Source organism: Magnolia sinica, chromosome 10 (assembly GCF_029962835.1).
Source record: "Magnolia sinica isolate HGM2019 chromosome 10, MsV1, whole genome shotgun sequence".
Taxonomy (NCBI): Eukaryota; Viridiplantae; Streptophyta; class Magnoliopsida; order Magnoliales; family Magnoliaceae; genus Magnolia; species Magnolia sinica.
Window position 1 is genome coordinate 57607814 of NC_080582.1, and position 72089 is coordinate 57679902.

The 72089-nt window shown below is 40.3% G+C and overlaps 1 protein-coding gene across 1 annotated transcript; it reads left to right on the plus strand.

The window, feature by feature from the left end:
- Window positions 1-18209: 18209 nt before the first annotated feature.
- On the plus strand, window positions 18210-46473 carry LOC131216858 (protein OS-9 homolog). The gene is made up of 8 exons (XM_058211448.1): window positions 18210-18403; window positions 34834-34910; window positions 40007-40210; window positions 40294-40365; window positions 43250-43365; window positions 43438-43504; window positions 43590-43696; window positions 46125-46473. The coding sequence occupies exons 1-8, from the start codon at window positions 18316-18318 to the stop codon at window positions 46291-46293; spliced, it is 900 nt and encodes a 299-aa protein (XP_058067431.1). The 5' UTR covers window positions 18210-18315; the 3' UTR covers window positions 46294-46473.
- The last annotated feature ends 25616 nt before the right edge of the window (window positions 46474-72089 follow it).

A 72089-nucleotide genomic window follows, 5' to 3' on the forward strand; every position in this document is an offset into this window, starting at 1 on the left:
CGTCCAAGCATTATGGACGGTGTGGATGAAACACATATAACACGGCAGGTTCCCACGGTCCAGACGAACGGCGGGGATAAAATACATAAATCACAGTGGATCCCGCTGTCCCTGATGGACGATGGATGGTGTGGATCAAAACCTACATCATGGTGGGCTCCTACTGCTGCTGGACAGCGTGGACAAAACATACATCACAATGGGCACCACCGTCCAGATGATGGACTGTGCGATGAAACACATACCTTAAGGTGGAGCCACGTGAACGACCCACCAGCTGGGAGACCCAGCCGCTGTTGCAACTGGTATATCAGGTAGGTCCCACCGTCCTGCAATGGACGATGGTCAAATACATAAATTGTGGTGGCCCCACGTGGGTGTGAGCCACACGTGCTGCTGGGTAGGCCCCACATGTCCTAGCCGCTGAACAGTCTGGAAGGACAGATACAGCATGGTGGGGGCCACATTCATGAGATGGATGGTGTGTATACGACACATACATCATAGTGGATTCCCACATCCACCTCATAAATCATGGTGGTTCTCACAGATGGACGGCGTGGATTTTGCACATGTGCATGATGGTGGGCCACATGGATGGGACCCATGGACATGGCTACAGAAATACATACATCAATGTAGGGGCCCCACTGTCCCATCTGGACGGTGGGATGAAACAGATACATTACGGTGATCCAGCACCGTCCTTTGCTGGACGGTGCGGATACAATACATTAGGTAAGGTGGGTCCCACGTGGGTAGCTAGATGAAACACATACGCATACAATAATGGTGGGTCCCTCCAAATAGATGAACAGCATGGTGTGCAAACACATGCACCACGGTGGCCTGGCACCGTCCAGCCGATCTAGCATCGTCCAGAGCTCTGGATGGTGTGGATGAAACAAATACATTATGGTGGGCTTCACCTGCACGTGCAGGGGTGGCCACGTCCTCCAGATGGATGGACTGTTTTGATATAACAAATACCTCATGCTCTGCCCACCGTCCTGAACAGATGGACGGTGAGGGTTAAATACATGAAGGTGAGCATCTGCACATGCACCGTCCAGATGGATGGTGCTGGATAAATGCATACGAAGAGGTGGGCCCCACCCTTACTTGAACCACACATGTGAGTGGCCCACGGTCATGGAAAACGGACGGAAGGTGTGGATGTTCACATACATCATGCTGGTCCACATGGTCCTAGGTGACGTGTCACCCAGCCAGTAGCTACTCTGCGTCCACTGCATGGGAACGCACAGAACTTGATAACGTTGGTCCAACAGTGGGTCCCACCATCTTGAGGGCTTGGGTATGGCATATACATCACATCATTCATGGTGGGCTCCACAGCAATGGGTGAAACACACACGCCATTGTGGGGACCCATAGTCCAAGTTGTTGACAGTGCAGATACACCACATACATCAAGTGGGCTCCACCGTGATGGATGGCGTGGATGCACCACACACATCAGGTGGGCCGCATGACATTAAGAGAGATAAAGAGAGAGAGGGAAAGACGAACATGAGAGGGGAGATCGGAGTAGCGGAGGGACCCCGCCACTATGGGCCCCTCAACACAATACATACATCAAGATGGGTCCTAAATCATGTGGACCTTATAAAAAAAATAAATGAAATGAACACCCACCTTTGGTCTCCTCCTCCTTCTTCCGCCTATGCAATCTAGAGCTCCAAGGGGACAACTTCAACAGTTGAGATGATCATTAGATAGTGGAGATGAGAGATAGGGAGGTGGGTCACACTAGCTCTCTCATGGGAGCCATGGACGTTGGCTTCTCTCCTTGGCTTGCTTGGAATGAGAGAGAAAAGAGAGAGAGAGGGGTGATGTAAGAGAGAGGGATGGGTGTGATGGGTGATAAATGTGTACTTGACATGTATGGGTTGTAAGAGAGAGAGTTAACTTTAGGGGAGGGGTAGTTGTAATTGGGGATGGGTGAGTGATGGGATTGATTGATGGGATATGTTGTAAAGATTCTCTTGGGTTTGTAAAAGCGCGGCGTTTTCTGGAACTGAACGCGGGCCCACATCTCCCCGCTAGGGTATCGGATCAGTATGCAAGATGCGGCGTCGGAACCACGGCGACGGTGCGGTCGCAAGGGTACAAGTCTCGGATTGAGCCGACTCTGGAATATGGGACACGACTCAAGGTTGCGCGCAACTGCCAATAACAGATTGCGGGTCGCCGAAATTCGACTGGGATGACCGCGGAAGCCTACGAAACAGTACGGGCTAGGATACGGGCCTCACAGATGGTAAACGAATTATTGCTAAGTTTTAATTTTTTTGATTTATTTATATTTTTCATATTTTTAAGACCATAAAATCTTATGATTTGCGATTTGATATAATTTTACGATATGATAACATTTTTTACAATATTAATTAGAATTAAATAATTATAAATAATATGAATAGAAATATTCAAAGTTTAATTTCATTACCTTTATCAATTGCCAGATTTATTTTGCCACCAATCTTAAATGGAAATAAAGAATTTCATGATGTTAGGAAGTAATGAGTTATAATATTTATAAAGTACCATACCTTCCCTATTAAATGTTGCTTCTGAAGTATCTGTCAATATATAAATAACTATAATACTCTAGGCCATATTTGCAAGAGTATGATACTTTGGTGTATTTAATTTCTTTCAATTAAAGATATTAAATTTTTCTTGGCTATTATACGAAAAGACGAGCTCATCAAAATATTAATTAAGTTTAGATTTCGTGCACAATTTATTTGATTGGTCATTTTTTAAATGTATTAAACTCATCATTCAAGCCATATGAAAAACTTCCAGACCTTAGTAGATTTCACTCAATGTGGATGGAATGGGTTACATAGTATTTGTAAAGATCATTGATACTTTATTTAATTTTAAGAATATGAGCTTGGGCTTCATTTTCAAACATTTGCAAGAAGCTATACTCCAACAATTTTATCTTAAATCATGAGTCGACAATTATCGACATTGCAAAAATTTAAACTACACCCTCAAATATTTATCAAAATTTTTGCTCATTAGTTAGGCCATTGTGCAAGTAAAAGAATCTGAACTTATAAACTCTTTCATCAAAAATACATGAATTTTTCAAATTTCATGAAAGTAAAGGTTAAAAGTTGGATATACGGTGCACGAAAAGACATTCGTAACATTATAAAATGCTTTTAATTTTTTTTAAATAATTGTAACTTTCTTCCTATCTTTCATAATTGAAAATCCCTCATAATTTAAATCACAATACTATTGACAAAAAAATGCTTAACTCTATAATTTCTCTAGCATGTGATATGTTGAGTTTTATCTTTTTTCTATATCCAAGCTGAGGCTCTAAAAAAAAATAAAAAAATAAAAAAAATTCAAAAGACAACTTTATTAAACGTATGTTATTTTTCTTGTGATGCCTTGACAAATTTAGCGCTTTCATATACTTTATGAACGACTTCCTGTATTTCTCTCAAATTATTTTATATAATAAAATTAAAAATATAAGTACTACACTGCATATGAAAAAATTGCTACAAAAAAAAAGAACATATATTTTTTTTAATGATGTTCTCTAAGATTTGAAATTATAACATTATTTGTAGTGACTAACTTATCTTCTACATCCTGATCCATTAAATACATAATTATGATATTTGTAAGACTATTTCTCGTATGTGATATTGAAATCATATAAAAATTGAGTATCTGTTTGTGTAAATTCTACTCATTACTAATGAAATGCTCTATAAGACACATGTAACAAAGTTTTTGATTTGAAATCTACATGTCATATGTCAAACAATACGCCGAGCATTTATTTTTAATAATTGTTTGGACTTTTGCGGTTGTACAAATCATATAATAACAACATTGGCGGGAGCATTGAATAGCATATCCTATGTTTTGGATTCTTTATCCAAGCAAACAAAAAAAGAAGTACAACCATATTGCTTGTTCTTAACTAGATATATACTTTTATAGATAAGATAAATTAAACCAATGATTAAATCATATAAAATGTTCAAAATTATCCATATTAATTTTGTATAATCATATGCCACCGACAACAATGTAATATTCAAATTAATTGAAGAACACACATATAAGAGTTTATGAAAATGCTTGGATAAAAATGTTTCTCCTTAATTTTGAGTAGTTGATTTAGGAATTCCAAACCGATGAATTATAAGAGTCTCAATGTACTCAATAATTTTTGATAATTTGATCTCAACGTGGGTTTTACTTCTACCCATTTGGTGAAGTAATCGGTCACTATAATAATAAAGTTGTATCCTTCAGATGATGGAGGATAAATTTTTCCTATCAAATTAATAGCCAATCTTCAAAATTATCAATGTTTGACAATATAGGATGCAATTCGGTCATAGCCACATGCTGTATTGGTACATATTTATGACATACTTCACACCCTTTAACATATTGGTTACAATCGACAGGTATATTTTGCTAAAAATATTCATAACATCAAAGTGCAAGCTTTATTTTTCTTTCAGCCTGGTGTGCTCCACACATTGCTTCATGCACTTCATCCACAGCCAATATAGATTCCTTTTTATTCAAATATTACAACAGCACTCCGTCGGTCCCTTCCGATATAGCTCATTATCGATCAATGCATAGTTTATAGTCGTTCTTCTAATGTCTCGTCTGATATTTGCCTGTGAAGACCGAAGATATTTTACGATTGGAACTCTCCAATCGTTATCGCTTACTTCGACCTGATAAATCTTATCGATCGTCTTCATCTAAAAAATTGAGTGTAATGACTTCCTTTGATCGATTACCATTCTCACTTCAAATTCTTGGGTAATTTGAAAGCATGATACTAACCATGTCATTTCATTTGCATCTATATTGCTTTCTCTAGTTATATGTTTTAATTCGACCTCATCAAATCTACTTAATAACTATGTCGTCAAAAGATGATATGATTGCAGAGTCGTACCTGGTTTATCATTAATAAGAAATTACCCATAACTAAAATCACTTTTGTTCCTAAATCGATCAATAGTTTTAAACCAATTATTAAGGTTTTGTATTCAGCTTGATTGTTAGTGCAATCGAACTGAAGATAAAATGTGAATTCTTATTTTCTACCAGATGGATTGATCAAAACAATCCCTGATCCGATCCTTTGTTAGTCTTTAAACAATTAAATATCAATCTCTAAGGTAACTGATAAACCACATATAAGTCTAAGGCCTCTAAAGAAAATTATCTTTCCATGTTTGGATGATGATCAACCAAAAAATCTAATATGTCATGTCCTTTCATAGCCCTTTATAATACATATACTAAATTAAACACAGATAATATAAGAATCCATTTACAAATTTAGCCATTCAAAATCAGTCGATTTAACATATACTTTATTAAATCAATCACTGCAATAAAATTAACTATCTCAGCCAACAAATAATGTCGTAATTTTGTAGCCGCGGAGTATAATGATAAACATAACTTTTCTATATTAGAATATCGTCTCTCGATATCTAATAATGTTCAACTAGGATAATAAACTGTACGCTCTTTTCGATCATCGTCGTCTTGTGCTAATAAAGCTCTAATTGATTATGCAGGAGCTACGATATACACTTTAAGCAATCGAATTTTTAATGGTAGCTTATACAAATAATCTTTAATGCTATCGAAAGCCAATTGATGTTCTACCTCCCACATGAATTTATCTCATTTTTTCAGCTTCAACAAAAGGAGAAAATACATTAGTTTTTTAATCACAATTGGAAATAATTTGCTACATAAAATTAGCCTTGCGAAGAAACTTTTATAACTCATTTTTGGTTTTTGGCAGCCAAACTTTTATTATTGCTCTCACCTTATGCTTATCGATTTTAATTCATCTCTTATGTACCATAAATTTCAAAAAAATTTTAGTCAATACCCCGAAAACACATTCAAGAGTGTTCATCTTTAATTTATGAATTTTCATTCTTTCAAATGATTTTCGTAAGTGATTAAGATTTTTGGTTAAATTGACTGATTTAACCACCACGTCATCTATATAAATTTATATGAATCGGCTGATCATATCATGAAAAATAGCATTCATAAATATTTGATAAGTAGCTTATATATTTTTTTAGCTTTGATGATATTACGACTTAACAAAATATACCTAAATGACCAGGACATTTGAATGTTGTCTTTGGGACATATTCTATTACAATGTTTCTTTGATTATATCTGGAATGGTCATCCATAGAGGATACCATTCGATGTTCAGCGGCTCAATCGATCAGTTGATCGGCCATAGACATAGAGTACTCATCATTTAATGTGGCTCAATTTAAATTCCAAAAATCAATACATATTCTAAGCTTACTGTTTTTTTTTAATAACATATACTATGTTTGAAATCCATTCAGCCTATTTGATAGATTTAATTAAACCTGCTTTTAAAATTTGCTCATTTTCTTCATTTATCTTTTGTGTCACTTCAACCGTCATGTGCTTGGGTGGTTGTTTATGTGGATGATAACCTTCTTTCATATGTAACATGTATTCAACTACATTTCGGTCTAATCCAGGCAACTCATGATATCCTAAGTAAAGCAATCAACGAACTCTTTAAGTAAATTAATAAGTTCTACCTGTATTTGAGAATCCAATAATCTACTGATAAAAATTGACTTGAGATGTTATTTCATCCCCAAATTTGACTTTATTAGAGGATCTTGAACTTAAACTTAATAATCCTCCAAATTCTCTAAGGCTAGTTTCAAATACTTCATTTTAATACCATCTTCAGCAATTTGATTGGTTAGTACTGCTATCTCGACCATATTAATGAAACATCATTATCATGATCTCATAAACTCTTCTCGAGCTGTCATACTTTACCTGTAAACTCGACCTTAACCAACGATCAGCCCATCATAGGATTTCTTCAATCATATATCTAGTAGTCGCACAAAATGGAATTATTGACTTTAGTAACTCTTTGTTCAATTGAAGCATGGTAATAATATCCTGTGTAACATTATCAGGATTGATTCTGGCATCAATTTCAGTTGGTTTACCATTCTTATCTCATCATGTAAACTGTATCGATTCGATTTCATTTTCATATAAATAAGCCTCGAATACATTAGACTTGGCTAAGAATGATTTATTATTAGCCAAAATCAATTCGACTTTGTCTTGATTCCAAAAGGTCATGAACTGATGTAGTGATGATATAATGTATGAGAATGAATGAATCCAATCTTGTCAAAGCAAAACATTATAATTTAATGAAGTATCGACCACAAAGAAAGTGTCCAACACCTTCTTAGTTTTCACCATTAATTCAACAGGCAAAACGTTTTGTGTTTGTGTTACTCCTCCAGCGAAATTACTCATTGCGACTTTGGTATTGATAATGTCATCTTGGATTTTCTTTAATTTAGACATTATTCTAGCTGAGAAAATATTAACGGCATCTCTGTAATCGATTAAAACTCGATTGGTCGAACACTCTTCCATATGAGTGGAGATATACAATGGTTTTAAATGTTGGGTCATTGTGAGAGTCGACTTTTTAATAATTAGTTTTTTCAGAATGGGACCCTAGTTTGACCGTTGCGGTCGACATCTTTTTAACTTCCTCGGAATCAAATGATACATGTTGATGATTATTGAAGGGTCTAACTCTTACATATCCACTTTCATTGTGCTTGGTTGAGATGATTTAACCTGAAAACTTAATGGCAATGTCAATACTATATTACAATCCAATGTGATTGGTGGAAACGAGCCAAGTTGTATAACCAAATTCAAACATTGCCCCTCCCCCTCAAAGTGTCTCCGAATTCGGTTCATTTACAACTTCATTCTTTATTATTTTTTTATTCAATTTAGAAAAAGCTGATTATAAAGTTTTTGCTTTAGCAAACAATTCTTCAATTAGAAGATCAACCGAGAACTCTTCATCGTCAAAGTATTTGGTCGATCCCCTTACATATATTCATTCTTTATCGTAATTCTAGTTATTGACTGAGTTAAACCCCACACAAAGCTCGACTGTATTGACGGATATTTGTTCTTTTTGCTTTTGCCTTTGGTATTATCAGGGCAATCGAGTTGATGAGTACATCTGAAATTTGTCTCATACATCTGCCAACTGTCTTCTCTTTACTGCCTATTACCTTTGCCAATATCATTTCTTAATACAAGTCATCTCTTATGGTACTACCGAAAATTTCGGGTGATTGAGCATTTTCTACACTCTTTGTTAGACAGGTCGAGGTTTAACTATCCTTTGCCCTTGGACCCACTTAGAGGGATTGCTACGTGTTTAGCCTTTTATAGGTAAAAAGTATTTCTTTCCTCATAGTTTCATTTGGCCAATTGTTTTATCTGATATTTTGGTTGATAAAATATTTCATTTAATTGAGTTGACCTCGCATATTTGTCACAAAGGTGTTGATAATTTGACATTATTGCCTCCAAATGTGCTTCAGTCTGATCAACCATAAGCTTATGCCTTATAATACTCTTTCCATCCTTTAGCTCATCGACTTGACCTATATGAGTTTCGAGATTAGTCTTTTGTCACGGCCGAATAAATCTTTAAGAATTAGTAGTAGCCATATTGATCTCGATATTGGAGGAAGAGGAAATGGTATCAATCAAGATTGGTTCTTTTTTTTTCCAAGAAACTTCAACAACCCTTTGTCGATGTTGTTTTGAATAACATTCTTAAAAACAATACATTCGTTAGTAGAATGTGACCGAGTTTCATGTCATTTACATAATTAATTTCCTTTACTTCTTCGGCTATCATAATCTTATGATTAACATGAATCTTGGTAAATTTACTGAAGAACATAATATCAAAGATTTTGTCACCGCGGAAAATATCAAAGGTATACGTTCTTTGAACTTTCTGATTAGAAGATGTCGTTACCTCTTTAACTAAAGCAAATCATGTGAATGACTGTTTAGCCACTATTTCATCTACTGCAATATCATAATTAGGGTTATAATAATATATCATTGTTGATTAATTCTCTTGTTGCATTGACTCTTGGAGCAAAGCCTCATACCAAGACACCTTCCTAGTCAAATCATAAAGAACTATGAATTTCGTTCCGATAAATTTCTTTTGAAGCTTGAATGCAAGTCCATCTTGAATTAACTGGACAAATTCTGTTTCGATTGTGACTACCTTGCATCGGTTTTTTGCTCTATTAAACTGAGCAATATAATTTTCGACCGATTTTCTTGGCAACTACTGAAAATGAGCAAGATCAGTCATATAAAATTTTTAATCTTTATAAAAGAACTAAGCATGAAATTTGTAAGACCCGTATCCTAGCCCATACCGTTTCGTAAAGTTTCGCGGTCCTCCCAGTCGAATTCCGACGACTCGTGACGCATAGATAGTATTTGCGCATGCTCTTGAGTCACATCCTGTAAACCCGAGCTGACTCAAAATGAGACCTATGTCCTTGCGACCGCGCCATCGCCGCGTCTCGTGCGTCAATGCGATGCTCAGATTATGAGATCCGGCCCGTGCATTATCTAGGTCGTTGATCGCTTGATCGTGGGACCCACCTACCCCTGTTGTTGTATTTCCCTAGAAAAGAATAATTACTATGATGTCACCCTAGGGGTGACATCACCCTACCCTACCCTAGCCATAACTCCTTACAAGCAACCACCCCTTCCCTTTTTCCCCAAAAGTCAAAATCATTAATTACCTAGGAACCTTCCCCTCTCTATCTCTCCTATCTTTCTCCCTCACTCTTTCTTCCTCATTTTCCTTGGCAAAAACCATGGACGTCCAACCATCTCCCACCTTATATCCCCACTAATCCAACCTTTAGATCGCCATCTTCACCATTAATAGAGCTTCTTAGAGGCATTGGAGTATATGGGAAGAAGAAGAGTAAGGTGGGTGCTCTCTCTCTCTCTCTCTCTCTCTCTCTCTCTCTCTCCCCCTTTTTGTGGACCCACATCTGCACCGCCCATTTGTTGGGCTGCTGGGCTGCTGCCCAGCAGCATCTAGCTGCTGTAGGAACATCACCAAGTTCCATGGGACCCACCCGTGTGGATTTCATCCACACCATCTGCCCATCTAACCCGGACCCACCTGATGTGTGGATAGAATCCACGCAGTCCATCCATCTAGCAGATCTGGGACGCACCCTATGCATGTGTTACGGCCGTCCATCCACGGATAGGACCCATTAGATGAGTGGGTGGAATCCCACCTCATGTACGCGTTATATCCAGGCCGACCTTAGTGGACAGGCCCTGGATGAAGGGAGAAAACAAATACTGGCTGTTTTGGGCTGGTGGGTCCCGCACGCGTGGACCCACCTGCCACATGCGGCCCTATATGATGTAAGTGTGGACGGTGGGCCACCTAAATGTATGTAGTTTATCCTTACCGTCTGTCACGTGGACGGTGAGATCGGTGTGACCCAAGCCGTCCGTCACAGAAGTCCAATGTCTGGACGTTGGTAGTTTTTTTTTAAAAAAAAACAGAGAGAAAGAAGAGATAATAAATAATATAATGTAATATTATATATATTAATATATCAATATATATTTCACGGTGGCCCCACGTGGGACCCATTGCATTAAAGCAGATTGGCTGGTGTATTTCACACCAGCTACGTAACTGACGTGTGGCGTCAGTGAGGTCCGTGGGACCCACCTTGATGTACTATGTTCACGCCGTCCAACTGGGATGGTGGGACCCACCTGATGTGGTACCCTGTCCGCAGCATCAGTACCGTCCAGATGGCTGACCATGTGGACGACAGGCAAAACACAAGTACCAGTTTGATTCAAAACGTTGGTGGGCCACACCGACGTGGACCCCACCTCAGTACTCATGTGCTATATCCACACCCTCCATCCCTACTCCCTGGCCTTGACAGATTTAAATATCTGGTGGAGTACACCACTATCCACCTCAGGACATTGGGCCCACCGTGATGTACTATCCACGTGGTTGTTGGCTGTAGTTAAGATATAATAATATATATATAGGTATCTGGTGGGCCCCACGTGGTACCCACCTCTGTAGATGGAGATTGGTTGGTGTATATTTACACCAGCTATATGGGTGCTGTTCAGACGTCACAAGTTCTGTGGGTAACATGAGGTATGCGTTATATTCGGACCGTCCATCAGGCCAGGTGGAGTGGGACGCCACCATGATTATGTGTTTGCAATCCAGGCCGTCCAGGTGGCCTGGATGCTGTTTCTTTATATATATATATACACACACACACACTAATAATATAATTTATATATTATAAAATAACCTCATATGGTGGGCCCTACGTAGGACCCACCTATCTGGGACGCTGATTGGCTGGTCTAACATACACCAGCTATAAGGCTGGTGTAATTGACGTCAGCAAGTTCTGGTGGGCCACACCTTCATGTACGTGGTGTATTTGCACCGTCCAGTAGATCTGGATGGTGGGCCACACTTGGATGTATGTAATCCCTAAGCCGTCCACCTATTTTGCTATGTGGGCCACACCGTGATGTATTTGTTTCATCCGCACCGTCCAGATGTTTGGACAGTGCCGGACAATGTTTAGACAGTGCTGGACAACGTTTGGACAGTGCTGATTTACCTGGACAACGTTTGGATGGTATTGATTTCCTTAAACAATATTTGGTCAGTAATGATTATCATTAGTGGGCCATGTGCCCCATAGAATGATAGTATACGGCGTTACACATGTTACACCCACAGCTATTGAAATGATTTTTGGTGCGGTCCATGTGATGAGGCCCACCCGGATGTATTTGTGGGCATCCATGAGGCCCGCCTTGATTGTATGTATTTTGTATTAGCCGTCCATCTGACAGGCTATGTGGGGCGCACCATGATGCATTTATGATCCACGCTGTTCAACTATCAGGTGGACCACATAGTAGAAAACAATGGTGAATTGAACAGCTACCCTTGAAACCCCTTTTAGGTCACAGAAGCTTTGGATCCGTATGAAATTTGTTTTACCTCTTATTTAGGTCTTTGTGACCTTATAATCAGATTAGATGGGGAGTATACGGTGGGCCCTACCTTGATGTATTTATGGCCCATCCGTGGGGCCCACCCGGATGTATTTGTGACCTATCCATGGGGCCCACATTGGTACGGCCCATTTGATGTATTTGAGGACCACATGATACGGCTCACTTAATGTATATGAGGCCCATTGCGATGTGAGATTCCACCATGATATATGTAATGATGTTTATGACGGCCACTGCTTGGGGGCGATGTTGGTTAAATGTCCACATTGATGGGCGACGATGGTTGGATGTGCCTTGTTAGGCCCATTCTCATTATTCTCTTGTGGGTTAACCCAAATAAGAGGGCCCCATTCGCCGTAGACGGATGACTCCGTGCTATTGGATTTGATATAACCACGGTCGAGTGCCGATCTTTATATGATAGTTAATCGGTCGTCCATCTATGGACCCCACCTTGTTTTTTTTATACCGATTTACCAATTTTGATTATCGATCGACTCTGATTGTCGTGACCGACTGCCGACTCCGATTGACGTGATCGATTTGCCGATTCCGATTGTCATGGCCGATTGCCAATTTCAATTGACGTGACTAATTTCCCGATTTTGATTATCGATTGACCTCGAATGTCGTGGCCGATTGCCGATTTTGATTGACGTGACCGATTTTTCGATTTCGATTGTCGAGACCAAGTATTGAGGCCGATCCCAATTGTCAAGGCTGAGTATCTTGGCCGAGTTAGATTGTCGAGGCCTAATGTAATGTATATAAGGCTATGGAGCCCTTTGTGATGTATATTAAGCCCATAATAGAGGCCCATTGTGATGTATGTATGGCCCGCCTTAGAGGCCTATTGTGATGTATATGTGACCCATTGTGATGTATTCGGGGCTCATAGGACGTGGCCCATCCGATGTATATAGGCCCATGTGATGCAACCCATGTGATGCGTATTAGACCCATGTGACGTGGCCCATTATGATTGTATGAGGCCCATTGTGGTATATTTGAGGGCTAGGCTATGGAGCCCATTATGATGTATGTTAGGCCCTATGAGAAAGGCCCATTGTGATGTATTCATTGCCCATGATGCATGACCCATTCGATGTATTCGAGACCCATGTGTAGGGCCCACATGTCATGTATTTGAGGCCCATGAGCAGGGCCCGCTGGTTGTGTATATGTGTCCCTTGAGTAAGGCCCACTGTGTTATATATCAGGCCTTTGTGTGAGGCCGTGGGCCCATTATATGTTTGGCTCTAGGTGGGCCATTCCTTGGGGGCAATGTTGGTTAATTGACCACATTGTCGAGGTCGATTGTCGATGCCGGCTGTTGATACCGGTTATGAGTATGTGATAGCATAGCATCATGATACATGCCCATACGCATCATCTGCATGTTTGTTATGAGATGTGGTTGATCATTGCATATGTCATTGAGTATGTTGTTATGAGACTCCCTGATAGGCGGAGGTTATCTCACATGAACACGCGGTATGCGCAGGATTGATGCATGACTGGATTGTATGACTCATGCATCTCACATTATGATTACTATACGCCCTAGCGACCTGAGAGCCGTAACCTCCACAGGCATATCGTGGATGGTCAAATGGGACACCAAAAATGTTTGGTTCTAGCATACAGGCGCCATAGATGTCCTTGGGTGAAAATCTCTAAACCTCCATGGCCAGGAGACTCCCCAACGTCGAGACCGAGTGGATATATGAGCGCATGAGGGCCGTATACCAGTAGGCCGCGTCTCCCACTGTGTCGTGGTCGGTTGGGAGGGGGTGTGGCCTTACCCGCCCGAGGGTAGGGGGCATTATTAGGCTGAGTTTGACCAGCTTGTGAATGGGTCCGCTATCGACGTGCCGGATAGGTATTGGCGGACTATTGGCAAGGCGGATAGTGAGGTTTCTTATGCTCACTTGGACTGTGCGGCTGGGAGAGCGGCAGTGCCATTTGGAGTGTACTAAACCCCGGTGATGATCCTAGAGATGAACTGTACTGATATGTGGATTTAGTGAGTAGGAGTTGCATACTCATTCATGCATTCATTCATTCACTATCCACTCGGGTTGGTGGTGCGCAACTATTTGTTACGAGTGCTTTTGCAATGGCCAGGATTTCGGTTGGGGCGCGCGACTAACCTGAGATCAGGAGTTTACCACATTGAGTCTAACTATCCAAATTTAGGTATGGGACTGGTTTGGATAGAAGTCCCTTGTGATGGACCCCATAGCCTGCAATACTACGTACCATCATCCCGACTTCACACTCCAGCATGGTCATTCCATTCGCACCGCATATTGCAAAACATTCGTGGCATATGGCATTTTGGGCTATTGTGTCTCTACATTTATATGGTTTAGGTACGGCTGACGCTATTTGTATTACTCATTAGGAATGTATATTGTATTGTATCCTCTGCGTCTGATATTTAGCTACCTATGATTCCTTATTTGCATAGTAGTTCTATATTGCATATTCTGACATTGATTGACCTATGGACTTGTCCGTATTTTCGCTTACTCTGTTATCGTATGATCTTGTCAATATTCCTGCTTACTCTGATAATTCATGATCTTATCAATATTTCTGCTTATTCCGATATTGTATGATTTATGGATTACCGGTATTTCTGGTCTTATATGATGATGTCATTATGTTGAATACTTAGCACTTACCTTGTACACACTTACACCACCCTCTAAGCTTTCTATAAGCTTATGCATGATAGATGCATGCAGGTGATGTTAGGTTGCAGCAGTGTTGAGCTTGGAGCGTGCGGCGGTCTTCTGGAGCTTGGTTTTTAATTATGTATTTCCTTTCAGCATTGTACCCAAATGATTATATTAGTGGATATGTGATGATGATGTTGCCTTTGTGAATTGGGTAATCTTGCGGTTATGCTTATTACGAGTTAAATGTATATACAAAAAAAAAACCTCCTTGTAGGACCCCAGGATCGGATTCTGGCGTATGGACGCTAGGAGCCGAGAATGGGGTACTACGGAGGCTGTCAACACCGGATTCGGTAATCGGGATTCTTGTGAATCCGATTTCAGAGTTTGGGGCATGACAAAATTTTTCTTCAATCTCTTACCAATTCTGTATAAAATTTGGCAGTAGATTGAAATACCAGGTGAAAATCGGCATAGTGAGTGAATGACCAAATAATTGTAATTTATAATATTCGTTATTGACTAACTCTCCACATTGTATGCTAAATCGACCTATTGGTGTTCTACGGTCGATTGACTTGTATCACCTATAAACTGTATAAAGTTAGGTCGATAATTCCTCGGTAATAGATATTATCAGTCGATCCAGTCAGGATATGACTTACGATAAACTGAAGTAGTAGTTTGGCCGAGAACTTGACCTACCACTTCCTAAACTAATTGAATAATTTGGTTATGCTTTCAATATTTTTATGCAGTAACTGACGGTACCTTCGGACCAACTCAATATTGTTATTCATTAAAAGGTGGGTTTCTAGGTAAAGCCCCCTCTCCTGATTATTGGCTTATGAGATTAAGTTTTTATTCTCACATTCATGACGCTTGAAATCTACTAGTGTTGGTAAATTTCGTAATACGCTCGAGACATCTTAAATATACCGGTATCGATGAATTTCACACATCCTAGGCTGGACCAATGATATGAATATGTGGTGTATTTTGTCGTAGGGAAAGTATTTGTGGCATTGGCTGAACTGGTGGTACAAGTGATAGATTCCCAACAGTACTAGTATTAACCTATTGCTGAGGTGCAACAAGTGCTCTTTCAGCAAATAAAGTTGTCAATTGATTTATGCTCTCGGTTTGTCTAACCATCCACCTATTAAAGGTTTCGATCTAAGCTCTCGAGTGTTCAGCCTGAACTCACGACAATTATGTGATGCATTGAATCCCTCGTTATATATCAATCATCTCAACTGATATGATCTCAAGCGATTTGACCTGGAATGTTGATGGTCTATCTGAATTTGGTGGAACAGGCACCAGACGAAGTGGTGGATTTCCTTGCCCAAATACCTGTTGAATTTGCAACTCCTCCTCATGAGTAGGAGGCTCGTTGGTTGTAACAACATTAGTAGCGGTTATTGAAATATTACAACTATTTCTTCGGCTCATGATTCTAATAGGTTACTGTACCAGTATGTATACTTGTGTGCAAAAATCGTTCCTTTTACACAGTTAGTGCAAAATAAAAATTGATGACAGTCAAGTAATTTGTCTAGTCTCACCAGGCGTGTAAAAAATGTTGGCACTTCGGTTTGTTTTCTGTCACATGTAATGTGCGCGGGTGTGTCATAATCGACAAGGCGGCTCGATCCAAACAGATCAACTTCGATCCCAAGTGTCAAAATAAGCAGATACATCTAATATGAACGTATATGACCAGATTCCAAGTATATTGACTGCTTGTTTAGCCACTTATAGAATTTTATAATAATCAGAGGGTGGGGTTTTTCCTCCGAAGATGTGTTGTTTTATGCCTTTCACAAGAAATGACTTTCAGAATACTGGTGCAATAAAAAAAGAAGGAAAAACTCACAATCGGTCAATTGCTTCATTAGGAGCAATTGCAAGAATACGTCTCTTGAAAGAACTATGTGATATTGGATATAGAATAAATCTAGCATATGGTGTAGATTTGAATTACAATTAAAGATTATATATAAGAATTATTGCTACTTTTAGGATAAGCTGCAATAAAAGTAAATTGATAAACTTCATTGATTTTTTTTTTAATTGTTGAGATTTTGTTTTTTTATTACTCTATGCTATTTGTAGAGTTATATTGCAGCTTGTTCTTTCAAATCATTTTTTCTATTATTACAATGGTCACAATAGTTTTTTTTTTTTTTTTAAAAAAAAAACTCTCTAGATTCTTCTTTTTGTTACGTTTATTTTCAGTGACCATTTTTCTTCTGTTGCCCAGGCTTTGTTCCCTTTAGTCGCCTTTTATATGTTAAACTGTTTGATCGCATTTTTCTCTGGACATATTAGACTTTTAAGTAATTTGACCACATCACTCCGTCAATTATCCATGACTTATAAAATTAAACTTACGCCAACTATGATTCTATAAAAAACCATATTGAAGATCTTTTTTCATCCATCTCTCATTTCTTATCATGCCAAATGGCCAAGACTAGGGTACAACAGTACTTGCAAGATATTTTAGCATCGTGCTCAATCCACGGTGGCCACAGCTGACCATTGGTCTCGATCACTGTACTTGGGCTCCAAATGTGAGAACTCGTTTTCATTTGAGAAGCAGGGGCCATGTTTCATGAATCTAGACCATCCCTTGCTCTTCCATGGAGTAGCATTTCAATGACCCCGATAGAAATTTCCCAGCCACGAACAGGGAATTTTTGAGCTGAGTGTAGATTGTTTCGGTATTCGTATTCTTAACCGTCTATCTGTAGTACACATATTGAATGGTCGTGATTATCTTATTGGGTATATTTTATGGCTTGTTCCATCGGATGTGAAATCCAGTGAAGGAGATTCAGGACTTCAAAAACCCGACTACACTGCGAAGCCTCGGTCAGGTATCATGGATTTCTTGGACACAGTTTGGCTATTGATCTCAATACCATCTAGCAAGCTGATGTCAAAGCTCCGTGGACCCGTCATGATGTTTATAGTTTATCCATGCCGTCCATCCATTTTTCTAGATAATTTTATATTATAAACTCAAAAATTAGGTAGACCCAATACGTAGGTAGACCACACCACAAGAAATAGTGGATATCGAATGATTACCTTTGAAAACTTCTTAGGGGTTACAGAAGTTTTGGATCAAGATGATATTTGTTTTTTCGCTCCATCAATGGTTATGTGACTTTATGAACCGGATGGATGACAAATAACCATCATTGTAGGCCTTAGAAAGGTTTCAACGGTGGAGATCATTATCTCTACTGTTTCCTGTCTTGTGGTCCATTTGAGCTTTGGATCTGTCACATTTTTTTGATCATGAACTAAAATGATCTTGAAAAATGGATGGACAGTGTGGATAAAACACATACATCATGGTGGGGCCCGCAGAGCTCTTGCATCAGCTAGCTGGCTTGCGTTGGGGTCACAGCCAAATCGCGTCCGTAGTTCCTCTTCTCGTATTACCAATGCTATTTCTCTCTCTTCGCTTCTTTAAAAATCAAACTCTAATAAAAATTCGCTTCCTCTCTCTTTCTCTGATTTTGATTTCTGAGATAGCAGAAATTTCAAAAAGTCAAACATGAGATTCTTCTGTCTCCTTCTCCTACTCTTCTTCATTCTCTTCTTCAGCCATGGTCTGGCCGAGCAGATCTACCCTGCTCATGCAGGTATCTTCTCTACCCTTCCTACTCTCGCCCCTTTCCTTTATTATTATTATTCTTATTATTTTGAAATATTTAGCTTCTTAATCTCTCCATTCTAAGAAAACAGGAGTTGTGTTTTGATTGTTTTAGCTGAATTTCATTTAAAACCTCTTATTTATGCCCGCTTGGTTTGTGCGATATCTTGATTCCAGAGCTTTAGATCTTTTAGTTTTCTTCTTCTTCTTCTTCTTCTATTTAATTAATTAATTTTTATTTTTTTAAAAAAATCTTGATAGATAAAATGATATGAGGTTTATAAAATTTATGGAGTTGGGTTTTAATTGCTCTGATTATGTTTATCTGGTTTGTGATGAACCAGTTCGAGAGCTTTAAGGGGCGTTCCAATGCGCCGTTGAATTGAATTACACTAATCAGTCTAATGAAGTGGAGAAAACAAATTGTAGTTTCCTTCCTTAGGATTCATATAGAGGGACTGAGCACCAAACTGTGGTTAGGTTCCTCTCTACAGTTCACAATGCTCGATTGAAGCCAAAAAAGAAAAAAGAATGTGGGCAGTCCGTCAGGCCCATCCCCCAGTAGTTCAAAATCCGGGTCCGAACAAACAGTTCCTGGGCTCTCTAGTCCTTTCAAATGCAATTTGAGAACTAGTCCTCATTATGGATTGTGGGATATTTTTACCATTTCCTCATTAAATTGAATGTTCATAATTCAATTCGCTTGTGTTTTTGGGCCTTTTGTTTTCCATAAGGAGAGAGTGATCTATGGTTTTATGTAATTTAGGCAGTTGGTTTTTAATGGTTTTAGCTGAATTAGATGCCAAATGTCTGATTACTTAATTTTTGTTGCGAAATGGAATAATCCTAAGTTTTCAAAAATCACAACAGAAAGAGAATGGCTTGACCATTGTCTATGACGCTTGATATGAATGAAGTACCTGTTCACAAGAGTCAAACATAATCACAGTATGCTTAGTTACTAAATTATTATCATATTGGTCCAGAAACTTTGCTTGGTAGCAATTGCACCTACCAATCCCCACCCCTACTATAGGAGGGTTGACGTTAGCTGGGGGGCCGGTCATCGAACTTTCACCTAGAGACCATGAGAATTCCTATTTCAATTGGTGAAGTTATGTCCGTAAAGCTGATCCCAAATGGTGCAGACAAGGCTTGATGAGGGTCTGTTTTATGCTCATCTAGATTATCTTAAGATAAAGATAGACATGGTTTGAAGGATTTCTATTCTCAACTCCATCTTGTGAGAATAATCCTTCTTACCTTGGGTTGCTGCCTTTGTGTGGCTGGTTGGGAGGAAGAGGATTCTCACTATTGATAACCTGCAAAGACGCACTCTCGTCCTTCCGAATATTTGTTTGATGTGTATGGAGAATGAGGAATCGATCGATCACTTTTTTATTCACTGTCTTTTTGTTACTAAGGTTTGGGAGTTTTTCCTTTCTCTTCTCCACACGGATTGGGTTATGCCGAAGAAGATGAACGATCTCTTGTGGGCTTGGCATGGAGGTGGAGTCGGCAAGGCTGGGAAAGCGGTTTGGCATTTGCTCATTTTGGCGGTTCTTTGAGTTATTTGGAAGGCCAGAGATGGTAGATGTTTCAGAAATGAGGAGGGGGCTAAGGAGGTCATTTGTAAAGTGATTCATTTGGTGGCAGAGTGGGCAGCCTTCGTTAAGGCAGTGCCTGCTGTCCCTTTCCCTTTGTAGTTTTCTCCTTTTGCTTTCTTTCCTCGCTTTGAGGGCTAATAAAATTTTCATCTGTTAAAAAAAAGAAAAAGAAGAACAATCCTTCATGTAGTTGTACTTCTTTGTTCATCAATCATGCAAGATGATAGGACACACACACACACACACACATGAGTGAAATTCTGGTTGAATTTAATTTTAAATGCTAAACATGTCGGAGGAATTTTCTAGGTCTAGTCAAGTGGGGCCTATGTTAATTAATCGGTATATTCTAACTAGAAGTTATAGTGCTTCTAGTTGCACTGGGACACTTAGCCCAATCTCTCGATCTAGACTGTACATTAGGTCCAACTTGGATTTTATGGGCTACCATGCAAATGTTGCAATAACCTGACAGCCATATGCCCATACCACTCTTGTCTTTTAGCCTTTAATTGGATGGTCCAGATCATTTACACAAAAATAGGTCCAATCAACAATTCGATCAATCTATTTGTTGGAGCCCATCATAAATTGCTTATGATTCTAAAGAGCCACTTTTCTCGGGCAATTCTAACTATCCCATCCATGACTTGGAAAAAGGATGACTACAAAAATAAGAACAAATTAGAGGTGGATTGGATCATCCAGATCAATGTGGTTTTTGCATGTTAGCCCATAATATGCGTTCTGGACTTAATAAACAGTTCAGATCGATTGATTGGCTGTCCCAATGACAGATGCAACTAGGAGCACTATAACTTATGGTGCTCTAAGAGCATTGGAACATTTCTCTTCTAACCAAACCAAGTTTGTACTGAATCACCTACACCTCTTTTGACATCTCATCTGCCCACAGCATTTCCTTCTTTCATTGTTGCTATAGCTACGGTCCCTTAAATTGATAATACACATGCCCTTTCACAGTACCCTTCCCTATTGTCTGGGCCTCCTCTTAGATCTATCCCCATGCTTCAATCTTCATTCGTCAACCTGTAAAAGTAGTCTCTCCCTAATCTCACAGCCTTTTACCAGGACCCTCTGGTTCTCACTCTTGATGCATTTAATCTGGTTTATGTTTCTGCTTTTCTCCTTTGTAATTTTGCTCTTCAAATAACTGTCTCCTACTGTAGTTTTTAACCTATCTGATAATCCAAATCATGCCTTAAAATTTGGCATGACTGCTTTCTTCGCTTCCTTTTAACATTTTACATGTTTCGAGCTTTTCCTCATTTCTACTATTTACCAGTCTTTATCCTCTTTTTCCTAATTACCTTCTGTACTTCATGCCTCCACCACCTTATTTCTTTTGTGTGTGATTCTTACCTTTAGATTACCTAATCACTTCTCTTCTCCACTCTCTTTATGTAGTTAGTTTTTTCGGTTCATATATCCCCAGCCTTTGCTTCCAAAGTCTACTTGCTTTCTTCATAATTTTCTCTCTAAATAACACCCATCTCTCCTCCTTTTTGTCCCACTATCTTATTCTTGGGATCTTCTATTCTCACTCTGTTCATTCATTCATTTATTTATTTATTTTCTGGTTCTTGATCGATAAATCCAAGACTGCACCTTTGCTGCAGACCATGGTAGGGTGAAACTGAGCATTCTCAACCTTTGAACACCTCTTTGACATGGTGTTCAAAGGGAGACCCTCTTTGACATGGGATGCGTGTATATTCTCTTATTATGTGGAGATTGGTCTCCTTCCTTTCTTAGAGAAGAAAGCAAGTCATGATCCAGTTGGATCTCCCTTATCCCATGTTTGGCATGTGGTTGCAGGGATGGGTCCAAATAGCACCCATTATTGTTCAGAGATGGACTCTGGAATAGAGATGCAATTGACATCACTTCATGCAATTCAAAGATGGTTCTGCTGTCAAGAGAAAACAACCCTTCGTGGGATACAAATGAACCTTTTCGGAATACCTGAACACACCCGTGTGCACTTTTCAGCACAATGGGATTTACAAATTGCGGCGCAATGCTTCTGGATAATGCCGTATCTTTATCAAGATACAAAATAGGAATATTAGGATTCTGTATGAATATATCATATACCTCAGAAGTGCATAGTTCCTGTTGAACCAATGAACTAGTCATTCATGTAGCTATTTGCAACCATCAAGACAAGGTATGGGGTTCCTATAGAATGCCATTAGTTGACCAGTCCATCTGAAATTGTAGCACTGTTGCCTGTAATCTTCTCAGCATTTATTCTTGTGATCATCTTTCCTGCTTCTTCTCCACAAAATCAGTTGTATCCTTTTTTTTTTTTTCTTTCAATTGGCTCGGACACAGTGCATTGAACACGATGACTAGAAGAGCCTTATTCACTGACAAGTCTAGAAATATAATGAGGTATTAAGACATGTTTTTAATGGTGTATTATAATTATTATATGTAAAGTATCCTAGAAAACCATCATTATCATCAAAGCCTTATCCCAATTAACTGGGGCATGCTACATGAATCTTGTTCCGCCATTCCACTATCAAAGGTATCCCAGAAAATAAAACAATAATTAAAGTATAAAAGTGTTATTTATATGTAGAAGTGTCCTCAAAATAGAAAAAACCTAAGTGGTGCAAGTAGCTGTGTTAAGGAGTGCCAAACCCTAGTTGTAGGAACCTTCTACCAAGGGGTCACTTCTGCTTCGAACTCACACTCAGACTCGTGCTCCCCTCCCATTTTCTAAGCCTTTACACGGTTACTTTTTGAAATAGATGCTTCATTGCTCCCTGTTCCCATTTTGTGCACTAAATAATGCAGGTGTACTTCCACCAAAGTTATGTTAAGGGAAACCAAATGATTAGGCCTCAAAACTGTTGATCATGTGCCACTATGAGTATTGAAGTCCTTGTAATGCCACGGGCAATATACGTTCTTGGTAAAGTAAGGGATGCATCTCTTTGAAAACATTATTAATGAGGCTAGTAATGGAAGTTGTGAAGTTTGGAGTCAAGGTATTCCATAACGGTAATGATGGCTGTAATAGCCACCGCTGTTACCTTTACGATACGGGCTCTTTTTTCTTTTTTGGAAGAAAACCCGCAAAAAAACTTGTATTGACCCTATAACAAGGCTGTTACGGCCTTATTGGGGGTGGTAACGGTCACAGGGGATGTAACTGTTGGACGTAGGCCAATGGGGCCCATTGGTGAGCAATCACTAGTGGGTGGGTCCCATGTTTTTAGGCCTCTTCCGGCCTCCTCCTTTTTCAGTTGGTTTTTTCAAATTCAAAATTGAATTTGATTTTGGATGGGAGATAGGGAGAAGACCGGATAATCTGGTCTCATCTCATCTCCATCCTTTTCAATAAAAGGGATGAGCTTTTCTCTCGTAAAAAGCATCAATCATTAGAAATACCGAGAGTATAAAGAGAGATATAGTGTGCACAATAATCTGTCCATTATGGCTTGTTCTTGAGACGATCTAATCCATAGATCGTGATTTGGGGCCATCTATACCATAAGATTAAAGGGGTGAATAGACCCATTTGCTCCAGTAGTAGATAGGCGGGTTGTTGGATCTGGAGCGTTAATCTTCGGCTTTGTGAGGGTTCCATATCGTGTAGACCGTCAGATCTTGAGGGCTCACACTTCCACGCTTCCCAACAGTGCTATTAGAGTAATTCTGCTTCTCAAGATCTGACGATCTACACGATATGGAACCCTCACAAAGCCGACGATTAAGGCTCCAGATCCAACGGCATGCCTATCTACTACTGGAGTAGATGAGTCTATTCACCCCTCTGATCCTACGGTATAGATGGCCCCGGATCACGATATATGGATTAGATCATTCCAAGAACAAGCCAAAATGGACAGATTACTGTGCACACTATATTTCTTTTTATACTCTCGGTATTTCTTATGATTGATGCTTTTTACGAGAGAAAAGCTTGTCCCTTTTATAGAAAAGGATAGAGATGGGATGAAACCAGATTATCCGGTCTTCTCCCTATCTCCCATCCAAAATCAAATTCAATTTTGAATTTGAAAAAACCAACTGAAAAAAGAGGCTGGAAGAGGCCTAAAAACATGGGACCCACCCACTAGTGATTGCTCACTAGTGGGCCCCACTGGCCTACGTCTAACATCTCCCACTCAATCACATTGTGGGATAGGCACAAAAATTTGTTCATCTAACTCGCCTAATAACAATAAAAAACCAAACATTGCGATCAAAAGAATCAGAGGCGTGGGACCAGATGGATCATCGTAATCTTCTCACAGGTGCTTAAGTACTAAGTGACCACCGAACTAGTACTCAATAACCCAAGCTTTGCAATGCCTGTCCTAGTCCGCATGACCACACCAGATGGAGTTTACTCCCAATCTGGAGTACTCGGCGAACATACGCACTTATCCAACTTATCGAGTTATTCTGAAAACACGATTTTTCACAAACTTCGACTAAAATCAATTTAAAGCAATACTTATATATATGCTTTTAAGAAAATATTGTTTGCAAAAGTCTTATAAAAACAACTCGATACTGTCGGCGGATAAGTCTTCAAGTGCGTATTTATAGTTCTAGAAACTTGGTGTAGTTGTCACGGGATCTTCCCCACGTAGATGTGTAATTTGGAATCAATCAAGCCGCTTTCCTAGCGTAACTGCGTCTGGCCAATCAAGGACCTTTCATCATAGTACACTAAAGTGGCGACACTCAATCTCATCCTCATATACACAAGAGGAGGGTAGCTGAGGACACAAAGAGTCACTTATTTCACACATATAATCATTATCATCAGATTAAAAAAAATTGAAGTGCATGCCATAAAGAGAGTTAATTCTCCTCCACCAAATGATGCATGCAATCTGTAATGGAAGGTTGCACGTTATACAAATATAATTTTATAAAAGCATCAGTTTCATCTTAAAAAGAGAACTTGATTGTTCTACACCGCCCATTTGGGTATGTGGACTTTCAGATCTCGTTAAATGTGTTGACTACTTTTATACTTTGAAAATTTATATAACACGTAGAAATGCTGATGATTAGTGTCAATACCTTAGATCATAGCTAAGTAATGATACTTATGCAATGTAGAGATGGCGATCAAAGTGTTAATCGCTGAACAACTGAAAGGACAACATTTCGACGGTAACAACTACGAAGACTGGTCTCGCGCGGTGCGAAGCCTTCTGGACGAGGACGACATATCGCACACACTCAATGAGGTTCAAGAGGAATCCATACTGGCTAAAAACGAAAATTTAAGAGAACATAGGACTACAACGACCCGCTACAATAAGTGGCATAAACAGAATCGTTCAGCCCATAATGTCCTTATTAGCACTATGCACAGAGAACTTATACCTACGTATGAAGTGCATGACATCGCTAAGGGAATCTGGAAAGCACTGACAAATGCCTATGTGTAGAAGTCAGATGCGAAAGTTCGGGCAATGGAATTAAAATTCCAGGTGTATAGGATGCCAGTTGGCTGCCCCATCAAAGATCATATCTGTAAGATGGAGCAGATAATAGGTGCCCTTAGGAATGTTGGGTGTAAATTGACTAAAAATCAAAAGATGATAGCAATGCATCGTTCCTTGCCTGAATCTTGAGCCCCAATCAAAAGAATTCTGAACCATACTGATTCTATCACTACGTTCAGAGACTTTTGTGGCCACTTGGTACGTGAGGTTGAAATGAATGCAATTCAGGTGAGTTTAGCTAAGGCCTTTGTAGCAGAGACCCATAAGTGGAAAGCTAACAAGAAACGGTTCAAAGCTCGCAAGAAGGCGAAAAAGAATAACCAAGAACAGAAGACCACAACACCTCCTTCAAATCTCAAGAAGGAGAATGGAAAAAAGCAGAAAAAGACAAATATAGTCTGCTTTGTCCGCGGAAATTCCGGCTATTATGCTCGGCAGTACGCCCATAAAAAAACGGTAATTCCTAAGTCACTAGATACTTTGTATGTAAGCGTTTGTTCTGAAATCATTTTCGTTGATACTATATCTAACGACTGGATTTTGGATTCAGGCACAACAAAGCACGTGACATGGAGTTGACGAGGACTCGAGGAATTCCGGCCTGTAGCCAAGGGAAGTTACAAGGTGTATATGGGAAATAACACTGTCGAAGACGTACTAGAGATTGGCGTTTCCTATTTCCGTAAGCGCATAGGGCAAACACTAATCCTTTGTGATACTCTTTATGCATCGGGGATGCGGAATTTAATTTCTGTTTCTAGGTTATTATTTGATGGTTTTGATATTTGATTTTCCGGGACGAGTTTCTTTGAGATTAAATAACCTCATCTTTGTATGGGAAAATTTAATTTCAGATTTATTTATTCTGGACGTAGATAGTGATAATACACCTCTTGCTTTATCTGCCATGTTGAATGAAACTGTATTATTTGAATCTCAAAAATGGCACGCGAGGTTAGGTTACATTGGAAAGGATCATATGACAAGACTAGTACGTTCTGGTTTGTTAGACTCCTTATCCAAAGTTAATTTGCCATTTTGTGAACATTGTGTGTTCGGGAAGACTTCGAAGATACCGTTCCTAAAGCGGCTAGGTCCAATGGTACACTAGAGATAATCCATTCAGATATCTATGGACCCTTCAATGTACTTGCCAGAAATGGATGTCAATACTTTGTCACTTTCATTGGCGATTACTCACGCTATGGATATGTGTATCTCATCTCACACAAATCTGGGGCTTTTGATTATTTTCTTAAATATAAAGCTGAGGTGGAAAATCAACTTGAGAAAAAGATTAAAATCCTTCGATCTGATAGAGGTGGCGAGTATACATCTGAAACGTTTAAATTATATTGTGAAAACGTTGGCATTGTTCAGCAGTACACAATGGCTTACACTTCACAACAAAATGGTGTTGCAGAGAAAAAGAATAGGACACTATTGGACATGGTTAGATTGATGATGGCACAAGCCAATCTGTCTACCACATTCTGAGGAGACGCACTGTTTACAACTGTCTATGTCCTTAATAAAGTCTCATCCAAATCCATTCCTAAGACCCCATATGAGATGTGGTCTGGGAGGATTCCTTCTCTAGCCAACGTACGCCCTTGGCGATCTTTGGGATATGTTTTGGTACCCACTGCGCATAGAGGTAAACTTGATAGTAAAACCATTGAATGCGTGTTCATAAGGTACGCTATGCATTCAAAGGGATACGTTCTAGTTTACGAGGACCATGGACGATGGATTGAGATAGAATCTCGTGACATGACCTTTGTTGAAGATAGATACCCCAGCCAAATGTAGCAAAAGGTTTCAATAAAACTTTTTGAAATACCCAATGTATCTCAGGAGAGTGAGAGTTCTGCTTCTCAAGATGATGATGCTCCTATAGTTTGTCAGGAAGTGGGAGGACATCTCAGCAGGCTCCTGAGTTATGTCGAAGCGAAAGAGGATTGATTTTCTGAAGATACTTCGATATTGAGGGGCAAACATTCTCTTGCGTTGCGGTTGATGATGATGAACCTGATTCGTATCAGGATGCATTATTATCTTCTAACTCGGCCGATTGGGTGATTGCTATGGACGAAGAGATCGCTTCCATGGAAAAGAATAAAGTCTAGGGACTTGTTGATCTGCCTTCCAATTGCAAAGCGATAGATAATAAGTGGGTACTAAAGATAAAAAAAAAGACAGATGGTACAGTGGACAAGTAAAAAGCACGATTAGTTGCTAAAGGTTTACACAAAAAGAAGGCATTGATTACGAGGAGACCTTTTCACCTGTTGCAAAGTTCTCCTCAATCCGCATGATCTTGTCCATTGTCGCAAATGGATGGACGGTACAGGTAAAATATATACATTACGGGGGCCCAATAAACATTACCGTGCGCCCTACGAATTAATTGTGAAAATCATTATCTCTGCTGCTATTTTTGGCGTGGTCCACATGATCTCTGGATATAATTTATTTTTTGGCTGGTGCTCTCAAATGATCTCTGAAAATAGATGAACGGTGTAGATGTGATAAATACATCACCGTGGAGCCGATATAACTTTGATCTCCTTTGAACCGTTCGTACAACTCGGAGCTCGAGGAGTGTCAGCGCTCGTCTTTGCGTGACACGTACCTACCGCTGCTGGAAATAAAAAAAAAAAAAAAAGAGAGAGAGGGAAACGAAAAGAAAAAACAGAGGGAAAGAAAAGACAAAAAGAGGGAAAGGGGGAAAGAAGAGATTGAGAGAGAGAGAGGAAGAAGAAGAAGAACAGGAAGGAGAGAGAGTGAGAGAGAGAGAGAGGAAGAAGAAGAAGAAGAAGAGGAAGAAGCCGCAGCAGGGCGCAACGCTGCCCGAGAAGAAGAAGAACAAGAAGAAGAAAAGAAGAAGAAGAGAAGAAAGCAAAAAAGGTAAGGTTTTTTTGTTTTTTTGTTTTTGTTTTTTTCCAGGGCGTATGAGGTCTCAGAACGGCCGTTATGGCCGTACCGACGGCCGTCGGCCAGCAGTAATCCGTAACGGCCGTTTTGACCCCGTATCGCGTAACGGGTCCCACCGTTACCGTTACGTATCGGCCGTTACGGCCAATACGTAACCGATTTGGGATACCCTGATAGCAATGCATCGTTCCTTGCCTGAATCTTGGGCCCCAATCAAAAGAATTCTGAACCATACTGATTCTATCACTACGTTCAGAGACTTGTGGCCACTTGGTACGTGAGGTTGAAATGAATGCAATTCAGGCGGGTTTAGCTAAGGCCTTTGTAGCAGAGACCCATAAGTGGAAAGCTAACAAGAAACGGTTCAAAGCTTGCAAGAAGGCGAAAAAGAAAAACCAAGAACAGAAGTTCATAACACCTCCTCCAAATCTCAAGAAGGGGAATGGAAAGAAGCAGAAAAAGACATATAGTCTGCTTTGTCTGCGGAAATTCCGGCTATTATGCTCGGCAGTGTGCTCATAAAAAGACAGTAATTCCTAAGTCACTAGATACTTTGTTTGTAGGCGTTTGTTCTAAAATCCTTTTCATTGATACTATATCTAACGAGTGGATTTTGGATTCAGGCGCAACAAAGCACGTGACATGAGTCGTCGAGGACTCGAGGAATTTCGGCCTGTAGCCAAGGGAAGTTATAAGGCGTATGTATATGGGAAATAACACTGTCGAAGACGTACTAGAGATTGGCGTTTCCTATCTCCGTACACGCATAGGGCAAACACTAATCCTTTGTGATACTCTTTATGCATCGGGGATGCGTCGGAATTTAATTTCTGTTTCTAGGTTATTATTTGATGGTTTTGATATTTGATTTTCCGGGACAAGAGTTTCTTTGAGATTAAATAACCTCATCTTTGTATGGGAAAATTTAATTTCAGATTTATTTATTCTGGACGTAGATAGTGATAATGCACCTCTTGCTTTATCTGCCATGTTGAATGAAACTGTATTATTTGAATCTCAAAAATGGCACGCGAGGTTAAGTTACATTGGAAAGGATCGTATGACAAGACTAGTACGTTCTGGTTTGTTAGACTCCTTATCCAAAGTTGATTTGCCATTTTGTGAACATTGTGTGTTCGGGAAGACTTCGAAGAAACCATTTCCTAAAGCGGCTAGGTCCAAGGGCACACTAGAGATAATCCATTTAGATATCTATGGACCCTTCAATGTACATGCCAGAAATGGATGTCAATACTTTGTCACTTTCATTGGCGATTACTCACGCTATGGATATGTGTATCTCATCTCACACAAATCTGGGGCTTTTGATTGTTTTCTTAAATATAAAGCTGAGGTGGAAAATCAACTTGAGAAAAAGATTAAAATCCTTCGATCTGATAGAGGTGGCAAGTATACATCTGAAACGTTTAAATTATATTGTGAAAACGTTGGCATTGTTCAACAGTACACAATGGCTTACACTCCACAATAAAATGGTGTTGCAGAGAAAAAGAATAGGACACTATTGGACATGGTTAGATTGATGATGGCACAAGCCAATCTGTCTACCACATTCTGGGGAGACGCACTGTTTACAACTGTCTATGTTCTTAATAAAGTCCCATCCAAATCCATTCCTAAGACCCCATATGAGATGTGGTCTGAGAGGATTCCTTCTCTAGCCAATGTACGCCCTTGGCGATCTTTGGGATATGTTTTGGTACCCACTGCGCATAGAGGTAAACTTGATAGTAAAACCATTGAATGCGTGTTCATAAGGTACGCTATGCATTCAAAGGGATACGTTCTAGTTTACGAGGACCATGGACGATGGATTGAGATAGAATCCCGTGACATGACCTTTGTTGAAGATAGATACCCCAGCCAAATGTAGCAAAAGGTTTCAATAGAACTTTTTGAAATACCCAATGTATCTCAGGAGAGTGAGAGTTTTGCTTCTCAAGATGATGATGCTCCTATAGTTTGTCAGGAAGTGGGAGGACATCTCAGCAGGCTCCTGAGTTACGTCGAAGCGAAAGATGATTGATTTTTCGAAGATACTTCGATATTGAGGGGCAAACATTCTCTTGTGTTGCGGTTGATGATGATGAACCTGATTCGTATCAGGATGCATTATTATCTTCTAACTCGGCCGATTGGGTGATTGCTATGGACGAAGAGATCGCTTCCATGGAAAAGAATAAAGTCTAGGGACTTGTTGATCTGCCTTCCAATCGCAAAGCGATAAGTAATAAGTGAGTACTAAAGATTAAAAAAAGACAGATGGTATAGTGGACAAGTAAAAAGCACGATTAGTTGCTAAAGGTTTACACAAAAAGAAGGCATTGATTACGAGGAGACCTTTTCACCTGTTGCAAAGTTCTCCTCAATCCGCATGATCTTGTCCATTGTCGCAAGTTTAAACTTAGAGTTATATTAGATGGATGTAAAGACTGTATTCTTAAATGGTGACTTGGACGAAGAGATGTAGATGCAACAACCCATGGGTTATGTGGACAAAAAGCATCTAAAGAAAGTCTGCAAGTTGTTGAAATCTATTTATGGGCTGAAGCAATCTTCAAGACAGTGGTACATGAGGTTCCATTTAGCCATCACCACTTTTGGATTCATGATGAGTGAAGAAGATCATTGTGTATACATGAAATGGTCTGGAAGATCTTTTCTGATACTATCTCTATATGTAGATGATATCCTGCTAGCTGATAATGACATGCAATTGTTGATATTGACTAAAGATTGACTATTCTTGAACTTTGAGATGAAAGACCTCGGTGAAACCAACTTTATTCTTGGGGTAAAAATCATCAGGGATCGCCCTAAGAAATTTTTAGGCTTGTCTCAAGCCACCTATATATAAAAGATCTTAAAGCGGTTCAAGATGAAAAATTTAAAAGTTGTTGAAACCCCTATGGATAAAGCTACCAAGTTAGACAGGAAATCGTGTCTCTAGACTGAAGCCGAGAAATTGGATATGTCCTCAGTACCTTATGCAAGCGTAGTAGGGAGCTTAATGTATGTTATGCTTTGCACCAGACCGGATATTAGCTATGCAGTTGGCATAGTCAGCCGTTATCAGAGTAACCCGGGACAGCCTTATTGGCAAGCCATCAAACGTATATTCCGCTATCTCAGAGGAATAAAAGACCTAATGTTGTGTTATGAAGGCACAAGCCTTGAGCTCAAAGGATATTATGATGCTGCTTGGGGTAATGACGCTGACGAGGGAAAGTCTACTTCAAGATATGTATTCTTACTCGGAGGAGGAGTTATCTCATGGTCGAGTAAGAAACAGACATCCACAGCTCTTTCATCTATGGAGGCCGAGTACATTGCATTTTGTGTTGCAGTTCAGGAGTGTGTATGGGTTCGTAGATTTTTATTGGGTCTGGGTGTTGTACCAAGTGTTCATCAGCCTATATCGCTGAAGATAGATAATTCTTCTGCCATTAATTTGACAAAGGACTCTAAACACCACCAGAAGTTTAAGGACATTGAGATCAAGTATCATTACGTTCGCGATCACGTGAGAGATAAGAAGGTCGCTCTCAGCTACATTCCTACTAAGGAGATGATAGTTGATCCCATGACGAAACCTATAGCCAAAGATCTATTTCAGGTTCACATGACGCAGATGGGATTGATGAAAGCTTGAGTGATGTACTTGTTTTTTTAGTACATTTGATATTTCATTAATGAATAACACATTCCATTTATTCAGTATTGAACACTAATATAAATTAGGTAAGTAGATCATCAGTATTTACCTTGAGATCATGTAGGATTTCTATTTTTTGTCGGCAGGCCGGTCACCCACTCGCACGGGTTAACCAACCTTGAATGTACAAGAGAGGTACATTTGAGGTCATGTTCATACACTGAGGTATGAACTTCTCTTTATTGTGAATAATAAAGGATGAGGATATGAGTGAGTCGTATCCGCCTACAATCTTTTAAGATTGAAGATGAGACTAATAAAGTCGAATAACATAATCGCACCATTCATTTTTCATGCGATCAATGTTATGGCCTGAATTTATAGCTAGGTTATGAGGTTATGAGATGAGTTGTACCTCATGTAGAATGACCTGCGTATTGTAGACCCGACAAACACCTAGTATTGTCTACTTTACGACGTGGATTGTAGCCACGTGCAGGGACCTTTTACATACATATTGCTTTGATTCGATCTAATCATTGCAACGTGCGAGTAGTCAGTCCCGTAGGTGACTCTTTGTGTCCTCAGCTACCCTCCTCTTGTGTATATGAGGATGAGATTGAGTGTCGCTACTTTAGTGTACTATAACGAAAGGTCCTTGATTAGCCAGACTCAGTTACGCTAGGAAAGCGGCTTGATTGATTTCAAATTACACATCTGCGTGGGGAAGATCCCGTGACAGCTACACCAAGTTTCTAGAATTATAAAAACGCACTTGAAGGCTTATCTGCCGACAGTATCGAGTTATTTTTATTAGACTTTTGCAAACAATATTTTCTTATATATATAAGTATTGCTTTAAATTGATTTTATTTTGGATGAGAGATATGGAGAAGACTGGATAATCTGGTCTCATCCCATCTCTATCCTTTTCTATAATAGGGATGAGCTTTTCTCTCGTAAAAAACATCAATCATAAGAAATACCGAGAGTATAAAGAGAGATATGGTGTGCACAGTAATATGTCCATTTTGGCTTGTTCTTGGGACGATCTAATCCATATATTGTGATCTAGGGCTATCTATACCATAGGATCAGAGGCGTGAATAGACCCATCTGCTCCAGTAGTAGATAGGCGGGCCGTTGGATCTGGAGCGTTAATCTTCGGCTTTGTGAGGGTTCCATATCGTGTAGACCGTCAGATCTTGAGGGCTCACACTTCCACGCTTCCCAACAGTAACGGCCTTTACGGGTCATTTTCCATAACTGTTGTTATGGCCTTTACGACCCCATAATGTGTAACGGTTGCCATTGTTACCTCTACGTAATGGCCGTTACATCACACCATGGTCTGGATATGATCTATAGAATATCTTGCACTTGTGCTCCGACACCCCCCAAAAATGTTGCATAGAAGGTTGGGAGCTAGATAGTGCTCTATCTCTTGGTTTGATTACAATTGTGGATGAGGTTTGCCTAGGAGCTCGTACCTTCTTTCCCACCATGTGGTGATCTAGACCATCCATAGAAGGTTACTATTGTGAATGGCCAACACGGAAAAAATTCTACGATATCTAGATATTTGTATATGACAATTTGAACAACTGACCAATGCACCAAAAGCTCCAAAGCTGATGGGGAAGGACCAGTTTATCCTTATATGTAGGTCCTCCTAGGCAAACCCAAGCAACCTCCACGTGGACAACCCCTGCTTTGAACAGGTCCCCGAGTCACACGGTCCCACAGTGGACCCCACCTCGTGGCGATTTTGCATCTCACAGACCCCACCTCGTGAGCCACCCCACCCTAGTGTGGAGATGCGGTGTATTCTTGGAATCACACCAAGATGCCCCTGCATCAATAATACTGCTTCTAGTGCCAAATATACCATGATACTGGTGGAAAATGTTTTAACTTTAACCTATTGTATTTGGCTGGTTATGTTTGAAAATTCTAACAATTTCTTATATTCTTATCATAATTTGTGCATGAACTGTCAAAGTTGTAAAGGTTAGCATGCAGAAAGATTAAAACAGTACCTTACCTGATAAAACTAAATAGAATGGGTCAAATATTTATAGTAGAAATCATAAAACTAAACACGAATTGTATTTTCCCAGTGGGATACCCATATCGATAGTTCTAAAACTTGGTGATTCAACTTAAAACTCAGCCAAGTCAACACTAGTTAACAGATTTTGAGCGCAGTCGCTAGGAAACTCTCTTGTAACTGTGACTCAGTCCCAAATCGACAAGACTCGTTGAGTTACTGTCATCACATTCTTCGTTATTGTTGTCTTATTTGCAGATGTTTGATTTGAAATGGCCTCCAAAAGTTGGAGCGTATCTTGTTTGCTTCCACCTACTTTATATTCTTTTCGAAAGGCAATTCTACCAAAATTTTACTTAGAAAATCTTAAATAAAATATTAGTTCTGCTAATGGGTTCTGGGTGTTGGATCATACAGCGATCTGTGCTTGATTGCTTTCGCTAAATTGTTTGTTCTAGGCCTGGTATCATACGTTGAGTTGTACTTGAATGTCTTCTATAGCCTAACTACTAATACTTGTGACGAATTGCTTGCCATATTTCTTACCTATTAATTTATATCTTTTTATTTGATCATTCACCAAAAACTTAAAAATCTGTATAGTTTGTTACTTCTAATGCTCCTATAACTCTTGAGTGTTAGGTGGAACATTTGGGCGTAGCTCTCGTGAACCAAAATACAAGATTGAATTTCATCCAGCGGACTCACCTTTTCATCCTGTAAGTGAACTTGTAACTTCAAATTTGCTCTGATACTTGCGACTAGCTACTTGTGCATCTTTATATCTCTAGAGTACTAACATGTTCACTTCAATTCCACCATGTCATTTGAAAAGTTCTCCAATATTGGTTCGTAGATTTTTTTTTTAATGAATAAATGAGTTACTTGTGCTTTTTATGCCTTGTGCAAATTCCAATTCATTTGTTGTATTGGTGCTAAGATTTGTACTTTAGAGGAATTGTTCAAAAGGGGAAAAAATATTTTAATTTTAGAGGGGTTTCTTGTGAACTTTATGCAGAAGAAAGCCAAGCTCTAATTGGACTATTTGGAATGAATACACAATGGAATTCTCTGGTCAAACTAATCAATATCCTGACTTCAGTTATCTATTGATAAAAACAGTCATCTCAGGGGCATTAGATTCTCTCGAATCTTGAAGGGGAACAATCAGAGGCAGGTAACATGTACAACATCATAGTTTAAGTGGTTTCATCAATCAGAGGCAGGTTGCATGTACAACATCAATATCCTGACTTCAGTTTTCTATTGATAAAAACAGTTATCTTAGGGGCATTAGATTCGCTCGAATCTTGAAGGGGAACAATCAGAGGCAGGTTGCATGTACAGCATCATAGTTTAAGTGGTTTCATTGCATGTACAACATCATAGTTTAAGTGGTTTCATAAAAATAAGTGGTTTCATTAAAAAAAAAAGGAGATGAGGGAGGGAGGGAGGGAGTCTCAATGATCAAAAGGAGAAAAAAAAGAAAAAGAAAAAAAAGAAAAGAAAGGAATGGACCAGGTTTCACCAAGAAAGGAATGGACCAGGTTTCACCAAGAAAAAAAAAAGAAGAAGAAATGGACCAGGTTTCACCAAATATTGGATTGTATCGGCAATATGTCAGTACAAGGTGATATTTTCACATTATCAGATGTTATATACTATTTGGTATTGATGATACATTTGATAGTATCATCGGTACTTTCCCATGCGATAGCCCTCTTTTGTTTTTTCTCAAAAAATTTCCAAAAACTCTAAAAAAATCCCCTTTTCTCAAATCTTTTGCTTTTTGTCCATTCTTAAAGTAATCCCGATCAATTCTCTTCTATTTTTGGAGAAACAACTAGATTATTGTGCAAAAATCGAGATTGGATAGCGAGTGGGCCTGATTTTCAAACGATGAGATTTTTATTTTATTTTATTTTAGTCCTTTATTTTTTGCTGTAAATCAGTGGAATCATAGAACTTAGATGGGTCCATGATTTTGCATGTTTTGCGTGCTCAATCATGGATATCAACCTTCGATTTGGGGATTTGGGAAAATGGGAGAAATTGAGGAAAATTCAAAATTTCCTCCGTTTTACCCTTTTACATTGCAATTAGAGTATGAAAAGAATCACATTGGACATGTTGGAGGCTGATTTACAGCTCAACAGAGTTTTTGGATTTTTAAAATTATTTTTAAATTAAAAATATAAAAATAAATGTTAAAAAAAAAAAAAATCTTAAATTGATAAATGGTTAGTTAGCCTTACTTTGCAAGTGTTTGTAAATTTTGGTTGATCTTAATATCAGTTACACTCTAATTTATGAATTTGGAGAAAATCTGAAAATTTTTCCATTTCACCCATTTGAATTGCAATTAGAGTATAGAAAAATTAGATTGGACAGTTTGGAGGCTGATCTACCGATTGGCGGAGGTTTTTGGACCCTATATAAAGAAAACTTATTATGTACATTTTTTTTTGGTGATATTTTGATTTCTAAGTGTATAATGATGTCTTTTTTAACATCCCTTAAAGTTTCATTGAAAATTCGACCAGTTTCCTAATGTTTCCCCAAAATAGCGATATATTATGCGATACATCTGATATTTCCCATTGCGATACTCGATGTGTTTACGTATCCCAAGTGTGCGATACATCCTTCGATACTGGTACTAAAAACATTGATTAAGACTTGATGACCTATGATCTAATTGAAGTTAGGGCCTTGTTAGAGTGGAATGGAGGGAAAAGGGCTCATGTAACGGACCCCAATTAGTTGGGATAAGGCTTAGATGATGATGATGATGATGATGAAATAGTTAGATCAATTGTAACATGTGTCTTACAATGCTTATGTAAAGCCAAACCAACTGTACAACTCCTTTTTGGACTGGTTTAGACACCTATTGTCAACAATAACTAAGAAGTAAGAACAAATGTAAACTCTACTTTTGGACTCTCAAACTCTCAATTTGCTGTCCAAGTTGATTCGGCAAGTGGTCCTGCCTAGTCATGAAAGAGACAAAAAGGCCTGGAGAACTAGATGTTGGTATAGTGAATTCCTAGAAATTAGGTGATAGCTTAATTTCTCTGAAAGAACTCTTAAAACCTTCTCCCCCTCCCCTACCCTCCCTTCCCTGGTTTACCCAAGCTAAACTATTCAACTGAAGTTGGAAGGGTAAGTCCCATTGCCTATTTGGTTGATAGTTGTTCCTTTGAAGCGATCTGATAAGATCCATTGGTCATGACTTATGGACCGATTATGCTATCTGACCATTGATACTCATGGTCGTAAAAAGATAACATGGCCATAGATCTAGTTGGTCAAGAGAGATTCCATCACAGGGGCCATACGGACCATGAGGCTAAACATGTGGATTATTAGCAGAATTTGTATTTCAGTTTCATATTTCTCAGGAAACAATTCTTAATCAGTTTCCTTTTCTTTATTAACTTGTTCAACATGTAATGTTGTCAGTAAAACTAAAATAGATATGTAGCAAAAGCACAACCGAGGGTCATTTGGAAACCAATATCGAGCAATTTTAACACTCGAACACTTCTTGTCACACACAATACTTCAAAATTTATGTACTCCTAGTGATGTCTTGGAAAGTGCTATGAGGTGGATGCTTTTAAGCGATGTGTTAGCATGGTTTACAGACTCGACGACTTGGACTGACTTGTTTGGTCTTGAGTCGAGTTGCAACTCGCCCGAGTCTTGGGGTGACTTGGGGGTGGGGGGCGACTCATGGTATTGAACTGGATCGGTTAGTACCAAATCTGAATAGACTCGAACAAGTTGTGTTGGACTTGTCTGAGTCTTAAAACCATGGTGTCTAATCATATTCAATGTTTGAAATATCGGTATTGTGTTACGTATCACACCCTTAGGATACAGATACATATCAGTTATCGCATGGGATATATCAGTTGTATCACGTAATGCATTGTTGTTGTTGGAAACATTGGGAAATTGGTCGAATTTTTCAATGAAACTTCAGTGATTGTTAAAAAAGACATCAATACATACTTATAAATCAAAACATTACAAAAAACAAGTGCACATAATAGGTTTTTTGTTTTTGTTTTTGTATGGGGTCCTAATCTATGCACTGTCTAATTGAATTGATACAGGTATATTTAAAGTATATTCATATAATTTATAAATGTAAGAAGACGTGTGGAAACACAAGCAATACATTCAAAAGTAAAAGAAGAATCACTAGATCATGTTACATACATGTTTGATTTTATGTTTGGACACAAAGATTGCAACCGATTTGAGAGAAATTTGATTTTTTTTTTTTCAATTTTCAGCAACTCGGCCCATCTCCTCCAAATCTCAAAATCGAAGCTCCTAATCCATGATTTTTCATGCAAAACATGAAAAAATAATGGATTTGTAACAATTTGACATTGATTTATATGTATAAAAAAAGGATCGAAAATTGAAAATGCTCACCAGATCGAACACGTGGGATATATCCCACTACTTGTACGTTTCGTATCGCACATGTGGGATACAAGATATATCGTGGGATATATCGCCTGATATCATCGATACTTAAAACACTAATCATATTCTCCATTAATTCCTCCTTGAATCTTTTTCAATTTCTTTAATACGTATATTTTTTTTGTCAGGTTGAAGATTTCTCACTCCTTGCCCTTAAGCTTGCCTCATTTCTCTACTTTTCTTGGTGTTGAGGATACTATTCATTTGGACTCCCTCCAGTACTCTAGGTTGTTATTTTTATTAGAAATACATATCCCACTAAAGGAAAGATCACAAGTCTTATTATTTTGCTCTTTTGTTCTTTTATTGGGGTTTTTTCGAATCTTTAAGATAACAAGCGATGTTCATATTATTATTTGTACTGTTATTTCTTGATATGAGTATTGATGATTTTCAATGTTTATTAAATGATGTTTTTAATAGTTTAGACTACTAGATTTTGATTAGAACCAAGTGCATGTTCTTTTATTTATTTATTTATTTTTTATTATTATTATTTTTTTAATATGGCAAAAAATGTTTCCCTTTGATATTTGGGGTTGTTTGGTGGCTTGTATTTGATATGCATTGGCAGTTACCATGAGTATCCATGTGAATTGGAATCATTGGTTGTGTTTGACATCTTGTAATCGGATTCCACTAGAATCTGGCAATCTGGTAATCGGAATCACTTGTATTTGGAAGCCTGTAATCGAAATCCATTGGAAATTGGCAATCCGGTAATCGGAATCACCAAATTGTTTTTGGCAGCTTGTATTTGGAAGAGAGTGTGAGAAAGATGACTGTGACTTGTGAATTGGTGGCGATTGGAATCCATGTGAAATGGAATCATATGGTTTTATTGTGATTTCAAAAAAGTGCCTTTTGGTGTATTTGACGTGAATTGTATTCTAATTCACATAAAAAGCACTCCTCCCAAATGCACCAATTGGCACCGATTCACGTCGATTCACACTGATTCACGCTCCCAAACAATCCCTTTATGTTTTTATTATTTTCTGCTCCTTTTTTTTTTTGCGAGATGTTTTTACTTTGTTTCTCAATTTATTTGTTAAAAATAAGTCATTTATGTATGGAAGTTGCTAGATTTTGGGAGCTTGCCATGGCAGAAACTTTAGGGCACTATGACACTTGGCACTTGTGCCTTGTGTCTAGGTAACATTGGTGTGGCTCACTCATGTACTTTTCAGCATGATAAATAATTTAGGAGATGTGTATTTTTTAAAAGATTTCTCTCTAGATGTTCCACGACATGTTGGCAATACAAGCTACTAGCATGACGAAAGGTGGTGGTGCAATTGTTATACAGGATGACGACCAGGAGTCCCTGGTGATGACCAATATGAAAGGGCAGAATTTTTTGTGTTTTTTGCCTATGGTCGAGGAAACTAAAAGTGGAAAGCCATTCCCTCAACAGAACATGAGCAACATGATCATGGAATCTGACAGGCGGGTAAAGTTGAAAACACCGGATGAGCTGATGGAAGTGCTAACAGACCGATGCTTACTTAGAGTGAGGATCTATCTCCCTAAATATTCTATCTTTTTCTTTGACTTCTCATTCGCTGTTGAATGATTTACATTACTTTGATGCAGCAAGAGGGTTGGTGGTCTTATGAATTTTGCTATAAGCAACACTTAAAACAACTTCATGTGGAGGATGAGAAGGTAATTTTTATAATGTTATGAGTTTTCATGAACCCATTCTTTGACCAGCGGAAATTAGATAACACTTCTCTCACTAAGATTGTGTTGGATGCATTATTGAAATAAATTGAAATTATTTGTCCAACTAGCAGAAGGACATGATGCATGCATGAAGAACCCACCCCGATCTTCCTAGAATGACTTGCATAATGATCAGAGCAGCTCTGATGGGCTCCACCATCAATGAGGCATAGAGCAAAATGTACATGGATAGGACAATCCCAACTGTCCATGGATACGAGTCCAATTTGTGACTTACCAATGGCCCTGTTTAGTGGGTCCTTTCAACTATCGCTTGTAAATGATCCATCGGACTGGGTTGTAGCATTGCATGTGAATTGCCATTGGTTAGGGTATTACATGTCAATTGCCATTTCGTTACTTTTAAAGTCGGACTTGAAGGAAATGTAACTTCCTCATTGTGAAAACCATTAAACATCATAAGTTTTTGGAGTCTCCACTTAATTAAACTAACAATCACGATTTAATTCTCTCATCATCCAAATACAATCATTAATTGCATAAGAATTTGCTTTCTTGCATATCATTTTCTTTAGCATCTTATGGAAGGATTTATGTAACTTCCTTAATTGAACCAGAAAAAGTAGTAAATATTCGAATTTCTGTCCCGTTTCAGTAATATAGTCTGTTCTATATTTAAATCTCTATGTTGGTGTATTTCTTGAATTAAGCTTTAAACCATTTTGCAAAAGGGCATTATAAATTACCCCTTCGGTCAGATGCGATTACACCTGTACACCAAAAACAAGCCACATGATTCCTATCGCAGAGATAACACTTCTCTCACTAAGATTGTGTTGGATGCATTATTGAAATGAATTGAAATTATTTGTCCAACTAGCAGAAGGACATGATGCATGCACGAAGAACCCACCCCGATCTTCCTAGAATGACTTGCATAATGATCAGAGCAGCTCTGATGGGCTCCACCATCAATGAGGCATAGAGCAAAATGTACATGGATAGGACAATCCCAACTGTCCATGGATACGAGTCCAATTTGTGACTTACCAATGGCCCTGTTTAGTGGGTCCTTTCAACTATCGCTTGTAAATGATCCATCGGACTGGGTTGTAGCATTGCATGTGAATTGCCATCGGTTAGGGTATTACATGTCAATTGCCATTTTGTTACTTTTAAAGTCGGACCTGAAGGAAATGTAACTTCCTCATTGTGAAAACCATTAAACATCATAAGTTTTTGGAGTCTCCACTTAATTAAACTAACAATCACGATTTAATTCTCTCATCATCCAAATACAATCATTAATTGCATAAGAGTTTGCTTTCTTGCATATCATTTTCATTAGCATCTTATGGAAGGATTTATGTAACTTCCTTAATTGAACCAGAAAAAGTAGTAAATATTCGAATTTATGTCCCGTTTCAGTAATATAGTCTGTTCTATATTTAAATCTCTATGTTGGTGTATTTCTTGAATTAAGCTTTAAACCATTATGCAAAAGGGCATTATAAATTACCCCTTCGGCCAGATGTGATTACACCTGTACACCAAAAACAAGCCACATGATTCCTATCACAGAGAAAATTTTTATGGCTGGAGCTTTGACCAATTGCAACCTTCAATTTAGTGCATACTATCACCACCAGTACTGATGGTCATGGAGCAACTTTCTCTTAGCGTATGAATTTGGAAACTATGTTTGAAACGTAGCTTTCTTGGAACCTGTGACTTTAATTTTCTAAACAAACCTCTCCCATAAAAACCTTGCCAAAATTATTTTCTTGGCTTGTGCTGAATCTTTCATCAATGAGCAATTACATGTTCCTCAAGCGGAAGATAGCCAGTGTACTTGGGTTTCCAGACTGGTGAGTGTGGCCCGTGGTTCAGCAATATAGACCATTTACATAGGTCACACTAACATTGAATATGATCTGTCACTGTATTTCTCTTCTTAACTGTCTACTTGTAGGACACAAGTTTGAAGGGTAGGTTGTTTTCTCAAGGAGATATTTGGGGTATGGTCCATCCTTTGTGGGCCTCAAGGGAGACCAATTGTCTAGTTCACTGAACAGCCCCACTTGTACAAGCCAGAAACCCAAATATATTGTGCATATCCTCAGGTCGATGATCCTATATTTCGCCCTCACCAGTGTGTTCAGGAAGACTGTATCTTATGACATGGTTGCCTGATCGTTTTCTTTTTGGAAGATCTTCTCTTTTGACATCACTTCAGTGGCTGCTCTTATTTGTTGTTGGGAATGTGGTGGGAACTCGCCATATTGACCAATGGCATTCGATCATGAGATCCTGGCTATTCATCATGTTGGGCCCATTGTGTATGTGTGATGGCCAAAAATCAGGCCTGCCCATTCATCAGGCAGGTCACCGTATGGAAAGATCGAAGTTCAAAAGGATTGACCAACATTATGAATTCGACATACATGTGGCCCCACCTGATAACAGATGGTCCATATTCAACAATACATGCGGCCAACCTCTTGATCGACCTCCCTGATTTTCAGGCTATTGCAAACAGTGGGGCCACCTGATGAATGACCTGTATCTCACATGCACAGGCAGGGGAGAGTAGGATTCCAGATCCTAGTCTCACCAAGTGCACTCTTACTTGTGTTATCATCTGCTGGATGATCATCAACTCATTTGCCTGCTCTCTATTTAGAGCCTTAGAATTCTACTGACTTAGCAGACGGCTTTGCTGAGAACAGCCTGAATTGAATATTCAAACACTACAATATTTTGCAAGAAACGGAGTTCATATTTTTCTGTATGTGTGTATGTGTATGCACCCATAACCAAGTAAAAAAATAAAATAAAATCTGTTACATTGTATTTGTTGCAGATCGTGCAAGAGTTTGTTTTGGGTGTATATGATCCCGAAGCCACAGCTGCCTTCAGTGAGAACCGGTCTGATGTTTCAACGTTGAAGGATCCTCGCTCAAAAGATGCTGCTCAAAGGTACGTGCTCACATCACCACCCGCTTGTAGAGTTTGGTGGGACACTGATTAGTTGCAAAAATTTTCTAATAGGTATCATGCTCATGTGCACACGAACGGAACCATCTGTGACCTCACAAATCAGCCTCGAGAGACTGAGGTATAAAAGAAATTAAATGCAGTTCCAATTACTTTGATTTGCCTTTCTGTTACACTTTTTATATGCCAATTTCTTTCTTCCACAGGTTAGATTTGTATGCTCAGAACCAAGGTTCTTGATCAGTTCGATAAAAGAAATATCCACTTGCAAGTATGCAATCACAATCCATTGCCCTTTGCTTTGCAAGCATCCGTAAGTTCTGATACCCTTAAATCTCCACTCTCTCTCCTTTTCCAAAGATTTCGAGGATTGTTTTCCATTTGCAAAGGTAATGTTCCAATAAAAGAATGATAAGAAGTAATAGTGTTAGAGTTTTCCAATGCGACCACCAAAATATCATAGTTTCCAGAGGCACTCAGTACGACAAATATCATGAAAAATACACTAAACGATATGATTGTGATATTTTCAAAATATCGGAAGATTTATATTATCATGAAAAATAGTAAAAACCACAAAATTGTTATATAAATATATATTTAAAATTTTAAATATATTTATTAATTTACAATAAATATTTTATTTTTGGCAAGATTTTCCAGATAATATCCATAGAAAAATATCGAGATTTGAAAATCTCGCAAGAAATTTCCAGGCCACAAACAAGATTGGTCACTGTGGTGCTACTGAAACTGAAAGCATCATCATCGTTTCAAATGGCACATGAGTTTTGCAAAACTGATGTATAATCCTTTCAAATGACACAATATAATGTTGTGAAGACTTCAAAATAACAGATCCATTGCACCACTACTAAAGGAAAATGCCAAAATGGGGGAGCTGTTATGTAATTTTTTGGAGAAAAGAAATATCAATTTCTGTTTGACCTGGCAATGGTGCATGCTGGGCCCACCTTTTAGTAGTCTAAACCGTTCATCTTTATATGCCCAAATATCCCCCCTAACAGGTGATCCATCTGATAGTTGGCTAGCAGATGTACAATTACCACTGATATTCCATATTTAGTGGGGGCTAATTGGTAGGCTAAGCGACAATGTGGCTACTCACATGAGCAATTTCAGTCACCAGAAGGTGGACCCAAATGTACTGTTTGTTGGGCTGAGAAAATTTTTCGATACTACGTTTTATTTTCTGAAAATGGGGCATTTCTAGGTTACATATTTCATTGGTTAGGCCTGGAATATTACTGGGTATATGTTGTGCTATTTTGATTCCATTCTATCAGTGGAAACATTTTATGGTAGCAAGAAGTTTTTTTTTTTTTCTAACATGAAGTTGTTTTTATTTTAGCCTGATGCCTGCTGAAAAGAGTGGTTTCATCTGACTTGTAACTTCAAATTGTGGCAAGTACATTGGAAGTTCCAATTTGCTGAGGTTGACATGCTTTGCTAGTCCCAATATGCAAGGGAGGAGACATGTTCAGGACCTTCCCATACCCACTGTGACAAATATCGTTGATATTTTTAAAAATATCTGAATATTCTTGTGACATTTTGATCAAAGGATAATATCACGAGATTTTTCAAGATCTTGGCAGTTTTAATTTTTCACAATTTTATTGCCCCCCCCCCAAAAAAAATCGTTTTATACCTGAACTTATAAAATTTTAAAATCATTTACTAAGTATAATAGATATTTTAATATTTTATTTTCAGCAAGATTTTCCGGATTATATCACGAGAAAAACATAATTATAAAATATCCCAAGAAATTCCTGCTCTGAGAAGTCGTCGAGAAGGAAATTTGTCACTATGCTGATACTTATCACGTTTTGTTTTGGGACTGGAAAAGTGGGAAAATGAAAATGATGCAGGACAATTAACCACTTGCTCTAAAAGCTCGAACCTATAGAGGATGGCGAATTAATCCCTTAATCTCATAGCCCATGCACCACATCGCATGGGTTAGGACCTCAGTTGAACCCCCCTCGTGGGCCCCACATCACATGGGTACTGCCTTACATGAGCCACCCACCTTATACGAGCCACCCACCTCACACGAGCCACCCACCCTAAGTGTGCCCCTGCATCCCACAGGCAACCCCACTCGAGCCCGGTGTGAAAATGCCCATGTATTAGAAAGCCTGCATAATGCTGGTTCTGTTTTTTAAAAATTTTGTCATTATTAGTGCAATTTCAATCTTCCACAGCCACAAAAGCAAAACTCATGCACCCAGTTTCCTTGTATGTCCTGCCAACTTGCATTAGGTCCCAATGCTAGGGCTGCTAATCGTCAGATTTCCCTGATGATCTTGCGCATCTGGTCCAACTAGGTCCCCAGTTTGGATCTATATTTGGGGTCCATCAGGTCATATCTTGGACCAAATTCTAGAATCGTATTGATAGTTGGGTCAGATCTAGGTTGACCCTGGTCTGATCCATTTATGGTCACGATAACAATCAATCTCTATCTGTCAATGGATTAGATGACTGAATGACCTGGCAGACCTAGTCTCATTTATATCGGGTTTGGACCCACATATGGGTCTATCAGGTCGGATCTGGGTCCAAGTCCAGGGATCTGACACAATCAGGTCAGATCTGGATCATGACCAAGTTCCGGCCTGTCTAGACGATTCTTGATGCTACACAGATAAATACATTTGTTGGTACCTTGTATTCTCATTTTCCTGATGATAAGCTTCATCAACTCATATCAGGATGTTTCAAGAAGAGAGGCCCATATGGCAAAGCATCAACTGCAATGAACTGCCCTCAGATGGGAAAGGCGAAGAGATGGAGGGAAGCTTCGAGGATCAACGGATAACAATGATCACGGATGCTGGAGTACCAAATCGTTATGACATGGCGGAAGGGTACGCGACGTAAGCTTTCTCTTCTTTAATTATGGAGAGAATATTTTGTAGGTTCAAATTTAAATAGTCGTACTGGGATCCACCACATTGCCTGTAGAAACTAGCAGAGCCAAATTACACTGCTGCGGCCTCACCTTCTTTGTATCTTTACGATCATAGTGTGATAATGGATCTCCAATCGATTCTTGTCTAATGTCATCTTCTTCTTTTTTTGCTGGGCTATGCCCACTTAGGGCTATCAATGGGTACCGGACATACCTGACCCGATTTTAATGAGTCTAGATCCAAATTTTCCGACTGTTCAGAAATCAAGTCCGGTTTGGGTATCACCTTTTGGACCTGGTTAAAATATCAACTTGGAACCGATTAAAATCGGATTGGGTCAGGTCTGGCTCATGTCTAATTATTTTTTGTTGCAAAATGGATTCCAACCCATGGCTGAGCGGCATATACTGATCATTCAAGCAATGGAATGAGGTTTCCTAAGCCAGATGGATTACATGAGACCCCGGCCTCACCCAAGATGGTGTGTCCCTTACCGTGGGGCCCACCTTGATGTATGTATTATGTATCCATGCTGTCCATCCATTTTTCCAAATCATTTTAGGGCATTATTCCAATAATGAAGCAGATCCAATTATCAGGTGGACCATACCATAAGAAACAATTGTGATTGACCATTGATGGACCACGAAAGTTTTGGATCAAGCTGATATTCGTTTTTTCCCATCATCCAGGCTTTATGTGACGTTGTCAACAGATTGGATGGTAAATAAACACCACGGGGAATGACTGACTTTGTCAACTTTTTGACCTAGGTTCTGTTGTCTCCGAGGGACAGTTTAACAGTTTAACGAGTGACTCATGAATGCTGTTGGGTCAGACGAGCCAATAACTACCATGGTTTTCTATGGTCGGTCCCCTCCCACTAGTCCGGCTAGCTAGCGAGTGGTTCGTTCAGGCAGGAAGCAGGCCGGGCCCTACAGGTGGGCATCTCCCGCAACACAAGCTGCATTGTTCGCCGCCACATGGGAAGCGAAAAATAGATTTGTCCTGTGACATCTACTGATCCCTTGATATCGAATCAACAGATTCAGTGCGCCCTAAGAAGTTTTTAATGGTAGGACGGTCAATCACCACTGTTTCTTATGGTATGGTCCACCTGATAATTGGATTGCTTCATTTTTGGGATAATCCCCTAAAATGATATGGAAAAACGGATGGACGGATTGGATACATAATATATACATCAAGGTGGGCCCCATGGTAGGGGCCTCACCCTCTTGGGTGAGGTCGGGGTCTCAACTAATCCCCTCTCTCGTAAGAGAGCATGTTTACACACTAAGCATGTGTCAAAGCGGCACATGTGTGTATGATCTAATCCATCGATCAGGTGGGCCGAACCATGTAGATGCTCTCATTTGACCTAGAACCAAAAACCCGGTGGGTGCCTGAACCTGATCTGATCCATCTCTGCTTTTTCAAGAATAATGACCTGGACTTGAAACGACCTGATGTACCCAACGAGACCCAAACCATGATAGGACCCCATCCGTTGACCGCCCTGGACCTGCTCAAGGAATGCACATCATCATTTCACTGAAAAACAGAATCTGCGGTCCCCTCAAAAACTTTCAAATGCTGTGGCTCAAAAATGAGGCTGGTCCACTCATTAGCTAGTCACACATGTATGGATCATCTGTCTTCTTTTTTCCACTGACCTTTTTTTTTCGTAGACATGTTTGCACGCCTGACCCCATTTTTGGGTAGGGACCATTCTCTCCAAAGTGTCAAGGTTAAAGATCAGAAATGGAAGTGGAGTTTTAAAGCTGTTTGATATGTGGTAGCTATGTGGTTTGGTTTCAACTTCAAGACTGGTCCAATTAGACTATTTGATTATCAATATTGGCCTAACCATACTATCTATATCCAATTTCATCCAATCAGACAGTTTATCTTTGATATTGATACCTTGTAACTGTTGATTTTTAATATATCAATCCAACCAAACCATTGATCTTGAATATTAGCCCAATCAGACCATCATCTTCATTTTTGGCCAATTATGGATTTGTACCAAACACCATGTGGGGCCCACTTTTTGACCCTCTCAAAAATCACATTTTGATATAATGATCTTAACTACCCAATCAATAGTTGGAAGGATGGACAATCAAAGGTATGCTGAGTATCATGTTGCGAATATGACGTCCACTCCATCCATCAGGTGGGATTATAGTAAACCAAAAATTAATCTTAATTAGTTCCTTAATTATTAGATCGGTTCATATTTATAAGACGATTAAAACTGAAAACATCTGCTGGTTCATATTTCAAAAACAAGTGTCCATGAATCGTAGTTTTAAAAAATGTTCAACCAATCTAGCATCATAGCCTGCCAAAATATCAAAATACTCTCCTTCCATACTCTGGTAGAGTGTGATGAATGATACACATACACTTAGAAATTACTTAGTGTGATTGCATGCTTGGAATACAATTAATTCCAATTAAACCGTCCAAGTCATGGGCCCTACTTTAGATGTAGCAAGCCCAAAAGATGTAGCTTGGCTGGCTGCTGGTTTTGGGTGGGCTTCTTGTATAAAGGAGTTTGGCCGGAATGAATGGTCGATCCTTTCATTTAAGAAAAAATGAAAGTTATGATTATTTGATTACCTGACTCTAGGATTAGTGAACATTTTCTGGATAGTGAACGAAAAAAAAAAGAGGCCCAATTTCAACAAATAAGCATCCTTAAACTAGAAGTTAGGATTGCTCATTCAATATGGTTTTAGAACTGTTTTTGAGCCACAATGATTTCACAATTTACTAAGTCTAATTCAAAATTTGTCTGCCATGTGTACAAGCTTAAGGCATGTTTGTTTCACTAATTATCCTAAAGATATAAAAGAAATATGTCATCATTTCGATTTTACCACCGCTAAAATGGAAATTGTTGATCAAGTTGTCAAATGGAGATCTATTCAAGAGACAAGGAATTTGTAAATATTGCACTTTTCACGACATTACTTTGAAAGTCTGTAATCCAAATAGTGACACAAGTGCATTTCGGTAATAATTTTATATTAAAGTAATGTAAAAATGCTATTATTTTGATTTTACCATTGATAAATCAAACACTAGAATTGGTAGTCAAATGAGTGGATGTAGTCAGGAGATGGGTAAAATAATTTGCAACAATTGCACGTTCCTTAACTTTATGGTGGTAATTGGTGAAACCAATATAGCAATTACAACCGCAATGCGTTGTAAATGGTTAATGATTATCATTACCACCGTAGTTGGAAGTAAAACAAGATATTTGCCATACACAATGCTACTCTCATAGCTCCACTTCTAACCATGGATATGCATGTAAAGTATTCACCGTAGTTAGATACCCTTGATATGTGTTGTGTCCATCCGTTTTGTAATATCATTTTAGGGCATGACTAAAAAAATGAGCCAGATCCAAAGCTCAAGTGAACCACACCAGAGAAAAGTAGTAGGGACAATGATGCCCACCACTAAAACCTTCCTAGGTTCCACTAGGATGTTTGTGTTACCCAACCTGTTCATAAGGTCACCCATACTTAGATGAAGGGAAAACACAAATATCAGCTTGATCCAACACTTTTGTAGACTTGTGGATGTTAGATCGCGGGTGGATCGCGCTTTTCCATGGGTTGCCTTTTTCAAGGGCTTTGGTTAAGTGTTAAATGATATTATATTTGACTGCAGTTGCCACTAGCCAATTGCTCCACTTCCATAGTCGGCTATAGAGCTAGGCCGGGGACAACTCAACTTGTATAACTCGACTCATCCGACTCGACCCGAACTGAATGGGTCAGTCAGTTCGAACTGAGTAAGCTTCTCCTAATCTGAACTCAAACTGAGTCGAGTTCGAGTTACCTAGTAACTCGACTTGACTCGCCTGAAAATCGATCTGGTCAGACTCGACTCGATCCGAAATTGACTCGACTTGGATTCGGGTATATATATAATAAAAAATCCCGACCCGATCCCAAACTCTCTCTTCCTCCCTCATCCCTCTCTTCCTCCCTCATCCTTCTCCTCTTCCAATTCTGGCAACCACCCACGTCCATCACCACCCACCTCTCTCTCTCTCTCTCTCTCTCTCTCTCTCTCTCTCTCTCTCTCTCCAGTCCCTCCCACCCACCCTCCTCTTCCAAGCCCACCACCCTCCTCTCACTCTCCTCTCCACTCCCTCCCTCCCTCATCTCTCAATTCGAATCGGATTCGAATCGGTGCCAACTCAAATTGACTTGGTACTTTTTACCGGGTCAGACTCAGTCCAGATTAGTCCAGGCTAGACCCAAATTCGGATCGGTTTAGGCATGTTGGACTCGGTACTGAGTTGAGTCGAGTTCGGGTCAGGCCTATTTCAAAACCGGATCGAGTCAGGTCAGCCCTAACTCAGTTCGACTCGACTCGATGCCCAGCTCTAGCCCTAAACCCTGTAGAAATGTTAGGATGGAGAATCTAGAGGTTCTCAATCCTAAAATGATTCATTGATCTGTGACTAAAGATTTGGGGTAAGGGACCATGGCTACAGAGAGGGAAGGTATTAGGTGCTCGTAGAAACATATAGTCTTTACTTCACTGGATCTGACTAATTTTTAAGGATTATGATTAGTCCTTCCGCAATAATGATGCAATAATGTGTGTGAAGTTGTGCCAAATGCAATGCCCATGACAAGCTTTGGTTTGGGCTGGATAAATCCACCCTGACTTCTCCACTCGCCAAAGCGTGAACTAATCAACCAGAGTTTCTAGCGGGTAGGATATGATTATATCGGCAAGCCACAGAGTATATGTTCAAGTCAATTAAGTACGTAGTGCTATGCGATGCAATACTAATAGATGAGATGACTAAGGAGGTTGACAAGGGAATAAGTGTTGCACAATGCCGATGGAGGGGGTGTGTAGTGTTGAAACAGAGTTTGATGGCTGAAATTTCATATTGCCACATGGTACGATCTAGATGGTTAGATTGGCCGGTAAAATGGTAATTTTAGGCTCAATGAGGGGTACAAAGGACTTTCCACAACCCCCATATGCTGACCAGTTGGAAAGAAGAAACCTTGCATGTGTTAGAGACCTCTTGCTAAGGCAGGAGGTGTGCCACATGGCAGGAGGTGGGTAACCCGCCGCCTAGGCCATAGCCTGCCTCCTGCTTTGGCAAGTGGTCTCCCACAAGCATGTGGGAACTTCGATTTCCTTGGGGTTTATTTGCTGAAGCTGCTTAAGACCTCTAGTAAGCCTATGGGTTTGGGCTTGGACTTTGTTTTGGATCGGCTTATGACTTTTTTTGACAAGGTGAGTTGACTGGATTTCGACTTGGCATGACTCAATGGGTTGACTTGGTGAGCTAACTTGGGGAGTCGGGTTTTGAGATTCCTAGGGTTTAAAGTCTTGGGTTAGGGGTTGATTAGCCATCAAGACGGTCTAATATAATCAACTTGTCAGCCTAGGGTGGGGTGTCTACAGATGCCCCTCTTTGGCAGAGGTTGCGTGTGACTGAATACCAAAGCGACTGGACACCCCACCTTTACTAGTCAGTCACGAGTTGTGGTTTAGATTCGTTGCCCACATTTGTGTTTGTATCAGTCGGTTGCCTGGAAATAGAGAACTCACACATGCACGAGGGTTTGGAAAAAATGTTATTGTTGTTCATGCGCTTTTTGTGGCATTACGGGTGACCAATTGCAGCCCTTTCACTCATGATTAATACTAACATCGGAAGAGCCAAGTACAATAGTGCCCCTGCGATTTCTGCTACCTCATGATGATCCCCCTACTGATTGGAAATGGAATGTCCATTGTTTTCCAGATCACCCCGGGAGTACTTGTTTTGCTTAATCGTCAAAGTGGTTGGTTGCCCTGCACTTTCTGTAGCCTTAGAGAAAACTTACTATGCCGACTTGGACTCGATCAAGGTACGTAAATATCCACGTGTAGGTATGTGTGGGTGACCTTTTTCCATGCAATCTTTTGGTTTCGACCTTGGGTTACAATTCATTATTTCCACTGCTTAAACGGTTTCTTCTAACAAGGCTTTGGCCTATCATCGATCCTTACAAACATTTAGTATGACCATTTTATCATTGAAGTCCAAACTAATCGCACTTTGGTGTGCATTTAGATCTAATAGTCTTTGGGGAAATCGCGGGACATCGGATCTTATTTGATTTTGTGTCGGACCCCACCTAGAGGTAGGAAAGACATCTTAGTGCCTTGGATGCCTGACGCTTTATTTTGAAAATCTTTTTTATGCTTTTGGAAAGTCGCCCCATCCAAGGAAGTGATACTCCGTGGGGATTTTATTGCAGAATGCTTTTAGAAATATGTCTAGCTTACTTAGTCACCTCCACTGGGGATGCCTGTGGGATTTCTAGCGAGCTGGTTTTTATTGAGAACCATACAAAGGGACCGATCCGTCTTTTCATAGGTGACGGCTACATCGGGACCAATCATTTATTGGAGACGCATTTTTTGGTGGTTTATGGATGGATTTGACTCGTCGTGGTTGCGATCGAGATTAACTCTATTGGGGATGTGTGGAGTTTTTGGATTTCATTACTTTTGGGATCTGATGGCTCTGATCAAGTTGGATTTCACTGGGTATTTTGTTTTATTACTTGGATTTTGATGGTTGTGATCATGATTTGGACTCACCAGGGATATTCAGCTGTAATTCGTCCTCGCTGTTTTATTAGTTCGGGTCTGATTAGTGGTTGTGATCAAGATTCCAATATGTTAGAGATGGTTAATTGGTTCCATCGTCTCATGCCGTAATCAGACTCGCTGGGGTGGCTTGTCGTGCCATTAATGGCCCAGGCTCCACTGGGAGCAGTTTTGGGGATGATTCAGACCATTAACTGCAATTTGGTCTGGCTTTTATTAAGGATGATTAGAGGTGTACACGAACCAAGCTAGCTCAGTTAGCTCGCTCGACTCGACTCGAAAAAGCTCGATTTGACTCGGTTCGAAGCTGAGTTCGAGCCGAGTTGAGCTGATTTTTTGAGCTCAAAAATGAGTTCGAGCCGAGTTCGAGCTGGCCCCAGCTCGACTCGACTCGGATCGAACCCAGCTCGAATCGAACTAAGATCGAACTAGTTTGGTGACTCGGTTACTTTGATATTGATGTTGCTCACCAAGTGTTTGATGAAATGACTCAAAGAAGTGTGGCTAGTGGCAAGGAAGGTATGTATATGAAACCAACACCCTTTTTTTTCTTCATTTTTATGTTGCTTAGAAGGTGTTTGATAAAATACCTGTAAAACCATTGCTGCTGTCTTAAATACAGTGAGATTTTGAAGGTGCAGTCCAGGTGTTTGTGAAAATGCTGCAATGGCAAACTCGACTCAATCTTGGCTCGAATTGGCCTGAGCTGTTGACCGAACCGAGCCAAGCTGGCCAGTCAGGCTCGAGGATCGAGCCGAACTGAGTTCGAGCTGAGGTCAGCTAGTGGCCAAGCAGAGTCAAGCTGAGGCCAGCTCAACTCGGTTCAACTCGATGTACACCCCTAAGGATGATGTGGTTCTGGCCGATAATCTTAGCTAAGATTCATATCGTGATCAATCGGGTCCATTGTCCTAAAGGTTGATTGGAGTCCCTGGGGATCTCCTTAGATCGTTAGCTATTGGGACTCCCCTGAGGATGAGCAGATCTTAGAGTGTAGTTGGGACTTTAAGTTTGTGAAAAATTTTAGGTACAAGATCCAGGCCATTGGACTACGAGCTGACGGTCGTGATCATGGCCAGTTTTTATTGATTTTTTTTTTTTTTTTTTTTTGTATTTTTGGAAAGATGGTCTGGTCTATTAAATTGGCGGTCATGATCGATGTCAGTTTTTAGTGAAATATTTTTTGGATTTTTTGAAGGATGGTCTGGTCCATCGGATCGTGAATCGATGGTCGTGATGGATGCCATTTTTTATTGAAAAACTTTTGGTATTTTTTGGAAAGATGATATAGTCCATCGAACCGTGAATTGACGGTCACGATCGATGTCAGTTTTTATTGAAATATTTTTTGGAATTTTTGAAGGATAGTCCAGTCCATTAGATTGTGAATCTACGGTCACGATTAATGTCGGTTTTTGTTGAACTATGTTTGGAATTTTCAAAAAGGTGATCTGGTCCATCGGACCGTGAATCAATGGTCACGATCGATGCCAATTTTTAATGAAATATTTTTGAAAAGATGATTCGGTCCATTGGACAGTGAATTGATGGTCGTGATCGATGCCAGATTTTATCAAAATATATTTTGGAATTTTTGAAAAGATGATATAGTCCATCGAATCGTGATCGACGCCGATTTTTATTGAAATAGTTTTGGAAATTTTAGAAGATGATCCGATCCATCGGACCATGAATCGATAGTCGTGATCGATGCTAATTTTTATTAAAATATTTTTGGCATTTTTTGGAAAGATGATCTGGTCCATCAGATCGTGAATCGACAATCACGATCGATGCCAGTTTTTATTGAATTATTTTTAGGATTTTTTGAAAAGATGATCTAATCCATCAGACCGCGAATCGATGGTTGCAATCGTTGCTGGCTTTTATTGAAATATTTTTAGAATTTTTGAAGGATGGTCCAGTCCATCGGATTATGAATCGACGGTCGCGATTGATGTCATTTTTATTAAAATAGTTTTGGACTTTTTGAAGGATAGTTTGGTCCATTGGATCGCAAATCGGCGATCGTGAATGATATCGTTTTTAGTAAAATATTTTTGGACTTTTTTAAGGATAGTTCGGTCCATCGGATTGCAAATCGGCGATCGCAATCGATGATAGTTTTTATTTTTTATTTTTATTTTTGGATTTTTTTGGAAAGATGATCTGGTCCATTAGACTGCGAATCAACGGTCGCAATTGATGCCAATTTTTTTTGAAATATTTTTTGGTAAGTGCTTTAGATCTTCTCTCCTCTTCATAATATCTCTCTAATTTCCCCTCAATTTCTCACAAGATTTGGGTTTTCACCAAAATTTGAAATTTCCCTCCCATTTTCAAAATTTCCTCTCCTCTCCACGATCACTTCATCTTCATTTTGTACCAAATTCCCTTGCAATATCTCTTCCCAAGTGGACCCTCTTCCTAGGTGAAGAGACGTGTCCAATCCTGCCAAGAGAGAGAGAGAGTTCGGGTGGTGGGTTACCCACCGCCTTGAATTCCATTGTCCAGCTGTTTGAGCCAGTTGACTGGATAATGGGTTGTAGCTCCTTTCCCTATATATTCAGACCTTCCTACACTCGTCCAACAATGGTTTTAACCTCTTCAAGGACCCTCCACATCCCTCCCCCCCCCCAACATTTCTCTTCTTCTAGCAACCCATGGAACTTGACCCCAAAGAAAATTTATGAAAAATTAAAACCCAAACCTTCTAGGACCTTCTCCAGGTTTAGAATGGCATTTTCTCTCAAGTATCGACATGTGGGAATGGTTAGAAGTGGAGTTTTCCAATTTTTCAGTGAATTTCCTCCCTTCGGACTGAAAAATTGTACCGGATTAGTGTCTCTAATTAGACCTGACCAAATTCACGTCCAAATATTTTTGTGATTTTTCTGGAGGTTACGAATGTACCTCTTGACAACCCCATAAAATTTTAAGGCAGTCAGAGTTATCACAAACATTCAAATAGTGGTTTGAAAACAGTAAAAACTGTTGTTGAACAATTAAGTTTTTTTGTCTTAACAGAGACAAAACCCTAATCAAACGTAGGATTTTTTATCTGAAATTTTTTTTGGTAATCCACCAGATAGTCAGAGACTTAAGTTCTAAATTTCAGGTCACTTCAATGCACGATTTGAAAATGAATATTCTGAGAGTAACAGTCTACTCGTCAGTTTGGATTTTTGCAAAAGTTTTCCAGAGATATTTAGACGGATAGATAAACCTGCAATACTGACCTCAATACTTTCTTGAGGAATTTGGACGATGGTGCCTTGAATTTTTTTAATTTTATTTTTATCGAAGATATGGCCCCTCAGACTAGGTCCCAACATTTGTGTTATTTGGTACTTGTGCTACTCTATCATTCATTGCTCGCTTTATGGTAGAAAGATTAAAATTGAAAATGAGCCAAATACATACACCCATCACTATAGCCTCCTCTGTGGGAAAGTTCGTTGATTCAAGCAGGGTGTGTCGGGCATGTCCCATTTTCCTAGCCAACCATGAAATACATGCCAACTTGATAGTTATGAACATGAGACAATTCGATGTCATACTTGGGATGGACTGACTCTCCCATGTTCATGCCAATCTGAACTATCTTGCTAAGACAGTTACTGTCACGCCCCAAACTCAAAAACCGGGCTTACAAAATTTTCAATCGCCAAATCTGATAATCGGTTTTTGGGGTCATGGATCCGAAGTGATACTTCAGATCATTAGTAAGGACCCCAAAATATTTGGCTAAGATTAGGATAGATTTAATCTACTTAAGGGGTTTGATGAGTCAACTCGCGACCAGGTTGGGAAGGGATTTTAAACTGGATAGTAGGCCTAGTATCTTTTTCTTTACATTTGAATGGCGGTTGTTCTCAGCCGTCAACTTGTAGTGTAGTCAGTCGGGCGCATGCCTGGATGCACCGTTTCAGCCCGATATCACCGAGTTGACTCAGTCCAGTCACTTATCATAGAGATGAGAGTTGATGTATCCTATTTACAACTTGACCCTGATTTATCTCATCCAGAAAATTTGTGATATCTCCAGGGGTCTTGCTGGCCGGTTTCAAGCGTGGTTATTTGAAGACAACACATGCTTGACTCGGTTGGGTATTTGCCGAGTCAACTCGTGAATCGGTTGAGTATCATATTCCTACAAACCGATGGAATAGAATAATAAAAGAAAAAGAAAGAAGGATGGGTTTGTTGTTGATTCCTATGCCGATGGTGAAGGAAGTTGGGGTGTGACTCATGACGAGTTTGACCGAATTGAGTTCACGAACGGGACTCAGTTTCGTCCTGAGTTTTCAAAAACGCCGGTTGAGTTGATCAGATCAGGGCGATTCAAGTCGATCAGATGTGTTCCCGATCTCCCGCTCAGTAAGGCTGCACAAGGGTCGTTGGATGGAAGCAAGACGAGGAAGAAGTAGCGATTGGCCCCGAGTTGATTCAGTTGGTGCGGACCGAGTCGGGTTTAAACTAGTAGCACTCGGCCACAAGCTTGCATTCTCTGCTGTCAGGGCCCAGCAACTGGACTTGTTGTAACTCGACTCGCAGCTACTCAACCGAGTCATTACTTAACCCGATGCGGCATGGAGAGCGGCGCATTTCTCTCTCTCTCTCTCTCTCTCTCTCTCTCTCTCTCTCTCTCTCTCTCTCTCTCTATCTTTTCCCTTTTCGGAAAGGATTGCCCTAAAAGGCAACCTTTTATATGGTGTATTAATCGAGGATTCGAATACAACTAATCTAGGGGATTGGTTACGGATTAGTTACGATTTCTCAGTTTCAAACTATGAGATTTTGGGATGATATAATCGAGCTTTGGTTGCGTGGGTTCAATCAAGTGTTATGGATGCTCATCTAGCACCATGGTCCACCGGATGGATGACCCTAATCAGGAAATGGGCCACATCCAGAGCAAGTGGGTCTTCCACGTGAACGGGGAAGATGACAACTCGGTAATGGCAGTTTCACAGTGACTGGCCAATCTACTGATCTGGTGTGATTAAAGGGTTCGGATGATGTCAACGGAGCATGTGTGGTCCATCCAATGGTGGACACAGGGCCGTAGATCAAACACGATCAGCCACACGGAGACGATTTGTGTCGACTTGTCTACTCGCTAACTTCTTGTGGATTTCTCGATTAGCTACAATATTTTCAAGAGCCCTAATATTCGACGTCTCAGATCTTTCGTGGGAAGCTTCTGGAAGATGGGGAAACGGCTGGGATGGGTTGTTTCTTAAAATAGCGAGCTTTCGCCGGATAGGTGGTTATTTCCGAAAATGGAAAGTGTGACTAGGACGCTGGTGTGGTGCGTGGGAGAACTCCAAATTCTGGACGAACGGATTCGCCAACAAGGAGTCATGGTGACTTGGACTTGTTTCCAGCGGAACTTTTCGTGCGAGGCTGTTTGGGTGGGTTATCGTGCACGTGATCGTGTACTAACACGTGTAAGCCGAACGTGGCTATGGTCGGTGGGCCCCACCGATCACGATGGACAGTCTGGATTTCAGAGATGGGGTCTGATAGTGGGTCACCATCAACTACAGACGAACGTCTCCGTCTGAATCCGTGTCGGGCGGGAGAGGAAATTCAAATTTCCTGTTTTTGTGGTTTTTATCGGGTCAACATTAGTTTGACCTGATGTTTTGGCGTGGTGCGTGGCGTGTGCACCTTATCTGTGCACACGCACCGATGAAATGTGGGGTCCCCGTGATGATCTAAGTCGATCAACACCGATCATTCATTTTTAGGAGGTCCACTAATCACTTTTGATTAGTAATTTGCATGTTCAAAAGGTCAGGTGGGCCAAACTTCATGAAATTCGTTATTAGTGTCAATTCTAGAAAGTCCGGCGGTCGGATGGCTTCTAATCATAATCTTAGTGGTTGTATAGGCTTCCTAAGTCAGTGAAATTACACTTCGACGATTGGTTTGATAGCCAGAGCATCCTGATCCCTGAATGGGCCATAAATCCAGATTCTTGGTTATTTAGTTGTATTCTTGCCATTTGATGGCCAGATCGTATTCAAGTTAATCATTAGCAGTTAATATAGTTCTAGGGTCTGCCTAGATGGGATTTAACGGTCGGCTTTGGAGTTTGGTGGTCTATGTGTGATGATTAAGTGACAGACCTTTAAGTTGGACCTAGATGCAAGGTGGGTTTGATAATCTGATTCCCGACTTGAAAGATGAATGGTTTAATCTACTCTGTTTAGGATGATGTATGATGTTATGGTAATACTCGAGTACGCGAAAGTACGAGGTGTTACAATGGGCCTCACTCAAAGGCCTAATATACATCACAATGGGCCTCACTCATGGGCCACAATTACATCATATTGGGCCTCACTCATGGGCCACAAAAACCTCATTTTGGGCCTCACACAAGGGCCCATGGGCTAGGCACAAGGGATGAGTGGTGAGTGTAACACATACACCATAGTGGGCCTGATGGGGCATCCCACCTAGCCCAGAAAATAAATGGCCCGCAAGGTCAATATACACATCAAGGTGGGCCTCACAGATCAACCCTATGGTCTAGAAAAATAGGTGGACAGATTGCCTACAATGCATTCATCAAGGTGGGCCTGTTGCACCACAAAATGGGCCTAATGGGGCAGCCCATAATCCATGAAAAACGGATGGGCAGCCTGGATATACAACGCATTCATCGGGGTGGGCCGCTGCCCTGGATGGTGTGAGTATACAGCTCATATATCATGGTGGCCCCACGTCCCACATGACCGTGCGGAGTGGATATAACCCTAACATCATGGGGGTCCATAGACGAACAACATGGATTAAACGGATACATCATGGTGCCTCCCACTGCATGTCCAAATGGACGGTGCTGATATACAATGCATACATGAGGTGGGTCTCACCCCAGAAAACAAATGGATGACGTGAATATACAACTCATACATGAGGTGGGTCCCACCACCCTGGGGCAGATGAACGGATGGTGGAGATAAGGTCCATACAGCACCGTCCAGATGGATGGTGTGGATACAAAATACATACATCAAGGAATGGACAGATGGAGTGTATATAACACATTCATCAGAGGTGGGGTCCCACCGTCCTGCCCAATGGACGGTGTGGAATATAGAATACGAACATCAAGGTGGGTCCCATCCCACACGTGCAACATTATGGGGTGGGACCCACACGTGTGCCAAATGGGTGGACGGTATTGACATAACACATACCTCGTGGTGGACCCCAGAATTTGTTGACGCTAGATACAACAGCTGCATGGCTACTAGACGTCTGGGCTGCTAGCCCAGCATCCAGCAGATGGACGGTTTTAGATATAACACATGTATCACACGTGGGTCCCATGTGGACATGGCCCACCTGATTTGGATCAATCTGATATAGGTGTTTTCCTTTCATACAGTCCAATAGTGTTACTGCTGGACATTCCATGGTTGGACGGTTTGGATGTAATTCGTCCACCAAGTGGGGCCCATGTACACGTGGCCCACCAGCCATATACATCATCATCATTGTCAAAATAAGAAGAAGAGAGAAAGATGGAGAGAGAGAAAACGGCCAATGAAGGAGGGACTCCGCCACTATGAGTCCCTCACAAGATCTACACCATACAATCATATACATGGGCCCATCATAATATATAAAAATCTGAGGTGGGGATACCATCCCTACCATGCAAATGAGGGGTCTAGATGACCCTTAGAAGGCATGAATTAGAGTAGAAATCATCATAGTGGGGTCCATGGAGAATGGATCCACCATGAGTCATGCATGCAAGAAGATGGGCCAAAGGCCAGATCAAGGGGATCATGAAGGATCTCCACCATGGATTGGTGGGTCCTTCAAGTCCCCTAGAAAATGAAAGAAAAAAATCTAAAGGTGAGTATGAAATCTAGATCTAGAGTGCACCCACCTTCAAATTTAGGACTTCTTCTTCCACCAATGACTTCCAATGCTCCAAGGGGACAAGATTCAATGGTTGAGATGGTCTCTTGATGGTTGGATTGGGAAGATAAGGGAGAGGAAGTGGTTGAAAATTTTGGGAGCTCTCTTTCTCTTACCAGCAGTGGAGGAAATGGGAAATGAAAGAGAGAGGGAGAGAGATAAGAGAGAGAAATGCAATGATTGTCTAGCTCTCTTAGCTAGGCAATGATAATAGGTGTAAGACATGCTCTCATGGGGAAGAGAAAGGGATCATGGGCTAGGGGCTATGGTGGCTATAGTTAGGGTAGCCATAGCTAGGGTGAGGTCATCCTCATAATGGCCTAGGGAAATGTGTCATGGGTTAGGTGGGTCCCACAACGTGCGGTCCACCGCTATGATCATGCGCGGCCCACATCTTATGATCTAGAGGTCGGATTGGTGCACAAGACACGGCGTTGGAACCGCGGCAACGGTGCGGTCGCAATGGCGCAGGTCTCGTGTTGAGTTGACTTGGGTTTACAGGATATAACTCAGGGTCACGTACAAATGCAATATACGGGTCGCGGGTCGCCAGAATTTGACCAGGAGGACCACGGGATCCTACGGAATGGAATGGTCACTAGGACATGGGCTTGACATTAGGATCATTCAATCTCACCCTATTCTGCTACCATTTATTCTGCAACGATTATAATGAGCACCTTCATGAAGTTTGAGACCTTCCTCAATTTCCTTGGAGTAGTCTTCAATGGAGAGCCTTGGCTAGTATTTGATTCTGAAATATGTTTTAAAAGAAGATACAACATCGCCCGATGAAGAACCTAATTTTTTTTACCGCGTGTTGCGATCAACGTTGGCTGACTTGTTATTGTTGGTTGTGGAGCTAAGTTAATGTGGACGATGACTAGAGTGGGAGGTTGTGGAGTCGGGCCAAGAGGAGCTCTTAAGTCAAGAATCCTCTTGGGAGCGGGCAGAGATGGCCGAGGCAGAGACCTTCAGAGAATAAGTCCTTTCACCATAACTTTTTGGCGTTTTGGTTTTAGAGTTGTCTCAGTCGTAGGAACTGCTGCAGTAGTGGCATCGACCGACTTATTTTTCGATTTATTTATTTTTTGGCTAGAAGTAGTGGTCGATTGGGATGCTACTCTTTTCTTTCTTCATAAGTCCATTGAGAAATAGAGTTGACCAATGATGAGTTTAGGAGATTTATTAACCAGTCACTTGTAATGGCTCTCCCACCTGTCCGAGAAAGTATTCGTTATTCGTGGTTGGTTTAGGAAGCTAGGAAACTTAAAGGCCATACTAATAGATTGGAAAGTAAAATGAATGGAACGATAGATATCAACTTTATCGGCAATTAGTCGAGAGAAAGGTGGCTGATTGCAAGTTTGCTGAATAAATGGGCAATGAATGCATTGGACGAGATTGAATTATCAAGCAAGCAAATTCAGACAATATTGACCATAGGGAAGATCCATGCAAATGAGGTAACTTTCTCAAGCGAGTAGCATCTGAGATGTTGTTGTCCATAATTATCTTCAAAACGGCCTGTGACCTAAGCAGGGCCAAATTCTTTAAGCAGGACAGGGGTAAAAATTCAGTTACATTTACCTTTATCGGGAGGAAATAATAATGAATCCATATAACTAGAGAATGTGTGGATTTCCTGAGGAAAATGAATAGCACGATGACCATAAAAAGTATAAATAATATCAGAAGGGACGGGAGAAAGAGTAGAGTGGAAGTATTCGTAGATCCACATTTGGAGGAGCTAAAGTGGTCCTTTGCTAAGATATAGACCTTTGGTGGTTACTTCATAAATGCCTTCCTAAAGGTGGCCGAGCACAAAGGGTGCGAGTGCAAGTTTTCGACCTTGTACGAGCACCTTGGCCATTTGGACGTACTCGATGGTGATCTGAAGAGCATTCACATAGAGTCAGTGATGACAAATACAGAGCAACAAAAAGGCTGTGTATTCTTCATACTCAATTGGCCCTTCATGTTTACGGTACACTTCTATGAATAGGCTTTGCCAGCCTTATTGGTGAAATATTGTGTTTCCTTCTAAGCAAAGCCTGGTAAGACTGCCTCGCCGAAGGGAAGGAGTTGAGTGAGAGCAAAGATGTCCAAAATCGTTGGACTCATTGGACTGCAATCGAAGAAGGATGTTTTGGTGGATGGGCTCCAAAATGTTGATGTTATGGTAAGAAGAGGATCCGATGGGTAGTCATACAGTGATAATTTGATGCATTCATAGCTGTCAGACCCTCTCCAAGAAGTTTCATATTGGCCACCGACACGGTCAAATCAATCTTCTCATCCTGACTGAGGTTTCGGCCATGAACGTGGATTCTTTAGAGCGTTGGAGTGTTCCGGGAGTGATTCAAATTGAATTAATATTGTTTTGTTAGGACGGTTCGGGAAGAAGTGATCCAGTGAGCGAATTTCATTAGGCTCAACTCCAGGAAGGAAAGCCGGTCCCAAGCAGTGCTAGTCTCCGGTGGCTAATTTTAAAATGATTTCATTGGAAAACTTCTTGGAGAGTCCATCCAAGACGTTGATCAGATCATCTTGTTGAAAGGTTGTGGGAGCAGAAGATGAGAAAGCCGCCATTGTTAGAACGAGAAGGTTGGCTTGAGCTTTGGAGATGAAGGAATAGAGAAGAAAGTATGAGAGGAGGAGAATGATATATATATATTTTTTAATGAGGTATACATCAACTGAAAATATAGTGCATTAATTAGGGCATTATTATTTTCTCATTTGGTATGATTCTTGTATACGCGTCGTCATGGGTATAACTCTTTATTCGAAAAAGGGAAATCGGAATCAACATTCAAAATTATCTCAGTTAAAGACGGTAATTGAGGTGTTGCCACGTGTCTTGCAAACTGGTTGCATTTATGAGGGGCCATACATCGCTTTCACCTTTACCCAAACGCGAATTGACATGAATGGCAATGTTCCTCCTTATTTCTGACAATTCATATAAGAGCCAAATCAGGAAAGGTTGCGTGTAACTATCAGGGAGTTGCGTGGTGTATTTGAAGATCTTTAGAGGTATGTGAAGAGGATTTTGCAGCAATATAGCTGGTGTTTATAAAGTAGTGCCACGTCATCTATTAAAAGAAAGTGGTCGAGCGAAAAGCAGTTCTGCTGAAGCAGTTATCGGAACATATGGCAGGTTTAGAAGCAATAAAAGCAAGTAGTGTTAAAACGGTTATAACAACCGTCAGAACCTGAGAAGCATTCAGATGGTCAGATTAAGGGCATGTTTGTTAACGTTGGAATTCCTCACTTAATACAAAATTTGGAAAAGCGCTCGATGTTTAACAGTGTTTGTTAATGCCGACTCAAGAAAGCTCTCCATTTTATGCCAAAATTTTTTGGTGAACAAGGTCTAACTTAATGGTGAATCCAGAAGGTGCTCCGCAAACTTTTTTTAAATCCAATATTGCCCATATTTTCTTGTGTACATAATAAACAACCTAACTTTTAACGTGTGATACTTTTCTGGGCCCATCATGATTTATGTGTTACATCCACACCGTCCATCAACTTTTTTATATCATTCTATAGCATAATCCCAAAAAATATGCACATCCAAAGTTCAAGTTGACCACACCACAAAAAGTAGTGGGAATGGAACGACCATCGTTAAAACCTTCATGAGGTACACCGTGAGGTTATGTACCATCTAATCTTCTCATAAGGTCACACAGACCTGGATGAAATGAAAACACAAAAATTAGCTTGATCAGAGCTTTCTATAGCCCTAAGAAGGTTTTAATGGTATGTACCCAATTTTCATTGTTCCTTGTAGTGTGGCCCCCTTAAGCCTTATATCTGCCTTGTTTTTATCTTATTTTCTAAAATGATATGAAAAAATGGATGAACAGTGTGGATAAAATATATATGTCATGGTAGGCCCCAGAAAGCCCTTGAATGTCCGTCTCTGGGTAATCCTAATTGGGGTGGTACGCAATCTCACCAAATTTAGGGACACCGATTCTTAACACCAGCCTTTCACGTGAAGTTCTTGTCCTGGAAACCTATGTGGGGCCCACCGTGATGTTTATGATAAATCTAACCCGTCCATCCATTTTTTAGCTCATTTTAGGACTTGATACCAAAAACGACCAGGATATAAGACAAAAGTGGGCCGCATTAAAGGAAAATGTGGGTAGAAAAATTCCTATCGTAGGGTCGACAGTGATGTTTACATGCCATCAATACCGTTCATAACGTCATTCCTACGAATATGAATTGAAACCACATATATTAGCCCGATTCAAAACTTATGTGGCCCCAAGAATATTTCAACTATGGATGTTCAATCCTCACGTTTTCAACCCATTTGAATATTGGATCTTGCTAATTTTTGGCCCCATATGCTAAAATGATTTCATAAAACGGATGGACGGTATAGATTTCTTTAAAAAACTCACGCTGGGCCCCACTTAGGTTTCCAGCATCGGAACTTCCCGCTAAAGTCTTTGGCAGGAAATCGGTGTCCGAATCTGGGCGAGCGGATTAGGTGCAACTCGAGATCCACCGAGGTGGGTGGGACCCTTGATTGTGGGGTCCACCATGATGTTTTTACAAAATTCACCCCATTCATATGTTTTGCGAGCTCATTTTAGACCATGATACAAAAAATGAAGTGGATCCATAACTCAAGTGGACCACACGGGAGGAAATAGTAGAGATTCAATGACCACCGTTGAAACATTAGTATGGCCACAAAAGTTTTGTATCAGCCCAAGTATTTGTTTTTTCCCTTCATCCCAATGTTCATGACCTTATAAACAATTTGGATGACATATAAACATCAAGGTAGAGCCAAGGGAGGTTTCAACGATAGACATTTCTTTCTCCTATTTTCCCTCTCATGTGGCCAACTTGAGTTTTGGATCCACCTCATATTTGGTCATGTGTCCTAAAATGAGCTCGCAAAATGGATGGACGGGTGGATTTCTCACTAATATCATGGTGGGCCCCAGCTAGCATATCAACAGGTTGGACTGCAAATAAACATTCCCGTGGAATCCATGAAGTTTTAATGGTAGGGATTCAATCATGATTGTTTCATATGGTTAAATGTGTCAAATTAACATATTTCAAACATTTCAGACATTAGTTAACAAACTAGTTATTTTATATTCATTATTAAATTTTCGACTTTAGATTCAAATTTCAGATTTAGATTTCGGATTTCAGATTTAACAAACATGCCCTAAGGTTATAAATAGCAAATGAATTCAATAGAAAAAATCGTAACATACCAACCAAAACAAATCAAACCAAATCTATCTTTTAATTATCCTTTCAATTATTAGTCAATTATATCTCTTAGTGCAATCTTTATCTTTATCAGTCATTTACATTCGCTAGTGTAATCTGTAGCAGTAATCAAGTAACCTTTAACTTTAGCTATAATTCGAGTCTACACTCATACGTTGGATTCGTTTCGAGTATTAAGCAAAGCTCTCTATCCAGAGAGGTATTCTGCAGTTGTTATAAGAATTTTCTTTTTGTTTTATTTATATTGAAGAGGAAAAGTCATTTTGTACAGAAGGTAGATGTGTGACCCATTTTTAAAGGACGAATCTCACCCTTTGACCGTCGCCTGATCATTTAAAGCAACACTGTGCAAGTGGCTACATAGGTGACCGATCTTATTAGAACTCAATCATATACGATCCATTTTCAACGTATTTGCCTATCTTGGCGCTTGGGTCATAGTTCTTTGGTTTGAATTGAGCCGCACATTCAATTCTTGCACGCCCGCACTAATCGAGTGATCAAATTTAAAATCGAACCACAATAACGTCTACCCTCTAAAACTTCTCATAGGCCAAAAAAGTTTTATGTCTAGCTGACAGATTGGGCCATAGGAACGTTTCACCGTAGACATCACTGTTTTCTATATTTCCTATAGTATGGTCCACTTCAGCTTTGGATATGCTTCAATTTTGGACTCATGCCCTAAAATAGCTGGTAAAACGAATGAACTATGTGGATAAGATACATACATCAGGTTCTGTCGCACAAGGTTTACTTAGTACGTAGTCTGCATCCCATGTGATCGTAGGCTGCCCAAAAAAAGAGAAACTTTGACACTTTGGCAGTGTCATAGCCTAGAAATTACGAACATGTCTTTAAAGACAATTACATTGAACCTTGTTACAACATTAGATGTATCATCAACTAAAAAATAGGCTCGTATGCTTATCCGACCATTAGCGAAGGCAAGTGAACATTTATTAGATGGTTAGAAAGGTAAAATATCCAATGTTCTTATTTCAAGAGACAAGTGTTCACCGATCAGTGTTCAAGATTGTGCAACAAATCTAATTATAACTGTAACTTTGAGACATTATCTTACACGGCTCGTTAATTTGGAGGGATTATTTTGGCACATGAGAGAAAAAATGAGGCAAATCCAAAGCTCAAGTGGACCCCAGAAAATAGTGAAGACAGTGACACCACTGTTGAAACTTTTTTGGGCTGACCATGATATTTACTTAAGATCCAACCTGGTCATAAGTTAACACAGATATGGACGGAATATCGGCCTTGATTGAAAGCTTTGGTGGCCCACAAAAATTTGTGATGATATGCATTCAATTCCTATTGTTTTCTATGGTGGACCCACTTGAGCTTGGGCTCTTTCTAATTCTTTGGTCATGCCCTAAAATGATCTCTCTAAATGGATGGACGATGTGAATACAACACATATATTATGGTGGGGCCCAAAGAATCTAGTGACGTCACTTCTGTTGGTGCTTGATTTCCTATATTGGTCACGTGATGAGTGTGGGCATGCCGGAATTGAATTTGCGGCTCAATTCAAACCGAACAACTATGTCCCCAAGTGCCGAGATAGGCATATACGTAATATATGATCGAGATCAAATGGGATCGGCTGCTAATCCACCCACTTGCTCGGTATGTAAATAGGATCGGGCGATATTCATAGGGTAGGGCTCGTCATTTGATGATAGGTTATACCTTTGCCTTCCATACGAATGGACTTTTCAATACAAATAAATGAATGACATGAAAGTAATCCTTACCGTTGGTCGCGGAGGTCAGTTACAAAACACCTTTCTTGATGGAGAATTGAATACAACGTATGACCGTAGACCCAAATTGCAATTAAAATTACTAGCTCTTGATTAATGTTACATATTATACCAAGGAATATAAATAACAGGTGAAAAGTAAATGATTAGATTAAGGAATGTAATTAACAGGTAGAAAAGGTAAAGTAACTACACTAGTGAATGTAAATGACGGGTAATTAAAATTGTTATGTGGAAAATATATCGACCTATCGTCAATAGGCCAGGTCAAGTATTCTAACAACAATAGGCATGACCCAGCGGTTCAACATTCGCTTCTTGACCAACTAGGAAGAAAGCTCGACCTCTCAGCATCAAGTCGAGCTTGACCCTTCAACGTTAGGCCGAGCCCGACCTTAGCGAATACGCTGAGCTCAATCTCAACAGGCCAGAGGACCATCTGAAAGAGATCACTCACCTCGGGTCTACCGGGCTCGCCACCCCCAATAACGACGTGACCTCAAGAGAACCAGGCCAGACCACCTCAGGTCTGCCAAGCCTGACCTAACCAACATCTGCTCGGCCCACGATTCGGGCCGAAGATCGCGGGAACCAATTCCGACACGATTCTCCTCGATATCCTAGCTGAAGATCTAGAAAGATCCATCGCGTGTAAACTTAAAATCCTACTAGAATTTTGTCCTTGCCAAAACAGGGACGGACGCCCTCTATGCCACCACCTTTCCCCACTTATAAATGAGAACATCCCCAAAGTAAGAGGTACGCACACTCTGTAGCCTTAAACACTTGGCACTCAGCTGGACTCAGATCCCTGACTTTGGCATCGGAGGGTCCCCAGCACAAGCCAAGGTCTTCTTTCTTTATTCTTTGTGCAAGTTCACGAGCCCAGGGAGGACTAACCAGCTTTCTGCATCAACAGTTTGGCACCGTCTGTGGGAACAACATTTGAAAGTCGTTCTTATTTCATCGCAGTCCAGTGATGGTGAGAGGAAAGAAGAAAGCCTCGGCCTCCCCATATGCACTCGACCTAGCACAGCCGGAGTAGTCAGCCAACCATAGAGGTTCCTCTTCTCAGATGTAAGCCGATTCCACACCCATAGGTCCGGAGCATCGATCCCGCAACTGTGGAGGTCGACTTGTGTCCCTCGAACACCAAGTCGAGGCGTTAAACAACAACATGACCTCAATGAAGTGGTTATTGGAGCAACTGCAACCCTGCCCAACCCAAAGGGCAGAGCATGCTTTGGGACGGACGGTCCCATAAGCTTGCGACGCATCTAAGTCGCAAGCCCACTCCCATAGAAGTAAGCGGGACAATGCCTCCAAGCCCATGCCTTCCCATGTCTCTGGCACCACGGCTCTGGCGACAACTGTAAGCCCCGTATCCTAGACCGTACCGTTCCATAGGCTTCCGCGGTCTTCCCGGTCGAATTCCGGCAACCTTCGACCCTTAACTGGTATTTGCGCGCGACCTGGATTCTCGTGCCGACAACCCGAGTCGATTCAACTCAGGACTTATACCTTAGCGACCGCATCGTCGCCGCGGTTCCGATGCCGCGACTCGCGCGCTGATGCGATGCTCTGGTCGGGAGTTGTAGGCCAGCGTTCGGTGCGAGAAAACGCCACGCGTGCGAATCCCGAGAGAATCTCTACGAGGTGTCACATCAATCAATCAATCCAATCAATCCCATCATGTCAAGTACACATCAACTTTCACCATTTCCCAAGCAACCCCCAAAGTCAAAAAGCTCTTACACAACCCATGCTTTTCTTACACCTTTAGCCAAAAAAGTCCAAAAGTTCTTACACACCCATCCCTCTCTCTCCCATCCATCACTCCATCACCCATCATTCTCTCTCTCTCTCTCCCTTACAAGTCTCTCTCATTTTCAAACCCTCCCTTAAGCAAAAATCCATACGTATGAGACCCTCTCCCATTTCTCTCAAGCTTCATGTGTGGCCCACCTCCCCACCCTTAGATCTCTCATCTCAACCATCCATTTTTCATCTTCCTCCATTAAAGAGAAGCTCAAGGAGCTAAGGAAGCCAAGGGAGCAAGAAGATCAAGTGGTGGGTGTTTTTATAGGGTAGATTTTGATGTTTTTAAGTTGGGCCAAGTGAGGCCAACCGATCAATGGTTTGGATCTCACTTTGGACCTTAAGATGTAGCCGATGGCCCACTTGGATCATCATGATCATTCCATGATGGGGCCATTCTCCATGGACCCCATCATGATGTTTATTTCCTTGTATGCTTAAGGTCATCTAGACCATTTATTTTAGTGGAGAAAGGATCTCCACCGTTGGATTTCAATTCCATGGACCCCACATGTAATGGGATCCACTTGATGTATGATTTAGTGCAAGGGAGGGCCCATAGTGCCGGGGTCCCTCCATCACGCGGGCCTCACTCTCTATCTCTCTCCTTTTTATATTTTATTTTATTTTATTTTATTTTTTTTGGGTGATGATAATGAGATTGTATGGCCCACTTGAATGGACCCCGCCATGAGGTAGGCATTTTATCCAAACCATTTGCAGCAGGGCCCACCACCTACGTATATGGAAAGTCCAGCGTCCAGGGACGCTGGACGTTGCTGGAAAGAAAACACAAATATCAACTTTTCCAAAGTTTTGGGGTGGTCCATTCATGTAGGCCCCACCTTGATGTATGTATTAAATCCACACCATTCATTCCTTTCCCAAGCCCTTTTTAGGCGTTGACCCGAAAGATGGGATCAATCAGACCTTCGGGCGGGCCATACCATAGCAAATGGTAGTTTTCACCATTGAATCATTCCCTGTTGTTTCTATACGCCGAAACAGGCCCAATATTGGGCTTGTTTCGCTTGGCAGGAGCTATGAAAGGCCGTCGGACGGAGTAGATCATCTAGATGTGGACCCCACTGGTAAAAACCTCAGATTTATCAAAAAAAAAAAAAAAAAAATTAACTAAGCAGCCGCAGCTGCTGCTGCTGTGTCAGTAATGCAGCAGCGCTGCCTGCGCATTGCAGCGGGCGGACGGCTTGGCCGTCGTACAGCCAATCACGGCTGTAGCTGTGGGCCCCACATTGATGTTTATTTGTCATCTAATCCATCCATACAGTGGGCCCTAACTTCAGTGAATCACTCCCCAAAAATCAGCTTGATCCAAGACTCAGGTGGCCCACACCGTAGGAAACAGTGGGGTTAGACTTCTACCTTTGAAACCCTTCAACTGGGCCCATGTGACCTTATCAGCGGGTTGGATGGCATCTAAACATTTTGGTGGGCCCCACATGGAGCCCACAGTGATGTAAGTATTTTATCTCCACCGTCCGCCTGGACGGTGGAGCCCACTGTGATGGGTGTGGGTGCGTGCGTGCGTGCTGCGTGCGTGTGTGTGTATATATATATATATATGTATATTTATATGTATATAGAATATTATATTATATATAATATTATATGCACTACATATATATTATATATTATATTATATTTAATATAATGATGGAGGGAGGCCCATCTCAATTATTTTTGGCCCGTGATTGAGGCCCACTTTGATTACATGTAAGGCTCATGGGTCGAGGCCCATTTGCTGTGTTTTGGGCTCATGGGTCGAGGCCCATTTGATGTGTTAGGGGCCCATGGGTTAAGGCCCGTCAAGATGTACTAGGACCTATAAGTTGAGGCCCATTTGATGTGCATATGGGGCCCAATTGTCGAGGCCCATTTGATAAATATAAGGCCCATGTGAGTAGGCCCATTTGATACATGTATGGGGCCCAATTGGCAAGGCCCATTTGATACATACAAGGCCCATGTGAGCAGGCCCATTTGATGCACTCTAAGGCCCACGGGTTATAGCCCATTGTAATGAACATAAGGCCCATTGATGCGGCCCATTGATGTGGCCCACTTAATGAATATAAGGCCCATGAGATACGGCCCATTTGATGTATTGAAGGCCCAATGAGATATACCTAAGGTTCATTGCAATGTGCAGTCCCAACATGATTCATGTAATGATATTTATGACAGTCATGCCTTGGGAGCAATGGTGGTTTGACGTCCACATTGCAAGTATAGTGTGGTTAAATGT

Bases quoted from the DNA above. Each gene is read 5' to 3' on its own strand.
- LOC131216858 (XM_058211448.1), top strand. From the start codon at position 18,316: ATGAGATTCTTCTGTCTCCTTCTCCTACTCTTCTTCATTCTCTTCTTC. The intron at 40,366-43,249 runs GTAATTTTTATA...TATTTGTTGCAG, and splicing joins TTCATGTGGAGGATGAGAAG to ATCGTGCAAGAGTTTGTTTT. The intron at 43,697-46,124 runs GTAAGTTCTGAT...AACTCATATCAG, and splicing joins CCTTTGCTTTGCAAGCATCC to GATGTTTCAAGAAGAGAGGC.